The following is a 72,089-nucleotide window of genomic DNA, read 5'->3' as shown; positions in this document are numbered from 1 at the left end:
AACCATAACAGTGTGGTTACTGATCTAGAGGCAGACATCCTGGAGAATGAAGTCAAGTGGGTTTAAGGGAAGCATTGCTAACAACAAGGCTCATGTGAGATAATGGAATTTCAGCTGAGCTACTTAAAATCCTAAAAGATGATGCTGTTAAAGTGTTGCCCTCAATATGCCAGCAAATTTGGGAAACACAATAGCATCCACTGATTAGAAAAGATGAATTTATGTCCCAATCCTGAAGGGCAGTAACAAAGTAATGTTCAAATTACCAAACAATCATGCTTATTTCACATGCAGAAAAGTTAGGCTTAAAATTCTCTGAGCTAGGTGAACCAAGATTTATCAGAAGTGGAAACTGTTTTTTGAAGAGGCAGAGGAACAAGAGACCAAATTGCCAACATTCACTGAATCATGGAGAAAGCAAGGGAGTTTCAGAGAACATCTTATTCTGCTTCTTTGATGACAGTAACTTTAACTGTATGGATCACAACAAAAAGTGGCATGCTAGTGTTCCTTCCTTTTTTGGATGATTTTATATATATTTATTTACTGATAGAATTTTAGCTGTTTGAGGAAGGAGGATATGATAGATACATAGTGTCATGGAAACAATGAACATGAACTTGGACAAACTTTGAAAGATAGTGGAGGATGAAAGGGCCTGGCATGTAATGTCCCAGAGGGTCATGAAGAGTCAGACATGGTATACAAGAATTGCACATGTTTAACATATATTGGATTACTTGCCATCTAGGAGAGTGGGGAGGGGGGGGCAGTGTTTAGAACACAAGGTTTTGCAAAGGTCAATCAATGTTGAGAAATTATTCATGCATATGTTTTGAAAATAAAAAGCTTTAATAAAAAAAGTCAGATATGATTGAAAGACTGAACAACAACGACAAGGTTTCTCAGTCATTCATTCCTCAGTTTTCAGTCAGCTACAAGGAGGTATAGGTGACCAGGATCATGCCTTCCTTCCCAACTTTGATAGAAATGACAGAATTCCCCAGTCTGACTTTCAAAGCTCTCCACATTCTGGCTTCAACCTAATCTGTGACTTGCCTGTACAAACCTTCTGTTCCAAACTGATCTCTGCATTGTCCTCTGAAAACATCGGACACATTTCAACTTTTTTCCTCAGGCTGTTTCTTCCACCTAAAATATCGTTTTTCGTCCCTCTATTTCTGCAGATCCTACCTATTCTACAAGGTCTAGATCAATATCTCACTTCCACTAAGAAATCTTCCCTGACCACTGCAGTCTACTGTAGTCTCTTCAGCCTTTGAGTTCAAAGAGTTTGTTGTAAAGCTTAAGTCTTTTCTCTCATAACATTCAAAATGCAATTCATTTCAAATCAATGCTTTATAAATCCGAACAAGTTAAGTTATTATAATACTCCACCTTAGCTATTTTCAATTTAATATGGAGTTAATAATTACTCAGCCTACTGCATTTTATAACTGAGCCTCAACCTGATGTGGTCCTGTGGACATATTCTTTACAATATTTACACTCAATTGGCTTTTAGCCTGCAACTAAATTTTTGTATTATTTTCTTACCATATATATGTCATTTTCCCAGCTAGAATATTAGCTGTTAAAGGGCAGGGACCCTTATACTTCTTCACAGGGAATATTTTTTAATCTACTGTAGTATAATAGAAAAAGCAATGAATTTGGAGTCAGAAATCCTAGATATCATTTCTAGCATTTTATTAGTTGTAACCTTAGGCAAATCAATGAGACTCAGTTTCCTCATGTGTAAAATAGGGCTATTAATACTTTTACTACCCACCTATATAAAATAATCACTGATCTGTCTGGTATCTTAAAGACTACCTAACTCAGCCTATATTTCCAGTCCAACCCAACAAATATTTATTAAGCATCTATTATGTGTGAGACTGCACTAGACACGAGAAATTTTTTAAAAAGCATTAATTCCTTGGCCTCAAATAGCTTAAATTCTATATGTAAATAGATATATACACAATCATTTGAGAAGGGAAGGAACACTAGCAACTGGGGGCATCAGGAAATGATACATCTGTGTCAATATTATATTGTTTGAGGGTTTTAAAATCTATTTCCCTCTTTGCTCTTTAGCATCATTAGTTTAAACTGGTCAGGTTTGAGTTGCCTCAATTGTATACCGTATCTTCTTTTTTTGTTGTTATTTTTTTCTTTTTTGATCATTTTTAATCTTAATCTTTATTATGCCTTAATCTTAATGCCATTTTTAATCATTTTCTTTGTGTGTGTGTGTGATGTTATTTAGCCATGTCTAGAATCTACTGACTCCTTTATTGAAGAAAATAGTTACAGTGCTTAGGCCTGGGGCTTCTGTATAGCCTGCAAACCTTTGACCTCTCATCTCTTATCCCTGAATCATGTTTTTCAACATATTTTTCACTGTTGTCTCCTTTCCATTTGATGTCCCTAAATATTATACATACTTGATTTAATTTTGAGGGTCTTATTGAGTTCTTTATAGATTTTCTGTCTCTCCTTATTCTCAGAAAAATATGTTGACTCATAAGCTACAATTATCTTCCAAGTGCTCCCTTCACAAATATGCATCAGAAACACCACAAAGTAAAATGACCATTCATCCCCAAGAGTTGATGCATTTGGATGTACAATGAAACTAACACTATCAACTCCTTTATTTGTCTCTCCAACAAAAACCCTAGGAGCTTTCCTTCAATTTAGGCATGATAAATTCTTTTTATGTACTTTCATTTGTAACAAGAATGTCAAGATTAATCCAATTCAGTTTGTTCCTACTTGCTAGTTACTGGACAGAATCTCATACTTTGAATTAAAACAGCTAAGAAAAGCTAAATTGAATCTAAAAACTGGTTCTTCTTGGTATCTATTATTTCCTTTTCTTCTATTCTTACTATCACAGGATAAGAGGAAAGAAGCTGTATGAGACCAAGGATCGTTTTGCATTTATTTTCATATCTTTTCGAAGACTATGGTCAAAGAATTCACTACCTAGATGCCAGCCCAACTTTTCACAGGCTATCATTCTTCCTATTTAATTAATTCTGTAGGAAAGGGAGGCCCAGGTTTATAAAGAAAACATTTTATTGTTACTTTTCTTACTATACCACTTCTTAAAATGTCTTTGCTTTGAACTAATTGTGCCTTCTGGTTGACCATTTAGAGTAAACACCTCAGTGGAGTCTTATTAGTTATTGTATTAGAAATGTGCAACCACAAAGTACTCTGAATTTGGTCTTCTGGGGGGACAGAATTTGACACATTCTGTCAGTTAAGAAGTTCTTTAATGGCATTAAACTGATGATTTCTCTTGAAAATGGCAAACCAAAAACATCCATGTATTGAATCACAGAATTTAGGCTTAAAAAACACTTTAAACACCATTTAATTTTACTCTATCATTTATAGGTCCAGAAAAGGTAAAAAGTTTGCCCAAGTCAATCTTTAAAAATTATATCATATAATAATGATATTATTATAAGTATATATATATATATATATACATATAATAAGGAAAAATATAACAAAATGAAGTTAGGCAAGGGTCTAGAAATACCTTACTGAATGGTTTCCTCATCGCAAAATTGTTGATTTCAGGAATGAATTGGGTCGCAAATGACTAAGAGGAAGACAGCCAAATATCTAGGAGGTATGTGTAATTAAACAGTTAAGATGGCATTTTTGCCTTAGAAATGGGTAGATATCTCCATGTGGTCTCTAGGCTTTTCAGAACTAATATATATGCTTACCAAAATACAAATCCAATGATCAGGAATGTCCTGATCTTATATACCCATCCATATACTCTCTGGAATGTGATATAATGGAAAGAGTACTGAATTTGGAATCAAGAGAGTGGTGTTTAATCTCAGCTTTGCTGTATGACACTTAGCAAGTCTTTTCATTTCTGTGGACATCAGTCTTTTCATTTGTAAAAATAAATAGGCTAGACTAGACATTTCTGATGGAACTTTATTAAATCCTAAATTTGTTGAATATGCTAGTTATACATACTCACTTAGCTTCATGATAAATAGTATTATAGAATTTGAGTGTTGGAAAGGAACTTAGTGCCCATCTAATCCAAGGGATGCTGATTTTCAAATTTTCATTGGCAATACTACAAATAAAGATTCAATTTAAAGTTTTGTTGATTAGCTAGACCAGAGGTGTCAAACATGCTCCCCTGGTTTTAACTCCATAATGAACCAGTTTAAAATGTAATTGGTAACTATTTAACACAATAAATAAAAATAAAATAGAATGTAGATAATGTTAATGTGAGGTTTTCCAGGTCAATATGCCTCTAGCAGAGATCCTTATAAAAGAGCTAGTCGACCCCATGTCTATTTTAGTTTGACACCACAGTTCTAGATTTAACAAAGTGTTGAAAGAAATGTCAATACAGATTCATTTAAAAGAATATCCTGCTATAATTTTTTTCAGAGAGTCAGTTCTTACACTTTTACCACAACTACTGAGTCCAACCTATACATGAAAGAAGGGCCCAGCAGACAGAATTAAGAGGTGAAAATACATACCATTAATTAGAGAAATGCAAATTAAAACAATTCTAAAGGGCCATCTCACACCTATGATATCTAAAATGACAGGAAAAGATAATAATAAATATTGGTGGGGTTGTGGGAAAACTGGGACACTAATGCATTATTCGTGGAGTTGTGAACTGATCCAGCCATTTTGGAGAGCAATTTGAAACTCTGTAAAACTGTTCATACCTTTTAACCGCGAAGAATCACTTCTGGGTCTGTATCCCAAAGAGATCATTAAAAAAGAGAAAGGAGTCACATGTGCAAAACTGCTTATAGTAACTCTTTTTGTCATGGCAAAGAATTGGAAAATGAGTAGATGCCCATCAATTGGGAAATGGCTGGATAAGTTGTGGTATATGAATGTAATGGAATACTATTGTTCTAAAAGAAGTAATTAGCATGAGGGACAGCTAAGTGGCACAGTGGAGAGAGCACCAGCTCTGAGTTCAAGAGGACCTGAGTTCAAATTTGATCTCAGACATGTTAACACTTCCTAGCTGGGTGACCTTGGGCAAGTCACTTAACCCCAATTGCCAAATAAAAAAGAAAAAAAAAGTAATGAGCATCCTGATTATTTTCAGAATAAAATATACTAATATATTTTTCTCAATAGTTTTTTTATTTTCTTAAATACATATAAAGATAGTTTTCAACATTCATTTCTGTAATATTTTATGATCCAAATTTTTTTTTCTCTCTCTCCCCCACCTACCCCTTCCCGAAGATGTCAAGTAATCCAATATAGGTTAAACATGTACAGTCCTGCTAAACATATCACGTTATACAAGAAAAATCATATCAAAGGGGGAAAAATAAGAGGAAAAAGGTAACAAATAATAACCACAAAAAGATAAAAGTACTATGCTTTGATACACATAAGTTCTTTTTATCTCTCAGGATGTTGATGGAATAATCTTTCCCTCATCTATTGGAATTGTCCTGATCACCACATGAGCAGGCTGATTTCACAAAGACATGGAAAAACTTGTATGAATTAAGTAAAGTGAGTAAAACCATGAAAACACTGTACACAGTAATAGCAAGATTGTGTGATGATCAACTATGATTGACTTTTCTCTTCTCAGCAATGCATGATCCAAGACCATTCCAATAGACTGACAATAGACTTCAATAGAGAGACAATAGATTCTCTGGATGTCATTTGCACCCAGAGAGAACTATAGAGACTGAATATGGAGCATACAATCAAAGCATAGTATTTTCATTTTTTTTGTTGTTTTTCCTTTCTCATGGTTTTTCCCTTCTATTATGATTTTTCTTTCACTACATGACTAATATGGACATTTGCTTAAAATGATTGTACATGTATAATCTATAAAAGATTACTTGCTATCTTGGGGAAAGGAAAGGTATGGGAGGGAAGAGGAGAAAATTTTGGAACTCAAAATCTTATAAAAGTGAATGCTGAAACCTATCTTTATGTATAATTAGAGAAAAGAAAATACTATTTTTTTGGGAGGGGGAGAGGTGAAGATACAAACCCATTATAGGAGATGATTTTTCTAAAGCATGATTCTAACAATAATATTCCCATGGCCAGGACTTAAAGTCCCTCAGATTCCCTAGATTCAGACCACCTTTCCAGACAGAATGCACATTATTCTCTATCATGCACTCTATGTTCTCACTCATTTGGGCTTCTTGACATTCCCAGAAAAACAGCTGCCTCTATGGTAAAACTTGAGAAATACTAGAAAAGCCCTGAGCCTAAGTTATCTGATATACATATGTCCTTGTCCAGATTCCTGAGATTATTGAGGATACTTGGGAAAATGAAGAAATTGAATGCTCCTGTGATGGCAACTCACTATCTTATGGGCAAGCCATTCTATTCTACTTTTGGCTAACTAAATGTTAAGAACTCTGCTTTTTATTGGCAAAACTTCTGATTCTGAGGAATGTTGAAGGCAAAAGGAAAAGGGGATGGCAGAGGATGAGATGGATCAGTGCTATCATAGAAACAATGAACATGAATTTGAACGGACTTAAAGAGATGGGGGATAGTCACAGGGAATCAGATACCTCTGAACAATGATCAACTATTAGAAGGCTTTCTTTATGATGAGTGGAAAACTATGTACACATATTGTCCATTCATTGTTCCTATTTCTGCAGATAGAGCCCAGCAGAATTAGCTTAATTCCCCTTTCATATTAAAGGCCTCTTAATACTATATTTAAAATAGTCATTCCCTCCCCAGGCCTTTCTTAGGCCTTTAGTTCCTTTTAGGCTCACAGATCCCCACCATTCCTTAAGCCATTCTCATATGGCATTGATAATTTTTTAATAGATAATAAATAGAACTAATATAATCCTCTAAGCTTTGTAAATCATTTTATATATGCTATTTCATGTGATCCTCAGAACAATCCCACAAGGTGGATGATTTTTTTTTATTTTTTACTTTTCAACAGATAAGAAAATTGAGATTGACATAGGCTAAGTGACTTGGCCAGGATCATCCAGCTAGTCAGTGTTAGAAAAAGATTCAAACTTACCTCTTCCTACTTCTAAATCCAGGAGTCTAACCACTGCATCATATCTGCATGGCCTTCACCATTCTGGTTATTCTCTTTAAGGGTTCCATCTTATCAATACTACGTACAAATAAGCTATATAAGGATAAATTGAAGATAATCAGCAGAAGGGAAGCACTAGAAATAAAGAATTTCTGCAGAAAACATGAACTGAGACTGAAGGAAACCAAGAAGAAACCAAGATAAAGGAAAACATTCCCGGCATGAGAGAGAAGCCAATGAAAATGCCCAGCATCAGGAAATGGAGAGTCTTGTTTAAGGCATAGCAATGGCTAGTATTAACTGAATCACAGTATACTTAGTAATGTATAAGAATACTGGAAAAGTGGGTGCAGGGGAGAATAGGCAGATAGGAAAAGGAGTATCAGTTGAGCTATTGAAGTTTTTGAATCAAAAAAAAAATCCCACCCCAAATGCTACAGATGAATGAAAGTTGAAAAAAATATTAACAGTAAGTAAAAAGATAAACAAAGGAAAGACATATATAACATTTCCACAGGGTATTCCTCCCATCCCCATTAATTTGCATGCACACTCAAGGGTTGGGTCCTAAAAGTGGCTGCTACACTAGGATTCAAGTGATTCATTGTAGATACCCACTCTTAACATTATATATAACTCATGAGTCTCTACCAATGAGATTTCCATTAATAGTCAGTAGATCCAATTGATTCCTAGCAAAAGCATTTATTCTGTTTCATGGCATTTAAGTTCTTCTCTAATTTGTCACTATCCTGTATTTCCAGCTTTGGCTCATATTCCCTCCAATTACACAATATTCTACAAGAAAGTTGAACTATTTGACATCTTCCAGATGCACTCCATATTTTGCTACCTTTGTGCTTAAAGTTACCCTATGCACTATGTGTAGAATGTGTTCCTCTCTCTTTGCCTTTTGAATCCCTTTTGTTCTTGTTGTTGAGTCATTTCAGTCACATCTAATTCTTCATGTCCTCATCTGGGGTGTACACTGGTGTGGTTTGTCATTTCCTTCTCCAAATCATTTTACAGATGAGGAACTAAGGCAAACAGTGTCTGAGGCAACTTGCCCAGGTCACACAGCTAGTAAGTGTCTGAAGACAGATTTGAACTTGAATTGCCCAGCTGCCTTTGAATTGACATTGAATTCCATACTATGCTGTAAAGGTGAACTATAATGCCAACTCCTCCTCCTCCACGAATCTTTCCATCACAATAATATCTCAAATTTGCTTAGCAATTTAAGGTTTTTAAAGCAACCTTTTCACAATAATAGCTCATGAGCTATATTTGTTGTTTAGTCACATTAGTCTGTTCAGCAAATAGAGATTAAGTGAGTTGCTCGGGGTGATACTGCTAGTGACCCTTGTTAGCTTGCTAGAGAGCAAAATTATGATGGATTTGAACTCAGACCTTCCCAACTCCAGATCCAGCATTCTATCCATTGAGCCTAGCTGCCACCATGAGCTACATAGCACAAATATTATTATTCCCATTTTATTTATGAAAAACCTGAACCCTTAAGTAATTTACCCACAGTCACCTGAAATTTATATTGCCCTTTAAAGTTTGTAAAGTACTTTATGTACATTTAAGGTTTTTAGACTCCCTATAACCCTGTGAATTAAGTAGTATATGATCATCAGATCCAATCAATGTAATTATTGGATTTTTTTATTTTTAAAAAATCTCAAAACCTATGTGGGCCATCTGATCCTCATTTTACATATAAACTAAGATTTTAAATTTTAAAATCAGAAAACTTTAGATAATTTAGATTTAATATTTTTAGAGCTTTTTATTTTCAAAGCATATGCACAGATAATTTTTCAACACTGACCTTTGCATAGCCTTGTGTTTCAGATTTTCCCCTCCTTTCCTTCCCCCCCTCCCCAAGATGGCAAGCAATCCAATATATGTTATACATGTATTTAGGGCTTAGCAAATTTAGGGCTAGGGTTAGGGTTAGGGTTTATGTTAAATCCAATATATATTAATATATTTACACAATTCTCTTGTTGCACCAAAAAAAAAAAAAATCAGATCAAAAAGGAAAGTAAATGAATAAGAAACAACATCAAGCAAACAACATCAAAAAGAATGAGAATGTTATATTATGATCCACATTCAGTTCCCATAGTCCTCTGGATGTAAATGGCTCTCTTCATCATAAGATCATTGGAAATGGCATCAGTCATCTCATTATTGGAAAGAGTTACATTCATCAGAATTGATTGTCGTATAATATTGATGTTGCTGTGTACAATGATCTCCTGGTTCTGCTCATTTCACTTCATATCAGTTCATGTAAGTCTCTCTAGGCCTCTCTAAAATCATCCTCCTGATCATTTCTTATAGAACAATAATATTCCATAACATTCATATACTATAAATTATTCAGTCATTCTCCAACTGAAGGGTATCCACTCAGTTCCCAGTTTCTTGACACTACAAAAAGGGCTGCCTCAAACATTTTTATACATATGGCTCCCTTTCCCTTCTCTGAGATTTCTTTGGGATATAAGCCCAGTAGAAATACTGCTCGATCAAAGGGTATGCACAGTTTGATAACTTTTTGAGCATAGTTCCAAACTGCTCTCCAAAATGGCTGGATCCATTCACAGTTCCACCAACAATGTATTAGTATCCCAGCTTTCCCACATCCCCATCAACATTCATCATTTAGATGTAATATTTTAAAATAATTTTTAAATTAGGGGGCAGCTAGATGGCACAGTAGATAAAGTACCAGTTCTGAAGTGAGGAGGACCTGAGTTCAAATTCAGCCTCAGACATTTAATACTTTCTAGCTGTTGACCCTGGCCAAGTAATTTAACCCCAATTTTGCCTCAAAATTTTTTTTAAATTAAAAAACTTGCACAAGGTTAGTAAACTGTCTTATTTTGAGAATTGTCTTCTTGTAAAAGGAGAAGGAAGCTGGAATTTGTGCTGAAAAGTTGCCATTATCAGGTAAATGGTTGATATCCTAAAACAATCCCTTCTAAATCCCAGTGACAGACATTTATATTCAGGTTTTAGCATGGGGCAATAGACAGTGTACTGTCCTTGGTGTCAGAAGACTTGAGTTCAAATATTGATTCCACAACTTACTAGCTGAGTTCAGCCTCCTCGTCTACAAGAGATCTCATCCAGCCCATCAATTAGGGAAGGGCTGAATAAATTGTGGCAAATGAATGTAATGGGATACTATTGTTCTATAAGAAATGATGAGCAGGTGGATTTCAGAAAAGCATGGAAAGACTGATATGAACTGATGCTGAATAAAGTGAGCAGAACCAAGAAAATATTGTACACAGTAACAGCAAAATTATGTAATCAACTATGATAGACTTAGCTCCTTTCAGCAATGCATTGATCCAAAACAATTCCAATAAACTTTGGATGAAAAATGCCATCTGCATTTAGAGAAAGAAATATGGAGACTGTATGCAGATCAAAGCATACTGTTTTCACCTTGTTTTGTTTTGTTTTATTTTTTATTTCTCATGGTTTTTCTCTTTTGTTCTGATTTTTCTTTTCCAACATGACTCATATGGAAATATATTTAAAATGACTATACATGTTTCTTGCTGTCTTGAGGAGAGAAGAGGTAAGAAGAAGGAAGAAAAAATAATTGGAACTCAAAACCTTACAAAAATGAATGTTGAAAACTGACTTTATATGTAATTGGAAAAATAATATACTATTAAAATAATTTTTTTAAAAAAGAAAAAAAAAAGATGTTTCATCCAACTCTAAATCTATATGATTCAGAAGTAAGATTTAAACTCAGTTACTCTCAGTCCAGAGCCATGGAGCCTGACAGGCTTTATTATCCGTATTTTACAAATGAGTTAAGTGGAATTTTGCGAGATTACATGGTTTATCTATCATTATGACCAAGAAGTGTCAGAAGTCAGATTTGGCCCTGGGTCTTCATACCTGCAAGTCTAATACCTCAATCCCTACACTACACAGTCATTGATGGCTTTATTCCTCCTTGGATTTCTCCTAGCATTTTGTGTTGCCCTTCTCTCATGTCTTCATCACATATTACTGTATGTTCTAGTTGTCATTGTATATGCTAGCCCTCCCTGTTGAACAGAGTTCTGTCCAGGATTAGAGGACAGGAACCATATCTTACCTTCATGTTGAATCTCCACCAGTATCTACTCAGGACTCCACTCACAGTACAAGCTTAATATGTATTTGTTGAATTGTTGGCAAATTAATCCTTGTGCTTTTACATCCTTGGTTGAATAAAGTGATTCTTATGAAAATACCTAATGCAATTACTTCCAAAGCTATTCCTCCTTAAACTGAATAGCATACAGAGAAAAAAACAATGACAAGCACATTCACACCAATTAAGATTGGAACTGAAATATTAAAGCAAGAGATTCCTAAATGGATGTCTTCAAAGAGGCCCTGGGAAAATGGTAATTACAGCATTGCAAACTCCCACAGTACTCAATGTGCTAATTATACCCTAGGTTTATGGCATCCCATTAATAGAGCTTAGAATTAAAATTTGTCCATTGTAATGATATTCTGATAGCTCACAATGCAAGTCAATACCACAAACAATGCCATGCATCTGCTTGGCCCCAAGCAAATATTATATGTGCAGGACTATCCTAGATATATTGCTTTGGTCATTCTGAAACAAATGTTTTAAAAAGCATTCATCATTTCCCCTTTGGATGTTTTGTTTTTTAAAATGCTGGCTAGCTTATGGGCTAGATCTTTACATGTGGATGTGCATGTATTTACATAGTATCATAGATCTATCACGGAAGGGACTTCAAAAGCCAGAAGAAACTGAAGAAATTGAAAGGCCAGAAACACATCCTCACAAATATTCTACCTGATCTGAGTTGACCAGGTCTGAACTGGTGAGAGACAAGTTCTGAATCCTCCTGACATCTCTGATATTTATATCTTGTGTGACCTTGAGAAAACCACTTAATTTCCCTGGGTTTCAACTTTCTCATCTGTAAAATAAAGTGATTGATTGGGGGGAAAAATGGCCTTTCAGGTCCTTTTCAGCTCCAAATCTATTGCCTATGAAATAACCTTTCCCTTGGAAAGGCAGGGAACCTGAAGCCTGAAACTTCTTGAGCTCAGAAATGACATGGTCAGATTTGTGCTTCAAGAAAATTATTGATGAGCTGGGCTGGAGATCAATCAGAAAGTGAAAAAAGTAGACCTCGAGATATCAATTAGGAGACGATTACAGGACTTATACATTTCACAGAGCATTAGCTTTTTTTTTTTTAATTTGTAAATTAGAATATTGGCCACCCAAAAATACATATATCTTTGAAAAGAGCATTATGGTAAGGGGGGATGGTCTGAAAACGGAAGTGATAATATCAATGCAGAAATAGGGATGGATTTGAGAGATGCTGTGGGATCAGAACTGACAACTGATAAAAACTTATCAGCTAATAACAACAATAATAATAATTTATACTTTTCTATAGCATCTGTTACATGCTAAGTATTTTACAAATATTATCTCAATTGCACATGTTTAATATATTGAATTACTTGCTGCCTAGGGATGGGGTAGGGGAAAGAGGAAGGAGAAAAATTTGGAACACAAGCTTTTGCAAGGGTGAATGTTGAAAACTGTCTTTGCAAATATTTTGAAAATAAAAAATTACTATCTTTTAAAAATTCTTATCTTACTTGATCCTCATAACAACCCTGGAAGATAGCTGCTATCATTATTCTCATTTTTCAGATGAGAAGACTAAGGCAAACAGAGACTAAACAAACTTACCAGGATTATATGGCTAATAAGTATCTAAGGCTATATTTGAATTCAGGTATTCCTAAATCCAGGCCCAGGACTCTATCTACAGGAAAAAAAGGAGAGAGAAGCATCAGGGATAACTGGGTCACAATCCTTGATGAATGGAAGGATAGGAATACCCTCAACAGAAAGAGGGATGTTTGAAGGATTGGTAGATTTAGGGGGGAAAAGAATGAGTTCTGTTTTAGAAATTCCAGATTACAGGCCAGTTCCAATGGTCTTGTGATGAAGAGAACCATCTGTAACCAGAAAAGGACTGAATATGGATCACAACATAGTATTTTCACCTTTTTTATTGTTATTTGCTTGCATTTTTTCTTATTTTTTTTCTCTTTTTGATCTGATTTTTCTTGTGCAGCATGATAATTGTGGAAATATGTATAGAAGAATTGTACATTTTAACCTGCTGGATTGCTTGCCATCTAGGGGAAGGGGTGGGGGAAAGGGAAGAAAAAAATTGCAGTGCATAAAAATATGATTTCAATTGAATCCTCACAACAATCCTGAGAGGTAGGTGTTATTATTATCCCCATTTTACAGATGAGGAAACTGAGACAAACAAACTAAGTCAAACTGCTCAGAGTTACACAACTAGTAAATGTCTGAGATCAGATTTGAATTCAGGTTTTACTGACCCAGAATTCTACCCTAACTATGCCACCTAAATGCCCCAATATGTAGCTTCCAAATACACAAATCTCAGTCATCTATATAGAGACAGTTGATCACTGACCTCATAAGCTGATGAAGTCACTAAAAGATGGTATAAAGAGAAAGAAGAAGTTTCAGAAAAAGAATTCTGGTGAGCACCCTCCATGTGGAGAGACAAGGCACACACTATGACAGAGCCATGGGCACAGAGAAGAAAGGATCTGACAGGTATGAGACAGCAGTGTCATGAGTGGCACTGTGGTTAGAGACCAGGATAATGAATACTACCCTTCATTAGTTGCTCCTGCAATAACAAACTTATGGAGAGAACTTTCCCTCAACATTGTAAATGTATTTCCCAATTTCCTGAGACAGAGGATCATGAGCATCTACCAAATATTTACAATCACAAAGAGCTTCTGAGGATACATAATTTTTGACTCAGGAAGTCAGTATTACAGAGTAGATGCAATGATAGAAATGAGACAAGATGAAAATTTCTTTGGGGGCGGAATTTAACTGTCAATACAATATCCAATGTGCTCAAATAGCAAATAAAACCATCTATTACTATGGGATTCTTCAACTCACTAAACACTAATGGCTCTCTACTGCCTTTAGTCCAAAATATAAACCCCTTTGTTTGGTTAAATCCTTCCTAGCCAGGCCCTGACCTATCTTTCCAGGTCTGTTATTCATCACTCCTCTTCACATACTCTGTGATTGAGACAAGTAGACCTTCTCTCTGTCCCTCACACATACAGCACTCCATTTCTGGTCTCCATAGCATCACATTGAATGCCACCCATTCCTGGATCATACATCCTTCTCTCCATTGTCTCATAATACCTCTCTTCCTTCAAGACATCATCTTAAACATCATCTTTTTCATGAAGCCTTTCTTGATTCCCTCTCCCTAAACTGGAAGCATCCCTTCTCTCTAACTTCAATTTAATTATTTGGATTCATTCTCTTTATATTTATTCTGCATATGCTTATATATGTACATTTTGTTTCTCCAATAGATTGCATGTTCCTTAAAAGTGTAGATTGTTCCTTCTTTGTATATCCCTGACACCACAATGCCTGGCACATAGTATAAGTTTGTTCATAGATTAATTGATAGAAAGCAACATCATCTTTATTCTCATCTAGTATGATAGAATATCAGGATTAAATGAGGAAAAGGAAAAGGAGGTAGAATTTTCTTTACAGGGATGCTGCTCTTTCTAGAGAGTACAGAGCATACATAATGGGCTGGATGACATCAGAGGAAGGATCAGGTCCACATGAAGCACAAAAAGGGGGTCAACCAATCCTCACCTACATGCACAGCTACATTAAGGACATCATGAAGAACAAAACTCAACAGGGGTTCCTCTTATAAAAGTAGCTGTCTGGGATCCTTGCTGGTTTAGGAAGAGAAGAAGGTTGTTCATTGTCGCTAAAAGCATGCATATCAGCCAGTGTGTATACTGGGATAAGAAAGCTCAGCATTGACATGTCTTCCCAGTTGGCTCTACTGCCCATTGTGGACCTGAAAAAGGGGACAAACTTGCCAACACAACTGGAATCTAGGCCACAGTGATCTCCTATGATCCTAAAACCAAGAAAACACAGGGAAAGCTACCTTCAATCTTTAAGAAAATGAGCTCTACAGAGCTGTGGTTAGTGTTACTGGAGAAGGTCTTATCGATAAATCTATCCTTAAGGCATGCTGTGCCTGCCACAAAGACAAAATTCAAAGGAACTTCAGCAATCTCAGATATGTAGATGATACCGCTCTGATAACAGAAAGTAAAGAGGAATTAAGAAGCCTCTTGATGATGGTGAAAAGAGGAGAGTGTAAAAGTTGTCTTAAAGCTTAAAAAACTTGAAAAAACTAAATCTTGACAACTGGTCCCATCACTTTCAGACATAGAGGGAGATGAAATGGAAAAAATGTCGGATTTTATATTCTTGTACTCAAAGATCACTGCCAATGTCAACTGAAACCATTTTGTTTTTGTTTTAATATTTTATCCATTACCTTTCACTTAAAGAAGAATTTAAATTAAATGTTTAATCTAACCTGAATGCTGTGAAGTCATAATGACCAAACTTGGCCCCCCTCAAGAGATATGAGAATGCATACCCTTTGAAAATGACACCAAGATTGGGAGATCATCCAGGTTTATTGAAGAATATTTTAATGGACACTATTCTTACTATGGCTTCTAAGTAAATTCCCTTACTTTGCAATAGGTATGTCTACTGGCTGAATATGCTCAGTGGTGGGGGCTCCTGAGGTATAGTTTTAGGAATGTGAACTTACAAATTATCCATCAACAGGAGAGAATATACAACTCCTGGAGACCCAACTTGCAAACTTAGACATTTGAGTGAATGTTAAAGGAGATTATTCTAGAAACAATTCTATGCATATTTTTTATTTGGGCTCTTATTAGATGGAATTCTCTTCAGGCACAATTTAATCAAATATAGATTTGGTGGGAGTATGGACTATAATACAATAAATCCATAGTCCATTTCATAGAATTTATTTTTTAAACATATTTGAATAAAGCTTAAAAAGCAAAAAGAAACATAATAGCATTTTCCTACAAATATCAGACATTTTAAAAAAGCATAATACTTATTCACTATAGCTCTTTTTGCAGTAGCCAAAAAAAAAAAAAAGGAAAAAGAAACATATGTGCTCAAAAGTTAGAGATGGCTGACCAAAACTGCAAAATGGAAATGGAATGCCACTATGCTGTAATTTATAGTAAACTTAAGGAAGTCAGAGGAACTTGGGAAGATTTTCATGAAATGAAGCCCTATCAAGAAAGCAGAATCAAGAGGATACATTTTATAACCACAAATCACAAAGTAAGTTAAAACAACACTAAAATGAAACCAAATTCCAATTAATTTCAATGATTAAGCTAAATCCCAGAGATTAGATGATGAAACACACTTCCCTCCTTTCTGTAAGGAGATCGGGTACCATGGGCATGTTTTGTTGTTTTTCAGTCATGTCCAACTATCTATAACCCGGATTTTCTAGGCAAAGAGAGTAGAATGGTTTTCCATTTCCTTCTCTAAGCTCATTTACAGATAAGGAAACTAAGGCAAAAGGGTTACCCAGGATCACACACTTAAGTGTCTGAAGCCAGATTTGGACATAGAAAGATGAGTCTTCCTCACTCCAGGTCCAGAGTTTTATCCAACTGTGCCATTTAGCTGCCCCCATACTACAGTCATACAGTTGCACATGCTGTCAGACTTAGGTACTTTTGTAATAGTTTGGTTATATTTATTTTAGGAGAGGATTCCGTGGGAGGACAGGAATGGTGTAATAGGGAAATGGTTATGATAAAAAACAAACAAACAAACAAAAAAGCAGTAAAACATTTCTTAAAAAGAAGAAAAGAAATAAAGTAACAAGCTCCTAAGACACAATTCAGGAATTGATACTAATACAAAATAAGCTCTAAGAAAGATCAGAGACATAGGCTTGAAGTGCCCGTGGTGATTAAAATTGTCCAATCTACAAATGAAAGCTCCAGGGCAAAGCTCTTAACCAATGGTACTTTATTAAAGGGTCTATGTCACTTCTAATGAACTTGACTTCAGATCTTCCTCATGATATAAAATGCCCCCTTCTATCAGGGCCTTGTATTTATAAAGTCGGATACACAAATATGCAAAAGAGGCAGGGTGAAACACAGAATCTCATTGGTTGAGAGATCTTATTCTTGAGGGCTCAAAATGACATGTTAGGGGGAGGAGTTCCACAGGTTGAGTGAAGTATGGAGCATTTCTACTAACTGGTCACAAAATGGTCATACAATGGTCACTTGCTCAAATTGGATAAGAAAGAATGGTCCAGTAGTACAAAAATAAATCGGAGGTCTTTCCATATAATTCAGTCATCTCTGCTTCATTGGGCTTGGTCACCATGACAAGGAAAAACACTAAGGAGGGCCTCTAGTTAACTTACTATGATTAAGCACATGAACTTAGAATCTGCATCTCACAGCTCTGGGGTCTATCTTACAGAACTTATAATCACTACCCCTATAGAATCATATAAAATTGATTAATATTGATTAGAATAGAGAAGGGTTCCAAACAAGTTATTTCATACATGAGAACCCATCTGTCTTGGTTCCTCCATCTTTCTCAGGTCTCTAATATAAACATATTCAACTAGATTTGCCCTTTTGTCTGGAAGAGCCAGTGATGGGCTATAGTCAGTTCATACTGGCTTGCAAGAGGCAACTGTTAAATTTTCCATGGAGCATGTATACCTCAAAAATCAATAAATACTTTCCTAGCTGTGTGACCCTGGGCAAGTGACTTAACTGCAATTGCCTCAGGAAAAAAAAAATCAGTAAATACTACAAACCAGGGTTTAGTTTATTGGGTTTTTCTTTAAACTAACTGTAGTTTTTAAATTTTAAAAAATTTTAATTGTCTAGACTTAAATCAGTGAAGAAAATACTAACAATGTAGATTAAATTTAAAAGTTAATCATGAATACACTTTTTTTCTGGAGAGTTGGTTGTTAAACTTACTAGTCCATCCCTGGAAAAGTCACTCATTCTAGTTATTCAAAAAGAGAAAGCCACCTGGTTATAGTGGCTCAAATTCATCAAAATCTATTAGGTATTCTTACTATCTCTTTATTCCCTATAGCTAAGTAGCACAGGAGGTAGAGTCCTAGAACTAGAGTAAAGAAGAACTGAGTTCAAATCCAGCATCAGAGACTTACTAGCTTTGCAACCTGGGTAAATCATTTAACTCCCTATCTGCCTCAGTTTTGCTGCTGTTGTTTTGTGGTGTTCTTTTTTATAATATATGATCATTCTCTCTGGGAGCAGGTTTCTTGGGGAGGTTTTCTGGAGGCAACCTTAGTTTCAGTTCAGAGTAATAATCACTCCAAATACAGCCAGCTGATAAAATCCAAACATTTCTTATCTCTTTCCTTGGGCTGGGTTAACTTTCTTAGAGGCCTATCTCTCTGCTTGGTTCCAAGAGCTCTTGCAGCTTGTCCTTTGCCTCTGCTTTCTTCAGCCTCCAGCCATCACAAGGTGGAAAATGGAATGAATCTGACTTCACCTCCGAGAGTGGGCTTGTGGGCTTCTGTATCTCCCAGAGTGCTCTTTGTCCCTGAGAGCTTCTGGCTTATATGCTGTTCACTGAGTACACACCAATCATTATATCACGGGGAAACCATTATTTGTTGTATGATTAAATCAATGCTAAACTAGATTTAAACATTGTCTCCTCAATTCCACTTAGTACCTTGTTTCAAGTTCTGGCTCATAACATCTCCTCGTAGGATCAGATCAATCATACTGAACCATGCTAAATTAGATAATTATTGTCTCTGTCAACTCTAATGAGTTAACACTTTATAAGGATTCCAACTGCTGTTCTGTTGATTTTTGATGGCCTCTGACTCTTCATGACCCCTTTTGGAGTTTCTTGGCAAAGATACTAACGTGGTTTGCCATTTCCTTCAGCTGATTTTACAGATGAGGAAATTGAGGCAAATAGGGATAAATGACCTGCCCAGAGTCACATACCTAGTTAAGAGTCTTAAGGCCAGATCCAAACTCAGGAAGAAAAGTCTTCCTGATTCCAAACCCAGTTCTCTATCCATAGTGCCATTTGCTTGGCCCTCAGTTTACTCATCTGTAAAATGTAAATAATAATAGTACTTATATCCCAGGATTTTTAAAGAACGAAAATAAGATAATGTTTATAAGTGCTTTTCAAACTTTAAGATACTATATAAATGATAACCGTTAACATTATTTGTCCTAGTCATTCTTGTTCTAGCCTTTTCAGATTAAAGGTCATTCTTCTTGGCAGAGGAAACCACACAAATGACAACTAAGCAGCTTTATCTTCTGTCACCAGTTGTTCTCTTTGCCTCCTACGTCAAGCAATGGTCTTATTACTTCTTCAATCCACCTCATTCTCCTAAGATAACTTTAAAAATTTTTTTTGTCTTTAACTTTTCTTATGACCCTTAGCTCATTTTGAATTTTAAACCACTTTGACTTGACTCATGGTGACTTTGTATTCACTCTCCCACAATTAGAATTCAGTCTGTCTTGTTTTCTAGATAGTTCCAGATGGATGGACTGGGCCAAAATGGTAGACTCTCACTCCATCATCTTGATTCTACCTCAAAAAGATTTTTTCTTAGATAGAATGTATTCCTGGAAGTTCCAAACCATCAATTTGACATTTGATTGCAAACAATACTCCACGATAGAGGAAAGAAGAGAATAGGAAATGAAGAAATTTTGATGTATTGATTTGTAGAAAAATAAAAATTTATGTTGGAGCACTTTTTTTTCAGTAAGTAGGAGTCATCCTTCACTGAAGATGCAAGTGATATTAGGAAGTCTTCAGAAAAAGAAGTGAGACTCCTCTAGAAAATGAATCTTCCCTATATTATGTTCTTTGGGTTGCCTCAATATTTACTAAAGATATGAAACAAGGATCAAACTTGTAGTCTGATAAAAGAAATTCAAGGTCCTTCATAACCTATCACCCTCCTCCTCTTCCAATTTTCTTATACCTCACAGCCCAACATGTACTTTTTTCACTGGTCTCCTTCGTGCTCTACAAATAAGATATTCTATTTCTTGGCTTGGTCATTTTCTCTGACTATACTCCATGTCTGGAATGTTTTTCCTTATCATCTCTGCCTACTGGCTTTAAGTCCCAGCTAAAATTCCATCTTTTACAAGAAGCTTTTCCCAATTCTTGTCATTTCTAAACATTTCCATTTCCCTGCATATAGCTTGTTTGTACATATTTGTTGTTTGTTGTCTCCACCATTAGATTGTGACAGGTATTTCTGTCTTTGATCTCTTTTTGTATTTCCAGAATTTAGCATGGTATCTGGCACTATTGTTCAGTTGATATTCTTCATGACCCCATGTGTAGAGAGCCAGAACTCTGGAGAAGTATGTCTGAAAGAAGTATTCTTCATATATTATATTTAATATATACTTTAACATATTTAACATGTATGGGACTACCTGCCTTCGAGGGGAGGGGGTAGACGAAAGGAGGGGAAAAGTTGAAACAGAAGTTTTTGCAAGGGTCAATGTTGAAAAACAACCCATGCATATGTTTTGTACATAAAAAGCTAAAATAAAAAAAAATAAAAAAAAACAAAGAAGTAAATTTGAAATAAGATGTTAACTCAGTGGAATTAATGAGACAATGATTAGCTACACATATACTTAGTACTTAGCATGGTGATGTAATAGTTCTACAATTGATGTAATTGGGTATTTAAACTGAGGACAAAGTCAATCACAAAAATTCTGTCTTTGACTATCCTTGTAGTGGCTCTCCTCCCTCCAGCATTATGGGGGAGACTGGTTCAAACTGGGAAACTGGAAGGGGACAATAAAGATTTTGGACTTTATTCCTGACTATTCTTGTGGTGATTATTCTGCTGAGACAAGGCTGGTCCCAAGGCCCTCCAGATAGCTAGCTCGGATATAACACCCATTGAGCTTTGTGAATGGGAAATGTGAATGGGACCTTTTTTGGGAAAAGATACTAGAGTAATCATTTCCTTCTCCAATGGCAACAGGGTTAAGTGACTTGCCCAGGTTACACAATTAATAAGTGTTTAAGGCTGGATTTGAGCTCAAACTTTCCTGACTCCAAGCCTAGCATTCTATCCACTGATAATCACATAACAGGTGATTAATTGCAACAAGTTAATTAACAAATGCTTATTGACTGACTGACCAACTGCTCCAAGAGAAAGAGAATGGACTCTGAATGTTATTTTACACATACTAGAAAGCTAAGCCTAAGGGATCCAATCACCGCCAACTAGTTTTCTATTGGTTGGCCACATCCCAGGGCATTCAAGACACTTGCCAACAAGGTGATGAACAAAGCAAATGTACCCTAGGGACAAGTATTGCTGAAAGTTAAGGAAAAAGGAGGATAAGAAGAGTGAGTCATATACACAAGTGTAATTCCACTGTAAGAAAATGGCTCCAATCAATAAATCGCAGCTGGTTCTTGCTTGTTCTGAAGGAAAGCCACTAATGGTAAGCAGGAGGATGGACTGAAAGAAGGGAAGAAAGTCACCAAGGTTGGGTATATGATCTTAGTCCTTAGTGCCCCTGACAACAAGCTATTTGAACTTATAATAAAGTCTGCATATGCAGATGGGACAGGGCTATTAGATGAAACAAGGAATAGGAATAGAGTAGGAATGTAGAAAGTCACAAGTATCCCATGGGCAGCGGAAAGAGTGGAAGGCCCTATAAGATTATTGATTATTTTGTTTTCTTGGCCAATATCCCTAGTTCCTTGCTGCAGTCAAGCTGAATGGTAAATAAACCTACAGATGCCCACATAATCATTCTCTGTATCTGTATCTTGTTCCCAAGCAATGATGAAAGACTGAAGTTCACATATACCAGACACCATACTGATTTCTCTTCTTAATATGCAGAGGATAAAATCCCACAAGGCAAGGAATGTCCCTTGTTTAAGATCACCACAGTTATGCTGCCTTTCTGTGTTGAAGGACCTGCTTTTCTCTCTCCTCCCCGGTGCTTGCTTATCCTATAATGGAAAAAGCATAGAACTAGATTGTTGAGGATCAAACTCCAACAAGATCCATTGCTCCCTGTTGCACAAACTGCCTAATTGTAGCCCCTTCCATATGAAAGCAGGAATGTGTTCTCTCAGCAGCACCACTGCTGCACCCACTTCCTCCTACTCCCACAATGCAGCTTAACTGCCTTCTTTGGGCTAAGGCCCACACATTTCTGCTGCACACACTCTCTAAAAAAAAACAACCAGATTTAATCAGAAGGCTGAGAAGAAGGCATAGTAGACAACTATTCTGTAAATGAAAGAGAAATAAAAATAAGGGGTGTGGGGAGAATAAATTTTAGAGAACATATAAAAAGCAGCAAGTTGCCTTCAAAGGTTTATGTTAATATTTAGTGAGATTCACATCAAGAAATAGCCCCAGGCAATCTCAATCTCACAAAAGGATGCTTGGTTGGGTGCCAGGTACACAGAAGAAACACACACACAGTAGGTCCTCAGGGCCCAAGGGGACAAATTCCTTAGCAAAAGTAGAGAGGAATAACTTCATTAATCAATTTCAACTAGTGAAGAATTGAGGGCAAGGGGGATTGCTCCCAAGAAAATGCCAAGTAGCACCAAGATACTGTTGATTTTGTATATGTGGTGTTCTTTGCTTGGTTGATTGAGTTGGTTTGAGCACGCCAGCTCAATTATTATTAGGCCATAATTCTTCAATAGCAGCTTTCCGGTCTATGAGGAAATTGAACATAAAACTCAAGAGGAATGTGAAAGTAAAGAGACTTGAACTGATTCTCCTAGAATTAGGAGATAGCCCGTCAAGTCAGAGCAATGCCCTGGATGAGTTGTTCCTTAAAATCACTGAGTTTCTCAAGAGTTAGCCTCAAAAGGCTTGTCACAGTGACATGATCTCATCGAAACTCCTTATTTTCCAGATGAGGAATCGAGCCTCAAGTAGAAAAAATTACTTGCCCAAATCATACAGGTTACAACAGTGAAGACAAGCAAATTCCAGTCTACCAACAAACAGAGAATTCTTTCAATCTGTAGAACTGGGGGGAGGAAGAGGCTGCATGATCTCTAAGGTCTTTCAAGCTCTGTTAGACCACTTTTACCCAATCCAATAAGCATTTATTAAGTGCCAGACACTGAGTGGCACAGTTGGGTGGCTCAGCAGAGAGAGCGCCAGGACTAGAATTCCTAACCTAAATTTAAATTTAGTTTGAAATACCTCCTAGGGAAATAATCCTGGACAAATCACTTAACCCTTTTTACTTCAGTTTCCTCAACTGTAAAATGAGCTGGAGAAGGAAATGCTAAACCACTCCAATATCTTTGCCAAGAAAATCCCAAATGTGGTCACAGAGGGTTAGATATAACTGAAAAGACAAGATCAACAATATTGTGCTAAGGGCATTACATTTACTATTTCATCTGATCCTCACAACAACCCAGAAAGGTAACAGCTATTATCTCCATTTTATAGTTGAGGAAACTAGAGCAAATAGAATTAAATAACTTGCTCAGAGTCACATAGTTAGGAAGTATCTGAGGCTGTATTTGAATTTCATATCTTCCTAATACCAGACCCACTTCTCTGACCATTAAGCCATCTAGTTGTATCTTCTAAATATTTTCTGTACAAAGACAATTGTGCTACTATGTTAGGATCAACTACACTGTGAAGACCATAATACATTCTATACTGTTTGCTTTGTAGCTGCTATACCCCTTTCATAACGTACATAAGAATATGGTTACCCCATAGGATTTTGTGTGACATTCTTCCCTGGTGAATGTAAATAAATTGACATTGCTTACAAGAAACAAATGAATCACAGCAGTCCTGACCTAGCTCTAGACAGACCTTCTGACACCTCTATTGGCTCCCAAGAATATCTTCTAGGAAAGTTCATTTTTAAAACTTGAGTTCTATCTGGCTGGTTCCTTTCCTCCCTTCATCTAGTGGTTAGTTTTTTCCATGTAACCATTCATTTAAAAGGTAATTGCTGATAAGTGTAGGGCTTAATATGAAAAGGAGAATCAGATCAGTTCCTCATCTTGTTTATTCTGAAGGATCCTCTTCCCCCAGATAACACTAAAACAGCTGCATGCTGAAAGGCATAGGGCTGTGATTACACTGGTATAGAATGCTTAAGTGAGGAAACTCTCCCTACCAATGTAGGAAGGCACCTGTCTTGTCATTTAGTCTTTGAGGATTATAGAGAACAGAAGTGTCAAACATACCCTCCCCCTACCCCAGCACAGCACTTGAAGAGCAGCCCAACCAAGATGAAAATGTAATTGAAAAATATTAAACAAAATAAAATAAATCCTAGATAATATTACATTTTAAACCAAGTCAATATGTGGCCACCCATAGGCGTCCATGAACTTATCTTTTACACACACACACACACACACACACACACAAAGATATGTGTATTTACATATATCAATATATAAAAATAAATATACACATATATTTGCTTTTGAAGTATATATATGCAGATATGTATCTGGATAACTGCATATATATACTTCAACATTAAATATATGTGTATATTTATATACAATATAATTGTATTGTATATACATATACAATACAATTGACTTTCATTTGAAAACCTGCTTATTTTAGATGTTTAAAAGCATTATTCCGAATGTCTTCAACTTGTCCTGGTTTCCCAACCCCCTGGACTTTTATCCCCATGTATCAACAGCATTCTTCTCACCTTGGAAGTTCACTCAGCCCCTGCAATTCCTTCTTCAGATTGGTTGGCTTTTCTTAGAATCATTTTAATGAAAGTACCCAGGCTAGCCATAACTTCATTCCTCTCCTGATTCTCCTCCTATGTGGTACCTTCTCCTTCTCCCCATACTTTTTAGCTTCCTTGCTATCTTCCCCCATTAGAATATAAGCTCACTGAGAGCAAGGACTATCTTTTTGCTTTTATTTTGTATTCTCAACAATAAACATATAATACCTGGCACACAATAAACATTTCTTAACTTGATGTGACTTAACTTGGGAAGGGGTCCATAGGATTCATCAGCTTGGAAAAGGAGTCATGATCCACAATCCAAAAACAAACAAACAAACAAACAAACAAAAACAAAAGAGAGAGAATCCCTGCTCTAGATGCTGGAGACACAAAGGCAAAAACCAAAAACCAATCCCTCTCTACTAGAAATTCACATTCCACTGAATCAATGAATGCAACATACATATATGTGAAAATTCAAAGAGGAAAAGAGCAGAGGGGGAGAAGTGGGGAGCGATGTAAGAAAGACAGATAGAGACAGATTCAGAGACACAAAGAGGAAATAGATATCACTGACAGACTCTATCTTCCTACAATAGGCCAATATTAGAAATGTTCCTGTTTTGATTTTGGGTAGAACTTGGATCCTGAATAGTTAACTAAAATGTATAACATTAAGACCTATGGTCAAACAGGTTTAGGGGCTCTGTGAGAGGTGTCCTTGAGAGAAAGTCCCATCCAAATGTGGATAAATGAATAGGTTCTCATCTAATAATAGCTCCTTCACTAATCTCATGAAGATCCCCAAAGTACTCCATGAATTTAACAGGTATCATGTCTTGGCCATTCCTCACTTGTATCCCCTGTGCTCATGGCATAAATACCTTTGATAGCAATGCATTGAGAAATTCAGAGGAAGAGAAGTAGGTCATTTTTGTGAGACTATCTTATAATATCACGATGGAATTTTGGCCCTGAGAGGCCCAGAGAATTCTGGCTCTATCAGAGTTAGAGAAGAACTCTAAGGAGGCTATTTGCACACCATTGTAGAAGGGCAAGGAATACAGATCTTTTGGCCCAGACTTTGATGTCATGTGAATGGATGCACTGGGTGACATCATGAAGGATCCTAGGGACAAAGTTCTATGTAACTACATAAAAGATTTTTTGCATTATACCCATGGCAAGATCACTGTGACAAGCCTGGGCACTCCAGTAGGCCATTAATAAACAGGAAGAGATACATAAAAGCCCTCTAGCAATGGATTCCTTGTCTATTGTAGTCATCTTGCTTTGGATGATTAAATTGGGGGTGGGAGGTATCTGGCTGTTGCTACAAAGTAATGCTTTTAACCATTCCAAGCTGTGACCACTAACTGAAATGTTCTCAGGTTCAAAGTTTTAATGTAACTTTTGGCAAGTTGCTGCTTTTCTATGATCTTTAGTTTCTCCATCTACATGTTGAGGGGATGAGACAGATAATTCCCAAGACCTGTTTCATGTAGCTCTATATGCAATGAGCCCAGCTAGCATTCATTGATAGCAGGACTTCTAGAAGTGGGCCAGCATTGTTCATAACAACTAGACATGAAGAATAGGATTAACACACACACACACAAAAATAAGATTTTTAACTAAGAAGGCCCTCCTTTTTCCAACTCTGTAGCTCTCAACAATCAAGTAGGTCTTAAGATATAACATTCATAAATTGTTGAAAGGCATCTGGCTTATAACAAAGCCTAAAGGGTATCAAGAAATATTCATATTGTCTATAGCGGGTCTGAAATTGTTCTCCATTAATATCTCCCTGAGAAGAGTGTGAGTAGATAGCAATTCATCTGAAAAATATTTGAGGGATTTAATGGATTACAAGTTCAATATGAGTCAACAACAAAAAAAAAAGTTAATGCAATATTAAGCTGCATTAAGAAAGGCAAAGACATAGGGAGATGATAGTCCTAGTATGACCTGCTTTGGTCAAGCAATGTTAGAAGAGCACCATTCAGAAGCTTGCTGATATGCAAGGAATCAGCATGGTACAGTGAAAAGAATCCTGTTTAAATTAAGGACTTGAGGTTTAATTTTCACTTTTGACACTTACTGTGTGATCAGAGGAAAGTCCTATAAATTTCCCTGAGACTCAGTTTCCTCCCTGTAAAATGGGAGAGGATGATTTGACTAGAGCCTCTGAGGTTACTTCCAGTTTTATATGATGCTAAGATACAGCTGAAGGTAACCATAAGGCGGCTAGTCTACTTGGTTTCAAATGCACAGAACAAGATTTCCCTCTCAATTTAAGATCATCACTTCTAAGTTTATCATTATGCTATTAACGTAAGCCTTGACTGACATGATATGCCCCTCAATTTCCTAACTCCTCCCAAAGCCTTCTTTTTAAGAGGGCAGACAAAGGGTTATCTGACCCTTGGGATCTGTATCCCAAAATGAATATAAAAAAGGAAAAATGTGCAAAAATGTTTGTAGCAGCCCTTTTTATAGAGCAAGGAACTGGAAACTGAGTGGATACCCATCAGTTGGAGAATGGCTGAATAAGTTGGAGAATGTTATAGAACATTATTGTTTTATAAGAAATGATCAGCAGGATGATTTCAGAGGGGCCTGGAGAGACTTACATGAACTGATGCTAAGTGAAGTGAGTAGAACTAGAACCAAGAGAACGTTGTAACAAAAAGATTATGTTTTGATCAGCTCTGATGTAAGTGGCTCTTTTCAATAATGGGGTGATTATTCAAGTCAATTCTAACAGACTTGCAATGGAGAGAACTTATCTCCATCCAGAAAGAGGATTGTGGAGACTGAACATGGATCACAAGATAATTTTTTCACTTTTTTTGTTGTTTGCTTGCATTTTGATTTTTTCTCATTTTTTTCCTTTTTCAATCAGATTTTTCTTGTGCAGCATGATAAATGTGGAAACCTATGAATTGTACATGTTTAATATATATTGGATTACTTGCTTTCTGGGGGGTGAGTAGGGGGAAGCAAGGGAAAAATTTTGGAACACTAGGTTTTGCAAGGGTGAATGTTGAAAACTATCTTTGCATATATTTTGAAAATAAATTATTTTTAAAAATAAAGAGGACAGAAACTGGACTCTTGATTCACTCCACTTGACATATACTACTTTGCCTGTATACAATTTCATATTACAAGATGCCATCATGCTGGGTACTTCCAGATATCCCATCCTTCTCCTCAAATCCCACTTTTCTGACTACTTTTGTGTATTGTCTTCCCATTTAGATTAGAAACTCCTTGAAGACAGGGATTATTTTTCTTTTTATTAATTGTATCCCCAGCATTTAGCACATTTCTCAAAACTGAAGACTTCTGAAAAGAAAAATGGATGCCATCCATATCCACAATTTTCAAAAATGAGAATCACTCAGAAGTAGAATAGACACTATATACACTAAACAACATCCAAAAGTACAATGGGCACTATCCTCACTTCTAAACAAGAGCCACCCAAAAGCAGAACAGGCAACATCCACACTTCTCAAAAGTGAAGACCACACAAAAATACAATGGACTGCCATCCACACTTCTCAAGATAAGTTCTTGTTAGAACTGAAAGGATACATCCATAGTTTTTTTTAAAGAGCAAGCAATCCCAACATGGAATTGGCTGCCAACCATTCTTGCCAATAGTAAGGACTTCACAAAAGTACAATGAGCATAACCCATATTTCTCAACCATAAGGACCACCCAAAAACACAAGGGGTGCCATCCATTCTACTCAACAGTGAGAGGCACCTAAAAGTGTAATGGACACCATCAATACTTCTCAATGGTTAAAAGCTCCCCAAAGGGAAACAGACTGTCATCTATACTTCTCAGTGGTGAGAACAGTCCAGAAGTAAAATTGGCACCTTGTAAATAGGCTGCTATCCACATTTCTTAATAGTAAGGATTTCCCAAAAGTGGAATGGATGCTATCCATACTTCTCAGCAGTGAGAGCAACCTAAAAGTTGAACTGGCTGTCATTCATACTTCTTAACAGTAAGAACACTCTCAAAGGGGAATGGGCTATGTCCACACTTTTCAACAGTGAGGATCTTCCCAAAAGCAAAAGGATTAGCATCTATACTTCTCAATAGTGAGGAGTTCAGAAAAGTGTAATGGGCTGCTATCACATTTCTCAATGTGGGAACATGCTGTCATTCATATTTCTTGACAGTGAAGACTTCCATAAAGTAAAATGGGCTGCCATCCACAATACTTAGCAATGAGGATCTCCCTAAAGTGGAATTTGCTCCCTACAGCAAATCACCCTTCTCAATGAAAAAGACCTCCAAAAGATTTATATGAACTGATGCTAAGTGAAATGAACAGAATCAGGAGATCATTATACACTTCAACAACAATACTGTTTGAGGATGCATTCTGATGTAAGTGGCCATCTTCGACAAAGAGAAGATGTAATTCAGTTCCAATTGATCAATGATGGACAGAATCAGCTACACCCAGAGAAGGAACACTGGAAAATGAATGTGGACTGTTTGCATTTTTGTTTTTCTTCCCAGGTTATTTTTACCTTCTGAATCCAATTTTTCTTGTTCAACAAAAGAACTGTACGGATCTGCACACATATATTGTTATCTAAGATATACTTTAACATGTTTAACATGTATGAGACTGCCTGCCATCTAGGGGAGGGGGTAGGGGGTGGAGGGAGGGAAGGGAAAAGTTGGAACAGAAGTGAGTGCAAGGGACAATGTTGTAAAAATTATCCATGCATATATTGTCAATAAAAAGCTATAATAAAAAAAAAGACCTTCAAAAGGGGAAATCACACTTCTCTACAATTAGAACCACTTGAAAGTAAAATGGGCTCCAATCCACACTTGTCAACAATGAAAGGCACTCCAAAGCAAAATAAATACATTTACACTTCTCAACAGTAAGAATTTCCAAAAAATTGGATATACTACAATCGACACTTCTGAAAAATGAGAACCTCCCAAAAGGTCAATGGGCTGCCATCCATATTTCTCAAGAGAACCACCCCAAAGTGGAATGGAAACTAAGCATACTTGTCAACAATAAGGACATTCCAAAAGATGAAACTGATGCCATCCAAGATCTCAAAGTGAGAACTTCCAAAAGATCAAATGGACTTCTCTCCATACTTCTCAACAGTAAGAATGTCCCCCCAAAGTGGAATGGGATGCAATCCATAATTGTCAACATTAAACAGCTCCCCAAAATGAAATGGGCACTATTGACACTTCTCAATAGCAAGAATTTTTGAAAAGTCAAATGGGCTGCCATCCACACTTCTCTGTAACAGAGTCATCTAAAGGTAGAATAAATGCCATCCACACTTCTCAATGGTCGAGAACTTTCCAAAAGAACTTCTCAAAAGTGAGCACTTCCCCAAAATGGAATGAGCTGCCATTCACATTTCTCAATAGTGAAGATTTTCCAAAAGAGGAATGGGCTGCCATCTACATTTCACAGTGAGGATTTTCCAAAGTATTATAAGTGCCATCTGCAATTTTCAATAATGAATACTTCCAAAAACTGTACTATCCACACTTCTCAATAGTGAGGACTTCCCAAAAGTGGAATGGATTACTGAGGATTTCCCAAGTGTGGAATTGATGCCATCCACACTACTCAACATTAAGGATTTCCCAAAAATGAAATGATCACATTCCATCCTTAGTGAGAGATGGATTCCTTTTCCAGAGGGAAGCAGAGCTTCACACAAAAACTGTATGGTCACTTGGCTTTGCATTGTAGAGGGAGGTTCTTGCTTGTATTTGGATTGAGCTAGATAGACAATGATGTACCTTCCAAGTCCTTGGATTTTATGAAAATGGATCAAGTTTTATGTATCCCTTGAGATCTAATTTTGTGAATATCAGAGTGACCCTCTTTGGCCAGTAAGGTTATATTTAGTAACAGAGGGTTCTGATGATTATATTGAATGATTATAGAGAGGGCCCAATAGCTTCAACATTAGAGTTTTCTACTATTCACAAATAGTACTAAGATCTAGTGAGTAAAAGGGAAAGCTACACTATGACTTGAGGTTGTTGGCAAAAATCTTGCTTGCATCTGGGGGCCAACAAATGAATATTTAAGAATCCATCAGAATCGGGCATAATTCTGTTGTGAGGACAAAACCAGTACCTACTAGAAGTATTCCAAGGTTGGTTCAAGACCTCTTAACTTAGAAAAGCAAGATTAATTTTTTTTTTTTACCTATATTGGTTCCAAGAGGATAACTAGGGCCTTGGGATTCAATTATGTACTATGCCTGAATGAGCCTGTATTAAATAAGTTTCATTCTGTTTCAATGATACAACAGGTAGCCAGATGAGCCACCCCAGAAAGAAGATCCCTACATAAAAAGAAATTCTGACAATGACCCAGTCACTAGGGAGGCCTTTACCCATTTCTTTGGCCTGATGGCCCATGTGGTGTATTAATCTATTACCTCTACTTGTCCATATTATAAGCGCAGCTGCCCCATCAATCACCTTTCTCATTGTGAAAGGGGTCAGTTAATGCAAAATCCTACCTACATGCATAAGAGGACTTTAGTTTAGAGAGTGAGCATAAGGCTCAAAAATCACCACTATTGAAAAAAAGGATTCCACTAGTCAGAGACTCTGCTAAGCCAAGAGTAGCATGCCCATCTTAAATTGGGCAAACTCAACCTGTTCTAGAATAGGTTTACTAGTTCCTTTCTGCACAGTTTCATTAGGAACTTCATTCTAATAGATCTTGGCTTAGAATCTATACTAATAGATTCTTCCACAAGCTTGTTGAAGTTATCAGATCTGCTAGTTTTTAATCTCAGGTCATAACAGATCCTCAAAGGTCTTAACTGCTCCAACAAAATAGTTCTTAATCTTCTATCATGCAAACTGGAATCTAACATTTTTCAGACCATGAAATCAAGATTCACTTAATTAATAGGAAAGAGCAGAAGTTTCAGTAATATTTCATATCAAGAAAACACCAAGGTTTTTTGCCAGGACACCCAAAGAACATGGTTGAGTTGGCCCAGCTGCTACCACATTGAATAAATCTTTTTCCTCTAAAGGAAGAAAAGAGAAAAACTGCCTTCCTCCCCTCCCCACTGAGCTGATGTTTTAAAGCTTCTGTTCCTCTAGTCACATCTCTCCTCTTCCCCACCCTAAAGAACAGATGAGCTGTATACAGATTATCATTAATAACAATGACAACTCAATAGCATTGCCTACAAAGCACTTTTTCTCACAACAATCTTGGGACCAGAGGATTAAAAGGGACAAGTATTACTTTTCCTTTTTTACAGATAAGGAAAGTAAGGTTTAGAGAGGATACATGTCAGCAGGGTCACAAAGCTAATGTATGAAGAGGGAGTAGAATCCAGATTCCATGACTTCAAAATCAGAGCTCTCTGGAAAATTAATCTCATTAAATAAATCTTAGAAGAGTTAAAGAAGAAAGAGACTTTAGGTATTAACTCATGTAACCCTCTAATTTTATTGAGGAATTTGAGGTCAGAAGTGATTTCTCCAAGAAACAAAAGTAGTAAGGAACAAAGCCAGGATTCAATTCCAAGATCTCTAATTCCAAAGGATTCTCTTCTCTAAGACCACCTCTTCATCCAGAATCATCCTATGCTCAGATCCCATTACCCCTGCTTTCATTATGTCTCTCTACCCCAAATTCTCAAATAGCCAATTGGTTGCTGTATCATGTGCCTGAATGTGCCTGAATCTGGCTTCAAATCCTTCTTATACTACAACCATATCTTTTCTATATAAATTTTCTCATTTCTTCCTAACCTGGCCTTATGAACAAGTCATGACTTCTTCTTTTATTGTACACACCTGAAATACTTTCCCATCTCTACCTATCCAAAACCCATTCATTCTTCAATATCTTAACAAATTCCACCTCTTCCTTTCTCATTGACATTAATAACAAAAGCAAAAATACAGACTTCTTGTATTCTATGCTATCATCTGATATGTATTAGATTTATCTCCTCCACAAAACTCTTAAGTTAGGAATAGGCAAGGACCATAATTAAGGAATGTTATCTTTCTCCTCCATGACCTCTCCCACAGTACTTTATTAATTGCTTAATAACTAGTAGGCACTCAATATAATATTAAGTGAGAAAATTCAGAGGCAAAAACTGCTTTTTACTGGCTAATAGCATTTGAGAGCACAAAGGGGAAAAAAAATTCAATATTAAGGGCATGAAGTTTTATAAAAATTGGTTAGAAAGTTTAAGACCTTTTATTTCCTTTCTCTATTTCACTATCAATTCCATGCTAAGGAAGGTTTCTTATTTTGTAAATTAACCAATACAAAATGTCATCTTGAAAAGGAGTGACAATGTGTTTTATTTTAAGAAAAGAACAAAGAACATAACTGGAGCTATCCCATTATGCTCCAAGTGATAATACATTTGTCCTAACTAGGATATTATCTTGCCAACACTCTCTGAAATCAGTTAAGATTTGAGTTTTAGCTAACTGATTTCTTAAGAATGTTTTTTTTAAAAAGATAGAAATAAGTTCTAAAGGAAATGTCCAGATAAGAGAAGGTTTCTCTTTCCCACACTTAACCCCAGCAGAAATACAGCACAATTCATCTAAAGAGCAAACAGAACAGCACCAGAACATGCTATTTACAAGAAGATATTTTTCTTCAATATAACCCAGTTGGATGCTTTGGGGAAAAAAAGCATCCTATCAAAAATCAGTTTGCTAAAGAAACTGTCAATGTCTAAGTGCCTAAGGAGTATCTGAAATTGCCAAGGAGTGGAGATGTGCAAACTCAGCAGCAAAAGGTTCTTTTGCTTCATGGAAAAGTGATGGTAGTCAAAGGTGTCAACTCTAAGGTATGGTCTAATGGGGGGCGTTGCTCCTGGTATTCAGCTGTATGTCCATTCCGATGGTGACCATATTCAAACTTGATTCTCAGTTCACCAATCTTGGACTGGGGCAAAATATCTGGAATCCATTCAATGATGAAAGGTGTCGGCTCCTTCTGATCTGGAGAGGTGTTGCCTAAAAGGAGAAACAATAATCCAGTACTGAATTTTCACCTACATATCTTGATCACAAGGAAGTGTGAGAATTAAGAAAATATGTAAGACTGTAGGGAATATCCTTTCCATAATACAAAGAAACCATCTTCCCATCTTGTTACTTTTTAATCTTGTAGTGAATTTTAAGTAGGTAACAACATATCAAAAAACATGATAATCTTACAAGACTTCGAACTATTGGTGTCCCAAAAGGCAAAGGAAAGACAAATGAATTGTAGTTGTAGGGGAAAACAGGTGGACAATATAAGGACTACACTAGTAGATTCTCTATCTAGGATTTACAGAAAAATTGTTAGCAATTATCTAGAATAAGAGGGCAGCACAAAATCTGTACTGATAGGATAAAAGGATGTGAGAGGACAGGGAGCATGACAGAAGGCATCCATACTAATGGGCTCAAAGAAATAAAGAAAGAACTAGATCTATGATTTCATAAGCATAGGAAATTCCCAGGAGGTTTCTCAGGAGCTGCTATTCCACCATCCCAATCTAGATGCAGATCTGGATGATTCCATCTCTAATGATCTATAAAGAATATCCTTTAATAAATCTCTTTTGCACTTCTTGAAAAAGAAAAGAAAATTCCCAGGAAAGGAAACTCTTTTTACCAAAGCAGATCAGTACCTTCTCAGCAACTTAAAACCTCAGACAGCTATCTAGGGCACTAATAGTTTAAGTTACTTGCCCAGAGTCACACAGCCAGTATGTGTCAGAAAGAGAACTTGAATCTATATCTTTCTGACTTCAAGATTAACTCTATTTACTACACACATGCAGCTCATGAACATAACCAACAACATTTCTGAGTACAGCCTGAACCAGATTAAAATATATCTGATTTTAATGTTTTGGTGTATTCATGAAAAAATAAATATATAAACATGTATGGATTTCTATGTAAATATGTGGCTTTAGGTATCCTTACTATTTTAGTGTCCTCAAGTCTACATGAATTTAACACCACTGTGCTATACCATGAGATTTTTTGGTAACAGCATAGATTCCTCAAAATATTAAAGCACCACTATGTTATTTCTATTTTAAATGCTTCTATTTTAAAAATCTGTCTTTACCTCACCCTTTGGGAACTGGGTTGTCACACACTGTTGAAAACTATTGAATTCTAAACCAGTTTGATACATGACCATCTTCATTCTTAATGTTTCTCTCATCTAGAATACACTCTCATTTCCACATAAGTCATCAAATTTTAGAGTATAACATTATTTGGCTCCTTTGTAAAAGGAATTCTGTAATTAACTTTGATAAGCAAAAAAAAAAAAAAAATAGTAATAAGCAATTCCTAAAAGAGCAATATCCTAAACTGCAACTAGAATATGTTGTTAGAGCTTCTGCTGATCCCATTTGTAATGAAATGCTGTTAAAAAGAATGATATTTACCAGGGATATATTTCAGGCTACTGCAGCTATTTCTTAACTACTTCAACTAAGAGAATAATTTTCAACAGAACTCTGAAATCTTTAAAGATGACAACTGAAAACAAACAAACAAAAAATGGAAACTACTCAGGATTGGGAATAGTTAAGGACTTCCAAGATCATTAAATCCCAATCTCTTTACTGTAGATGAGGAAACTGAGACAAAAAAAGGTTAAACTGATTTGCTTCAATGCCACTTAGTACACAGATGATATCTGAATCTAAATTTTCTAATTCCAAATTCGCTGTTCATCACATCTTTTCCCTAAAGCTTTTCTTGACCTTTCACCAAATGAAAATGATGTTTCTCTTTTTCTCTCTCTTTTCAAATTTCTCACAGTACTATCCCAAATATCTTGTTTATATATAACTTGCTCTCTTTTACTATCAATTATTTGTGTACTTATTCCTCTCCCTTTAGAATGTAAGTCCCTTTAAAAAAGTTCCAGGTATTATCTGTTTCTGTGTCTTACACACCTAAATATTATGCAAAGAAATATTTTAGAGATAAATGTGTCTTTGTGGTATGTCTATATGTGGAACCATTATCACAAGCACATCTGGCATTATATCTAGGATAATACCTTTCTGGAACACAATAAACGATTTACAAATATATGAATTGACTCTTTCAGAACACATGTTCCTCCAAAGTTATGTTAATGAAACTTTTTCTAACCTAAATGGTGCTTAAAAATTCAGGAAAGAGGGACTTCGGGCAAAACGGTTGCCTGAATGGGAGACAGACCATCCAGCATTCACAAACCTATTTTAAAGTCAATGTAAAATCACAATAACTTCTTCCATTGCAGAACTGCAAAAGTAAGCCAAACTCCCTTGAAATATAGGAAAAGAAAGCACCAGTATACCAGGCCAAAAAAAAAAAAAAGACAAGAGACCTGTGTCCTGAGGCTAAGAAAGTAGGCATTTCTCTAAGAAAACTTGATAACTCAAGTGAGATAGGAAAATCCTAGGATGGAAAGAAAACATCAAGTAGAAGAAAGGAGTTGATCCATGGAAACCCTGAAGAATAGTAGTGAACCACTGAAGCAAGGGAGCGATTCGAGTGGGACAGCTAGACTCAAAAGTTTCTAACACTCTATCCTGACATGACAGAGAAGGCCCTAAAGATCCCTAGGAGATCTTACCTCTGGAACTGGAGATTAGTACAGGAAACTAAGGAGCCAGAGTAAAAAAAATAAGGAGTGTCTATCGCTAAAAAGTATAGCAGAGGAAAAGCCTGGCTCTGGCACAAAAACTAAGGTGAGAGATAAGTAAATAAAAAATATATATAAACTACCACTGGAAAATGGTATGGCAGAAACTAGGTATAGACCAACATCTTATACTATATACCAAGATGTAGTTTAAATGGATACATCATTTAGACGTAAAGGATGAATAAATAAATAAGTTAGGAGAACAAGGAATCATTTGCCAAATCTATTACGGCAGCAAGAATTTATGACAAAACAAAACATAGAGAACATTATGAGTTATAAAATGGATAATTTTGATTATATTAAATTAAAAAGCTTTGTGAAACAAAACCAATGCAATTAAGATTGGAAGTGAAGCAAAAGGCTGGGAAACAATTTTTACAACCATTGTTTCTGATAAAGGCCTCATTTCTCAAACATATAGAGAACTAAGTCAAATTTATAAGAATATGAGTCATTTCCCAATTGAAAAATGGTCTAAAGATATGAACAGGCAGATTTCAAAAGAAGAAATCAAGTTATCTACAATCATATAAAAAAACTTATCTAAATCATTATTTTTAAAATGCAAATTAAAACAACTCTGAGAAACTATCTCATACCTATCAGACTGGCTAATATGGCTAATAACAGAAAAATTATAAATATTGGAGAGGATGCAGGAAAATTGGAACTCTAATGCACTGTTGTTAGAGTTGTATCTATTCTGGAGAGCAATTTGGAACTATGTCCAAAGAGTTATAAAAACTATGCATAACCTTGGGTCAACAATACCGCTATTAGGTTTGTATCCTAAAGAAATTTTTTGTAAAGGAGAAAAATTCCTATTTGTACAAAAATACTTATAGCAACTCTTTTTGTGGTGGCAAGGAATATGATGGAAATTGAGGGGAAGCCCATCAACTGGGGAATGGCTGAACAAGTTGTGGTACATAGTTGTACTGTAATACTATTATACTATAAGAAATGATGAACAGGATGATTTCAGAAAAACCTGTAAAGACTTACATGAACTGATGCAAAGAACCCAAAGAACTGTATACTTTAAGAACATCGTGAGATTATCAACTGTGATGAACTTAGCTACTCTGTTCAAGACAATGATCAAAGACAATTCCAAAAGACTCATGATGAAAAATGCTATCCACCTCCAGAGAAAGAACTGATGGAACTGAATGCAGATTGAAACAAGCTATTTTTCACTTTATTTTTTTATGGTATGAGGAGTGTTTTTTTTTTGTTTTTTTTTGTTTTTTTTTTTGGTCTGTGTTTTCTTTCATAACATGACTAATATGGAAATATCTTGTATATGACTGAATATGTATGACATCAAATTTCTTACCATCTCAGGGAGAGAGGTGAGATACGAAGAAAAGAGAATCTGCAACTCAAAATTTAAAAAGAATGTTAAAGATTATCTTTACATGTAATTGGAGGAAAAAAATTAGAAAAAATACCAACCAGCATCAAAAGTTTTTGTAGATCTAGAGATCTCCCAAAAGGAGTGAACAATTCCATAACAACTGCAAGCAGATTCAAAGGAAAAGTGAATTTTCCACAAGGACTACATGAAATAATACCTAAAAGAAATGAAGTGAGATTTTTTTAGATGACATGAAAGTACTAGAAGAAAGAATCGGAAAGCAAATAAATTGCTTAGAAGAAAAAGTGGTGAATATCTTACCCAAGTAATAGACTCCTTGAAAACTAGAATAAACCAAACAGAAATTAGTGACTCCATATCTGAAGACTGAAGGAAATATTAGAACAAAAGACTGAAAAAATAGAAGAAAATGTAAAGTTATCTGACTTCACAGATAACTGATCTGAAAAATAGATCAGGTAGATATGATTTAAAATCACTGGATTCCCTAAAAAATCAGATTCTTTAAAGCTTACACACTATAATTCAAGAAATCATAAATGAAAACTGTCTCAATCTATGAGAACTAGAGAGCAAAATAAAGGTTTCTAAAAGGAACCTCAAAAGGAAAAGTTGCAGCAATGTCACAGACAAAAAAAAAAAAATCTAAAGAGCAATTACCAAAGAGAAAATACTCAAAGCATCCAGACAGAAACAGTTAAATACAGAGGAATTAAAGTCAGGATCATAAAAAGCCTGATGGCTTCTACTATAAATGAGAGATCTTAGAATATACAATAATGCAAAAAGCCAACAAAAAAAGTCTATAGACTTATAACCAGGAATAACTTATCCTGAAAAGTTAGGCATAATCCTATAGAGAAAAAACCTGACTTTTAAAGGAATAAAGCACTCTAGTGAGGAAAGACAAATTAAATATGATAAAGTGGGAATCAGATAAATTTTACCCATATCTGAATGAACAAAGGAGGATTGAACAACCCCCCACATACACACACACATATACGTACACACAAAATTTGTTGTAGAAATAGATCAAATTCGATTAAGAAAGAAATAAGGATAGATAAGAAGGGGGCATTTAAGAGGGAAGAATACTGAAGAGAGAATGGTCACAAGCAAAACAAATTTCCTGATGCCAAAATGAGGAGTAAAAGGAACAAAAAAATGAAAAAAAGAACTACAATTCAAGAGGATGCCCTTCAATTGAACATATTATAGCTTATGAATGTAATGGAACATTACACATTGTAAGCAATAATGAAAAAGATTTCAGAGAATCTTGCGTACTATGAACCAATAATTGTTTAGAGAACAAAAAACAAAACAAAAACAAACAAACAAAAACCCCAGGAGAAAAATTTACACAAGGACAACAATATTAAAAAACAAACAAACAAAAAAAAAAAAAAACAAAGCAAACAAACAAAAAACCCCAAAATACTTAAGATCCTGATCAACACAATGACCAATCATGTTTTCAGATGACCTATGATAAAGTATACCTACCTCCTGACAGAGAGATGATAGACTCAAGACACACAAAAAAAGATAATTTCACACATAGCCACTGTGTAGATTGGTTTTTCTTTACTATTCTTATATTATCAGCTTTGTGCTCTTTTTTCTTTCTCTCAGTTTTTTGATGAGGTAAGGAAGATTGTGGGTAGAAGCGGAATTAGCAATAACAACGTCAAAAAAGAGAGAAACATTTAAATATTTTTTTGAATGCACAGAAAAGAACAGAAGAAAGCTTGGGAGAAAATAGACATGCAGGTGAGTTTTGAAAGTAACCTGTAATTTACTATATACTTTTTTTTTAAAGCAAGTGGAATGAAATTTCATATATAATTCTTTTTGTATTCTGTTCTGTATATGGAAATGTCCTTTTCATGTAAAAGTTCAGAATAAATATAGAAAGAAAAAATCGTCCTATTAAAAGAGATCTATGAAGAATTAATAATTCTGTAAAATAAAGATATTTAAATTCGTCTTTTCCTCAGTGAAATTTAAATCAATGAAGCAAATTCCAGTTTTACTACATCAGAACTTTTTGATAATTTGGAAAATTATTTCAGTTTTATTAGGTCAGAAATTTTGATTATTTGGACAATGATTTGAAAGGCTAAAATTAAGCTTTTTGCTACCTTTGAAAGAGTTTACAAATTATTATTTTCAGGGAAGCATGTCTAATTTTTCTAAGCAATCAAACTTTTCCTGTACTTTGATACCAATTTATAAACACTAGTAATTACAAGTAATTTTTATCTACTCTTTAAAGTAGTTCTTCTAAGGATTGTCTTTATTATATGCTTTGAGAAACTACAGGACATATTGACATAGTACATAGAATAAAGGACTTTTTGTTCAAATTCTTCCTCTGATATACTAGCTATGACATGGACTAGTTGTTCAGTCTCCCTATCTGTACTTTGGGGATAATAATACTTCACAAAGTTGTTTGTATGGCTCAACTGAAACAATACATATAAAGCATTCTGCAAACTTTGAAATCTTGCATGGCATCTATAGTTGTTACTTTCAAGTACCTTTGTGAGATAGATTTGACTAATTTTACATAAAACATAAAACATCAATTAAAAGAATATTTAGGTGCAGCTAGATGGAGCAATGGATAGAGCATTAGCCCTGAATTCAAGAAGACCCAAATTCAAAGCCTGTCTCAGACACTTAACACTTCCTAGCTGTGTGACTCTGGGCTTAACCCCACTTGCACTTAACCCCAGTTGCAAAAACAAACAAACAAACAAAACACACACACACAAAACAAAACCAAAAATTACTTAATAATTAAAATTTTTCATTATTCAGAGACTGGCCTTCCCCAACAAACTGTTGATAAGTGATTCTGAGGAACCTCTCCACTTGATTTACCTTTGCAAATTTTTCATATCTTAGCAGATCATCTTCATGAGTTAGTTTGTTTGTTTTTTGCTAAAAAAATATTGATTACCCAATCAACTATTTAAGGATGGAACTGGAACTGATGAATGAGCTAAGCTTTATCTATAGTTATATAAATGTAAAACAATGTCAGAAAGAGAGCTATCAGAATGCACCAAAATGTACGAAAACATGTTTGTTCTATAAACATTAAAGAACCTACTATAAATAAAGAATAAGTGAAACAAAACTATATGCCCTGACACACAAGAAAGTCAAACTAATATATTATCAGTTTGAAAATCTAAGACTGTGAGCTGCTCATAGTCTCACAAATTGTGCAAGGTTAAGCTGATCTACAACAAAGAGTAAGTTCTCTCACATAAAAACTAGAATTCTATGATTTACACCTTCCAGCAGATGGCATTCATAGCTTCAGAATAAGAATGGAAGATATGGGGATTTAGATGACAAAAGAAAAAGAAACTAGGTATATGCTTGAGAAAAGTTCTGTGTTATGAAAGATATCTTATATAAGATCCAAATGGAAAAAAAAATTCCTGAAGACAATGAAATGAGGTCCTTATTTGAAGAAAATAATATGCTGTTTCCTCAATGAGATCTATAATCACTAAAAAAAAAAAAAAGCAATCAGTAAAACAATCCTCAAAAGAAAAACATAAATGCATGAAAAATACCCACTATTCAGGTTAGGATAAATAAGTGAAATACTTAATATATCAGTATATATATTTGGATCAAACATTATAGCTGAACAATGAATTGGGTGCAAAACTAAAAAAGAGGAAGAGATCCTTCCTCTAACATTCTTCCTCTTAAATTGTATTTAAAGAAAATTGTATTGTATTGTAATTGTATTGTATGTAAATTGTATTTAAGAAACTACACAATCTGTTTAATGGTCCCATGCCACTCTGGGTACAAAGACTTTATTTTTAAAAACAAATGTTCTACTAGAAATGGTTGTGAATCTCAGTTCACCACTATTTGGGGGGAATTTAAGTTGTGGATGATTCAAAGGAATTTCCATTTGAAATGGAGAGAAATCATTGAAAAGATCATGTACTATGACCAGGTGGGGAGATTGCAAGGTTGGTTTAACATTAGGAAAGTTAGCAGTATAACTGATCATATATCAATATCAAAAACAACAAAAAACATGATTATTTCAATAAGGTAAAGAAAAATCAACAAAATACAACACAGATTTCTAATAAAAACACTAGAAAAAATAGAAATAAATGACGCCTTTCTTAATATAATAAGTAGTATCTATCTAAAACTTAGAGCAGCCATTTTCTATAATGGGGAAAACTTGAAGCCTTCACAATAAAATCAGGGTGAAGCAAGAATGTGGTCTATCACCACTATTATTCAATAATGTATTAGAAATGTTAGCTATACAACAAAAAGATTATATGATGATCATCTATGATGGAAGTGGCTTTTTCAACAATGAGGTAATTCCAATAGACTTATGATGGAAAGAGCCATCTGCATCCAGAAAGAGGACTGTGGGGGCTGAATTAGAACACAACATAATGTTTTCACCTTTGTTGTTGCTTACTTGCTTGTTTTGTTTTTCTCTCATTTTTTTATTTTTTGATCTGATTTTTCTTGTGCAGCATGATAAATGTAGAAATATGTTTAGAAAAATTGTACATGACTGACCTATATTAGATTACTTGCTATCTAGGGGAGGAGATGGTGAGGAGGAAAAGAGAAAAATATAAAACACAAGATTTTGCAAGGGTGAATGTTGAAAACTCTTTGCATGTGTTTTGAAAATAAAAACTATTATTAAAAAATGTTAGCTACAGCAATAATATCAAAAAAAAAAGAAATTGAAGGAATAAAAATAGGCAATGAGGAAAGAAAATTATCAAAGTTGAAGAATATAAAATAAACCCAGATATACTATCATTTCTATGTACTACCAATCAAACCCAGCAGAGCAAGAGATAGAGAAATTCTACTTAAAATAACTGCAGACAATATAAAATACTTGGAAGTCTTCCTGCCAAGACAAAATCATGAATAATATAAATATAATTATAAAATACTTTTTACACAAATAAAGACAAATTTAAACAACAGGATAAATAGTCAGTTGCTTATGGGTAGGCCAAGTCAATATAATAAAAATGGAAATTTTACCTAAATTAATTTGCTTATTCAGTGCCATACCAAACTACCAGACTACCAAAGAATTACTTTATGGAGCTAGAAAAAAATAACAAAATTCATCTGGAAGACCAAAAAGACAAGTATCTCAAATGAATCAATGGGGAAAAAAAATGTGAAGGAAGGCAGCTTAGCAGTAACAGAACTCAAGCTTTATTGTAAAGTGGTAATCATAAAAAACAATCTAGTACTGAATAAGAAATGAGTGGTAAATAATTGGAATAGATTAGGAACATATTAAGCAGTAGTAAATGACCACAGAAATCTAGTCTTTAATAAGCCCAAAGATCCAAGCTTTTGAGGTAATTACTCAGTATTTGATAAAAATTGTTGGAAACACTAGAAAATAATTTGGCACAAACTAGTAAGAGATCAGCATCATACCAAGATCAGATCAAAATGGATAAATGATTTTGATATAAAGAATATTATCATGGGGCAGCAAGGTGGAACATGGATAGAACAAGGTGGAACAAGGTGGAACTAGTCCTGAAGTCAGGAGGACAGGAGTTCAAATCTGACCTCAGACACTTAACACTTCCTAGCTGTGTGACCTTGGGCAAGTCACTTAACCCCAACTGCCTCAGGGGGAAAAAAAAGTGTATTATCATAAGTAGATTAGCAGAGCATGGAAAAAATCTCTCATATCTATGGAAAAGAGAGTTTATGGCCACACAAGAGATTTGGAAATCATGGAAGCAAAAGCTTTGATTATATGAAATTAAAATTTGCACAAAAAAAACCAATGTAAACAAAAGTAGAAGGAAAACAAAAAACTAGGAGGGAAATTTACATACAATAATTTCTCTGATGAAGGCCCTCTCTCTCAAATTCTTAGGGATGTGTGCCAAATCCATGAAAATAAGGATTATTTCCTAATCAAAAAATGGTCAAAGAATATAAACACGCAGTTTTCAAAAGAAATGAAAGTTATCAATAGTCACATGAAAAAATGCTTTAAATCATTATTAGAAAAATGCATATTAAGACAACTCTGAAATATGACCTCACAGCTATCAAATTGGCTAGTATGACAAAAAAGGAAAATAACAAATGCTGAAGGAGATGTGGAAAAATTAGGACACTAATGCGCTTGGTAGAGTTGTAAACAGATATGACGGTTATGGAGAAAGAACTGTTTTAAAATAGTGCATATCTTTTGATCCAACAGTACCATTAGGCCTGTATTCCAGATGTCAAAAAAAAAAAAAAGGGAGTGGGGGGAGAGGAGGACCTATTTGTACAAAAATATTTACAGCAGCTCATTTTCTGGTAGCAAAGAACTAGAAATTGAGAAGATGCCCATAAATTGGAAAATGACTGGTAACAAGTTGTAGTATATGATTGTGATGAAATATTATTGTGTTATTAAAAATGATGAACAGGATGATTTCAGAAAAACTGGGAAGATATATATGAACTGATGCAAAAAATATATATAAGTAGAACTAACAGAATAGATGTCTGCCATCACAATAGTAATACTGTAAGGATGATCAACTATGAAAGACTTTAGTCTGGTCAAGACAATGATCCAAGCAATTCTAAAAGATCCACAATGAAAAATGCTATCTACCTCCAGAGAAAGAGCTAATGAATGAACTATGAAAGCATACTGAAGCATACTTTTTTTATTTTATTTTTCTTGGAGTTTTTTAATTAGTTTTTATTTTCTTTTGCAACATAGCTTCTATGGAAATATATTTTGCATGACTTCACATATAATTGATATCAAATTGCTTGCCTTCTCAAAGAGGATGGAGTGGGAGGGAGAGAATCTGAAACTCGAACTGTTTTTAAAAATGAATGTTTAAATGTAATTGAGAAACAATGAACAAATAAAAAAATGTTGAAAAAAGAAAATGGAGAGAGATGTAAGATAGACACATAAGCTGAAGCATATTTCCAACTATATTTAATAACCTACATTTAATAAATCATTTAAGATAATGTCTAATGGTTTGCAGAATTTATCTCTAAATAGAATTGTTTAATTTAACCTTTATATATCCTGGAGTTTTCACAATTGGATTTTTTGGTTTTGGTTTTATTTTGTTTTGTTTCTGAAAGCAATCTATAGATTCTCTGAATCGGCACTTTATTTTCTGTGTTCAGAAGTTCTGGACAATTTTCTTGTATTATTTTCTTCCACTGTGCAGTTTGAATTTTTTGACTTGTCATGCTCTTCTGGAAGATATACATAATTCTTCAGCTATCTCTACATAGTCCATCTTTAAAATCAGTCTATAAATCATGTTTGCTTTTAGTATTATTGTTTTTTGCTTCTCTTTTTCAGAGTATCCTTCACTTTATAATTTACATTCTCAATCTTTGTTTTCTTTTATTTGCCACTACTGATTTATGTTTTTTTTCTATTTTGCCCATTATTTCTTCTGTGTAGGCTACAAATTCTGCTCTCATGATTTTTTTAAACCATTCAAGAATAGCCAGCTGTGATTCTATGCTCTCTTGAGAATATATGAGGTCCTCTGCTTCATCAACTATTGATTTATTTGCCAAGCAATATTTATCCAGAGCTGTATCACTATGTTTAGCTCATGTAGCTTTCTGGTACTTATATTTATTTATTATTTACCTATATACCTATACCTATTATATTATATATCTATTTATTTATCTGCTTATGCTCAAAGTCTTTAAGAGTTTTATTCCTCCTGAGCCCTTTAGTAATTTCAGTCATTTTTCCTTATTGTTCACTTTCTGACTCTTTTCCTTTAATTACAATTGCCTTGGATATTGGACTTTAACACTGAGAAATACATGTTTTACTGACATACTAGCAGACCAATGTTGAAGCACAGAGAACTGCCATGGTGCAGTCCCAGTCTTCCAAGTTTCTGTCTTTTGGCTTTCCATAGCACAGGGAGAAGGGAAGAGGAGAACTGAGTTCTGTTGTAAACTCATGGGTTGGCTTGTGCAGACCTTACTGAGCATAATCACTGGTAAGGGAGGGAATGCTAAATAAAGACTGAAGAGGTTAGGGATTAGGGTTTTTTTTTGGTTGTTGTTGTTATTTGCTCCTCCATTTGTTAGCTCGTTAGCTTTCTTCATGTCTTAAGCTGTAGAGAGAGATGAAATTGCTTTATTCCTTGCACATAATTCCTCTTCTGGAGAGGTTTGGAAGGTTATAAGGATCAAGAAAAATAGCTAGTCATTAATTCTACTGGTCACCTGGCTTAGATGTCTACATAAGATATCAAGTCAAGAAGCACTTGTTAATTAAGCACTCACTCTATGCCAGGTACTGTGATAAGAACTGAAATTACAAAGAAGAGCATGAATAATTCCTGAATACAAGGAACTCACAATCGAGAAGACAAATAAATATGCATAAAGAGGCTATATATACAACTAAATGGAAATATTTCAGAGGGAAGGCATTAATATGTCTTCTTACAAAAGATAGGATTTTAGCTGAAATTTGAAGAAAGTCAAGAAAGCCAAGAGATGAGTTACAGAAGGTGAACATTCCAGACACAAGATACAGCCAGTGAAAATGCCTTGAGGCAGGACATGGAATGTCATGTGTATGAAACAGAAAGGAGGCCAAAGTCACTTGATCAGAGTATCTGTGAGTTCTCTGAGAACAGAAAGTGTTTTTTGCCTTTCTTCATATCCCAAGAATTCAGGAGAGTGTCTGGTATATAGTAAGTGGCTATTGAATGCTTACTGGCTTAACTTTAGTAAGCTTTAAGAAGACTAGAAAAATAATAAAGGTTATGATTGCGAAAGGCTTTAAAAGGCTAACAGAGGATTTCATATTTGATCTCTTAGGTTATAGAGAGCCTTGTAAATTTACTGAATAGAGAGAAGGTTCACATAATCAAACTTGGGCTTTAGGAAGATTGATTTTGATAGCTGGGTGAAAGAGAGACTTGAGGCAGGTAAGGAAAACAGAAGGTTATTGTAATAGTCCAGAAAAGAGAGTGATGAGACCCTGGACCAAAATGATAGCAATGTCAAACAGAAATAAAGGGCTATGCTTAGAAAAGTTGAACTGATTAAATGGTATATATGAGGCAAAGTCATCTATACTCCACCAGAAATTCAAAATGAAAAGGAAAACACAATGGTCAGAACCTCCACAGAAGAACTATGTAAAAATATGGACAAAAATTATACAGGATGAAAAAGCAGACATGAGTTATCATCTGTAAAAATATAGACAAAAATTATACAGGATGAAAAGGCAGACATGGGTTATAATCTGTACCAATGGAAGGAAAACTCTCATCAATGAAAATGTCAAATCTATTGAAATGTAAGAAGTATAGAGTGACAGTATCATATAATGTAACTAATATTTTGTAGAATTTGTAGTCAGAGGACCTATGACCTGAACTCTGCTACTTACTAGCAATGTGATCTTGGAGTGGTCAGTTTAAGGTCTCTATGTCTCAGTTTCCTCATCTGTAAAATGAGATCAGATTAAATGAAGTATAAAGTCCCTTTCCATTTCTAAATCCTGGGATTCCTATGCATGTCTAAGAAAGTCAAGTTGTACAATACCAGGGAATGTGCCATTAATTAACTTCTTCATACAATATCTTGTATGAGGTTTGATACATATCAGAGACTCAAAAAGTGCCATCATTAAATATTCATTGAACTTACCGACTTTCAGAAAAGTTTTCAGTTCCAAAGGTCGGAGCACTGGCTGTTTCTCTAAACGACCATAAGTTTCTGCTATATTCTCTACTTCCACTTTGGGGCACTTAAATAACTCATAAGTTCCATCCCGGTTCTGGATGAAGCTTCGGGTGATTTCCAAGGGCATCTGATCACAAAGACAATACCAGAAAAGAATTAGAATAGGACAAATCTTTATTTTTTAAATTTTTTTAAATTATAGCTTTTTATTTACAAAACATATGTATGGGTAACTTTTCAACATTGACCCTCACAAAACCTTCTATTCCAAATTTTTCCTTCCTTCCCCCTATCCCCTCTCTTAGATGGCAGGTATTCTAATACGTGTTAAAATATATGTTAAATCCTCCACCTGCATTTTTGATTTCCTTCACAGGCTAACTGTACACTACTTCAAAGTCCGACTCTTTTTATACAGAAAAATAACTGTTTGGACATGTATACGTATATTGTATTTAACTTATACTTTAACATATTTAACATGTATTGGTCAACCTGCCATCTGGGGGAAGGGGTGGGGGGAAGGGGGGAAAAAGTTGCAACAAAAGGATTTGCAACTGTCAATGCTGAAAAATTACCTATGCATATATTTGTAAATAAAAAGCTATAAAAAATTTTTTTTTAAAATGAGGCAAGATATAAAAAATAGGTAAAAGTCAGTTGTATCAAAAGTACTGTTCATATCTGAAGTTAGTAGCTACAGAAATTTATAAGAATATACAGCTTATTTTTAAAAAAGAAAAAATGGCAATGAAATAGCAGGGAAAAAAAGAAAAAAATATATGTTAAATCCAATATATGTATACATATCCATACAGTTATCTTGCAGCACAAGAAAAATTGGACCTAGAAAGAAAAAAAACCCTGAGAAGGAAAACAAAAATGCAAGCAAACAACAACAGAAAGAGTGAAAAATGCTATATTGTAGTCCACACTCAGTTCCTACAGTCCTCTCCTTGGGTGTAGATGGCTCTCTTCATTACTGAACAACTAGAACTGGTATGAATTAATTCATTGTTGAATAGAGCCACATCCATCAGAATTGATTATCATGTAGTCTTGTTGTTGCCATTTGTAATGATCTCCTGGTTCTGCTCATTTCCCTTAGTATCAGTTCATGTAAGTCTCTCCAGGCCTTTCTGAAAGCATCCTCTTGATCATTTCTTACAGAACAATAATATTCCATAACATTCATATATCACAATTTATTCAGCCATTCTCCAATTGATGGGCATCCATTAAGTTTCCAGTTTCTTGCCACTACAAAAAGGGCTGCCACAAACATTTTTGCACATGTAGGTCCCTTTCCTTCTTTTAAGATCTCTTTGGGATATAAGCCCAGTAGTAACACTGCTGGGTCAAAGGGTATGTATGCACAGTTTGATAAACTTTTTGAACATCGTTGCAAATTGCTCTTCAGAATGGTTGGATTCATTCATTCATAGTTCCACAACAATGTATCAGTAGGACAAATCTTTATTAAAGGAGACAGATAATTCAGCGACTTCTTTATCAACTATTAGTTCAGTACACTCAATATTTGATTTCTCCTTTCCCTTTGTACCGCAAGATTATTCTCTCAGCAAACTCTGCCTTTTTTCTGTGCATTGTTTATTTACATCAATGCTTTTACTTTTTGCATGGACAATGAAATCCTTAGTGTGAACCAAAGCAAGTTCATTGTTTCCAATAATCACTGCAACTTTGCTCTGGTCTACTTACCTCCAGCACAGTTCCCTGAATTGTAGCTAAACTTTTTCATACACCACTGACTTCATTCATCTCCTCAAAACTTTTCAATAGCCCATCACCCATCATTCCCAAATAAAGCTCTCCACCTCACTTTGTTACTGAATTCTCTTCCATCCTTGCCTTCTTCCCTCTATCCCATTTCACTCACATCTAGAAATTACTTGTGAATTGCCCTGAGATCATTACTTCAGTCACATATCTGTCTGTATATATCTGCAGTACCCACACAAATTACATCTAAGCTATACAGCCATCCTGGGAATGTAATATAATTTATTAACATAATTAGTGTTCAATCAATTGTATTACCTTAGCCTTTCTATTGTATAATTAATCCTCAACTAATAATATAAACTGCTTGTCTTACCAAGCCTTCAATATCTGCTTACCAAGCCTTCAATATCCGCTTAAAGACCTCAAGAAGTGAAGAATACTAACAGATGATTACTTATGTAGAATTAGCTATGACAAAAACTTCAATTCTATAGAAATTTGATGCTTAAGTTTCTATCTGCACATCTAGCATATAGTCCTTGCAAAGCCTCAAACATTTTCAAACTGCCTTGCATTAAAAGAAAAAAAATCTCAATAATGATATGGAAATTATAAGTCTCTTGATATTAGTCTAATCATTACTTGACTTACATGCAAACACATATCAGATTCTCCCAATACCACAGTAAACAGGTTAATGTATAACTGCCAAATTCAATGTCCTTCTCTCAGAACCGCTACAGTTTTTGATGCTGCTAACCATCCTTTCCTTCTGGATCACTATCTCCTGTCTTGGCTTCCATAGCACTGCTCTTCCCTTATTCTTCTCTTCTGTCTCTGAACCCTGTATTATGTTTTTTCTATCCTTAAGTCTACATATCCATTGACTTAACAATTCTTATCCATTCTACTTTGGCAACTTCCGTGTTCAGACTATTGCTATAACCTATCAATTTGTCTGCCTGCTTCCAGAGTCTCTCCTTCTCAGTGCTTCCTCCAAACAGCTGCCAAAATAATCTTCCTAAAGCAGTCACCCAGTTCTCACAACATTTCTGTGGTGGGATACTTTCTGCAGGATAAAATATAAATTCCTCACTTTGGCATCTAAAACTTTTCACAATCTGACTCTAGCCTGCCTTTCAAGACTTACTTCACTCACCTTAATGTATTCTACATTTCAGTCAAACTAGCTTTATTTTTTTTTTTCTGTTTCCTTTTTGAACTTGGCTTGCCATCTCCCACTCAATACACTTGATTTTTCCATGCCTGAAATGTATCCCTCCCCCTACCAATAACCAACTTGTAGAATCTCTTAGCACAGCTCAAGTACCACTTTCTACAGCAAGGTTTTTTTGATCCAACTAGTTGTTAAGTGTTCTCACTAGTGGCATGCTAGTAAACGTTTTATGGCAGCTCTTTGGGGAGAAAAAAGTATACCAACATACTTTTAAGTTTAATCAGCAGTACTAACATTTTGTCCATCTAATGTCCATCAAGTTTTTAAGTCTAGGTAATAAAACAAACAAAAAAAAAAGTCAAATCTGATTTGTATAATTTCTTAATTTTTGAGATACAAACATTCACACTGATAATTTAATAATCAGCTATTGCAATAAGTTGGTTCCAGCACACCCCTGGCATCCTCTCTTCACAAATTGATTTTAGGGTTGGAAGGAACCTCATTAGCCTTCTAGTTAAATCCATACCCCAAAAAGGAATTCCTACAATAGCATATCCAACAAGTAGCCATCAGTCCCTGTTTGAACACTTCCAATAAGGTAGTCAATTCCACTTTTGGATTTGACATGAAGTCTAAATTTGCCTCTTTACAACTCCAATCCATTATGCTTACTTTTACCCTCTTGGGTCCAAATGGAAAAAGCTTAATCCCTTCTCCACATGATAATCTTTCAAATACTTGAAGAGAATACCACATCCCCTCCAAAGTCTTCTCTTTTCTAGGCTAAATATCCCCAGACTCACAGCCCTCCAATATGGCAATGGGCACTAGAGTTTACTGATGTCTTTCCTACATTGTAGAATAAAGGACAAAAATCACGTATATTTATATGAATACACATTAAATCTTCCTAAGAGAACGTAAGCTCTTTAAAGATCTGCTTCTCATTTTATCTCTTTCCAGTGTCTTGCACAGAGTTTTGCTTAGTAAATATTTTTTTTTTCTACTTAGAGAGAACATTTAAAACCAAAGGAATCAAATAAAGTTATCAATTTATATATATCATCTACAGCTACAAAAAGAGGAAAGCCTCTGCAATTCAATGAACTGTTGCAATAGGCTACCTGGGTTGTCAAAAAAGTTGGAGCTGGAAAAGGTTTCATTTTGTAGAAAAAGAAAGTGGGGCCCAGAATAGCAACCAAGACCCCACCCCAAGTAAGGAGGAAGATGAAGATTCTAAGCCAAGTCTTCCTACTCCAAATCCAGTGTTCTTTCAGCTATATAGCTGAATTTAATTCAATGACCTTTACCAAGAAGACTATAACATATAATAAAGTAATGAGCTGGCGTTTCTTTGAACAATAAACTTTTTTTTAACAGCAGAGGCAAAGATCACTTTTAAAGGAAGCACCCAATAAAAATTTGACATGGCAAGAAACACACTTTACGATCCCTATGACTGTCACATTTCTGTGCTTTTTCTCCAAAGTTATGATAACAAACTTCCCATACCTCAGGGGTGTCTAAGATTTGCTTAACCTGCAGAATATTTGTGATGTGCCAGGTGTATTTAGAGAAGGTTCCCAGTGGCAAGGCATCTTTTCGCACAAAAGCTGCAATTAGAAAGGGGACATGGTTAATAAACATAGCTGATATTTATATAGAGCTTTAAGGTTTACTAGAAGCTTTACACAATAGTCTCTTTGATTCCATTTATACTTACTAAAGAGTTAATGATGCAATGCTATTCTTTCTTTACATGGAATTTGTAACTTTTAAAATAAATATTTCCTAGCAAGTTAAAAAACAAAGAAACAAACCATAGGGACCATCTAAAGTGGTCCAAGACCAAAGATTTCATTGTGGACTTCTTGCCATAAAAAGTCTCTATTTCAGCAGTGCTGCTTTGGTATTTTCTTTCACAATCACATAGAATCATAGACTTTTGAATGAGACCTTAAAGATCATCTAGTTCAATTTCATCTAGATCAACCAGTCTATTTTATACTCAAGAAAAATGAGGCCCAGAGAAGAAAAGTGATTAGCCCCAAGTTACAAGGATATTGAACCTGGATATGAACAATGAAAGGATCAGAGATTTAGAGATGAAAAGGAAGGGACCTCATTAATTATCTAGTCCAATGTATACATATATTGTATTTAACTTATACTTTAACATATATAATATGTATTGGTCAACCTGCCATCTGGGGAAAGGGATAAGGGGAAGGAGGGGAAAAGTTGGAACAAAAGGATTTGCAACTGTCAATGCTGAAAAATTACCTATGCATATATTTGTAAATAAAAGGATATATAAATATAAATATATATATAATCTAGTCCAACCTCATTTCACTGAGAATTAAGAATTTGCCTGAGGTCATACAAGGTCACATAAGCGATCAGTGCCATAGCCAAGATTTGAACTCATTTCAAATCCAGTATTTTTTTTACAATACCACATATGCTCTTTCTGATATGTAATACATACTCTATTGTTACCCACTTCTGCTTTGGAATTTCATCTCTCTGCTCACATAAAAGTGATAATATAGAAAAGGCTCTAGTATAACAGAACTGGCTATTAGATGAATTTGAAGGTGCCAAGGTCAAATCATATCTCCATAGTAATGACATATAATAAAAGTCTTCTGAACATGCTTAGCTTCTGAGAAGGCTATCAGCCTCATCTCCTCATACAAGCAATAGACAGGCAGTCCCAAAAGTCTTAGTGCCATTTTAAACTTTAAGGACTTTAATCTCTTAAATAGTTTAACATTAAGCTCAAACTTAAAACAACACTAAGATTTTTGGGACTGCCTTATAAAAGGATTCCATAGTATGTGATTTGGCAACAAAAATAAATAAGGGATGTATCCTAACATAAAGCTACATTTTAAGATAGAAGAAAAATCAATAGAATCATTCATGGTTTACATCTGATAAGCCATGGATCTCTCCATTCAAAGGGAGGCAAGTTTGATGTGGAAGACATGGAAAGTTACTCCCAAATGCAGGGATTCTTGGTCAGTATTATTGAAAACTGAGGTCAAAAGCTTTTCTAGAAATCACTATCCTCTTATCAAACAATATTTATAAAGGAAGCAGCATGGATTCCCAATTACAGTTATCTTCAGGGGGCCCACTACTAATGATTTACCCCATTAGACTGTGAGCCTCTTAAGGAGATGGATGTTTTTGCCTTTCTTTGTATTTGCAGTATTTAACAGTATTTAACAGAGTAGACATTCAATAAATGTATGATAACTTGTTGACTAAACACTCTTCTGTCTTTTCTCCCCTATTTCCAGCACTTAATATTAAAGTTACTAGACAGGTTCTTTGATTCGATGTCTTCAGATCTTTAATAAAAAAGTGATAAAGCTAATAAGTAAATCAAGATCCAAGATGTAATTATATATCAAGATTGAAAGTTATTTGAACCTTCAAAAAAAAAAAAACCTGCTACCATTCAACCTGAGAGCCACACAAGAAAAAACAAACAAACAAAAAAAAAAACAAATGGCCATCAAAAAGCCAAGCAAATCCTAACCAATGAATACTATATTTGGGGAGATAATTGTCCATATTTGGAAAGCAACAAATATTACTCATCTTTTTTAATTTTTCAGGCTTGAAACTCTTTAAATCACTTAATCTGAATTATAATGAAAGCAACCTTACAAGAGCAACAATATACTAAACCTATGTTAGCACCAACCCATGCCCCATGTTACTAGCACATACATGACTCTGTAAGGCTGGCAGAAAACCATCACTGGAAATATCCAAAAGGATACATTCAATGCCATAAAGTCAGGTAGTTTCTTCCTGAAAGATCCTGTACCTGTGGTGGAGTTGGGGAGCCTTTTCTTTGCACTTCCAACAGAGATCCTCTGTTGTAGAGCATCAAAGAAGGACTGAGGAATGTGAAACACCAATGGCTCTGGTTTACCTACAAAAAAAATTAAATGGAACTGAAGTAATGAAACTATAAAAACTTTTTGATGGAGGAAATCAAAAAGGACAAAAGGATATAAAGGTCAATAACATTTAAGTTATTACTGTCAGTGACATTTCTTTACAGAGAAGCAAGAGGTGAATTTATGGTTTGAATTTTTATCTCATTAGTTTTTGTTAGTAAAGAAAGGTTAAAATAAGTCAATATCTCGTCTAAGTCAGAATCAACTCTACACCTAAAGCTAGGGTCTTTTTTGATGATTAAAATGTGCAATAAAATTTAATTTTTACTTACAATTACTATTTACAATAAGTCTCTAATGTAGTCTTTCCATTCACTTGAATTGGACTAAGAACTTGATAATTTTACATCATCAAATGAAAAAGCACTTTAAAGTGCAATATAAATGTGAGTAATTATATTGTTTCTCTTGCTTTTGTTTTCTTTGCAAGTACTTCTATCATGTATATAGCCTCTCTCCTACATTAAATTTTCATTTATAGGTTTTGAACTATTTTTCAGCTTTGATCATATCCCCTAAACAGGGTTAATAAAACTAGGGGAGTACTGCAGGTATTCGCTAAATTTTTGTTACTATTTTTTTAAACATTTTTTAGACTTTTTATTATCACTACATTTTACAGAGATCTTGTTACCCTCTTCTACAAAAAGCTTGTTCCTTCCAGGCCAAGGCATTTGAGTTTTCAATCTATTAGTTTGACAGACATAAAATAACAGACAAACTCAATAATACTCTTTCAAAATAAAGTAAGAATAACTATAGAAGAGATGAATGTTTCTTCTTCCTCCAGAAAGAGCTCAATAGAAAAATAAGTACTTACCATCAAATTGATAATGCATGGTTTGGTGGATGCGTTCTGTGACACTGGCCAGCCAATCTTGGAAGGACAAAGTCACCTGTGATTCATCTAGCAGCTGATTACAGGCTGAAAGGCAAGGATTTCTTCAGTAACAACTACTTTTACTCAAAATATAGTCAAAAACATAAGGAAAAGGGAGGTAATTTAGGAGAATCAGAAAAGCAAAGATTTAAAATTCAAAAAAACTGGGAGACTAAAAAAAGCATTTTTATATTAGCTGGGAAACTTAGAATAAAATCAATCAACATACTAAAAAGTTGGCATATTTTCAAAATCTAGCAATAAGTTTAAGTACAACACATCAAATGACTGTTCAGTACAGTTTCTAAAGCAGTTTTACCTACAAATTGGGCTAATTCCTTTTAAATTTCTATCACTAAAGAAACCAAAATAGCTAAGCTGCTTCTTAAGAGCCAAAACCTGCCTTCAAGTATATTAGACTGATCTCTATACTATGGATTAATATATCACATTTATACATCTAGATGTACCTAGAATAAAGGGTAGTGAATAGAGAGCTGTGGGAATCCCCAAAGATCTGAATTCAAATCTTGCTTCAGATATAAATGGCCTACATGATATGCTGGGCAAATTAACTCTCTAAGCCTATAAGTTGCAGAACAGCAACCAAGATACTTTGGAAGAAAACGTTACCTCTTACTAGGAACTACTTACAATAAAAATTACAAGTCTGGACCAAAAAATAACCAATCCACCAATTAACTCAATTCAACAGATAGATTTAATCACCTATTAATTCAATAAACTGTGCTAGTGTTGGTGATACAAAAAAGAAACAAAACATAGTTTCTGCCTTCTAGGACCCTACAATTTGGTATGGTCAGCATGATATAGTAGAAAACAATGGATTTGAAGTCAAGACTTTAGGATGGTATCCTGATTCTGATTTTTATTAGCTATGGGACCATGAACTTCATTTCTAAGCCTCAATTTGCTCATCTGTAAAATGGAGACTATGTATACCATCAATCTCACAAAGTTATTGTCTATGTATGTAAAAGCCTTTGCATTAAAGTGCCATGTAAATGTAAAAAATATTAACAATTATTATTACTGGAATGAGACAAATATACAGATAAATATAATGCAAATTGCAATATGATAAATGTATAGGAAATATCTAAGCAAAATGTTCTGAGAAATTCAAGAAGGGAAAGATTGTCTCTGGCTGGAAGTAGAAAAGTTTCATGATATATTAATAACCCCTAACAGAGGAGATGGTATGTGAACCAGGAAAGTTAAGTTACAACCTCAAGGTTACAGTCAAAAGAAATTATGAAAAGCACCTTAAATCTCTGGGAGATGGCAGCAGAAGTAGTCATCAAGAAATGCGTCTTCTGGCTGAAGAATTTAAAACTTATCATGATAAAAGGAGTTTTTTTGTTTGTTTTGTTTTGTTTGCTTTTAATTAAAGCATTATAGAGTTTCCAAATATTTTTTAATTCAAAAAATAGAGAGATCATTGGTATCCTTGAATGGAGCAGTTTCAATCAAGTGGCAAAGGTTGACAATTAAGTTGGAATGAGGTGGTGGAGGTGGTAATGGAGGTAATAAGTATAAATGATCATTTCTAGAAGGGTGATTAAAAAAGGGAGAAGAAATTTTAAAATGACAGCTTGAAGAGAAAATAAATTCAAGTGATGCTTTTTTAAGGATGGGGAGATTTCAGATATAGTAATACAAAGTTGTGTATCTGCTCCACTTACTTTACAGAGTTATCATGAAGATCAAATGAAATGATGAATCAAAACTAAAAATCATTACACAACTGTAAGGTATTACCAGGGAAAGGTATTACCAACTGCAATACCAGTTATGCATGTAGATAAGAAAATAAACAAGGAATTCTCTTTCCTCCCACAATTCTACAAAATCCACCCATTTTATTTAAACATATCAATACATTTCTATTATATTTGTTCATTTAAAAGATATGATTTAATATTCTAAAAAATATCATTTATTCTATATCCCAAATGTAATACCAAAGAGGATCCAGTCATTGCTTTACCCTCTTCTTTATTTCCCCATTTGTCTCCCAATGTGAAAATCGTAGAACTATCCTATTTTCACTGTCCAAATGGTTGAAAAATTCTCAACTTTAAGTATTTTTGAGTTCCCAGAAATAAAATTCCACCACTTGAAGGAATTCTAGTAAAGAGACACTTACCCTGCCTTTTTATTGAAGAGGTGACTGCAGGTTTTTTCAAGCTACTTTTTCTTAGATTACTGCTCACTACATCTTGAGCCAAAAGTGGACTACTAGTCTGTGTACCTAAAATACAAATGACTGAAAACTTTAGCATGATATATATACAGAATATTTTAATCCATGCAGGGACCAAAATGTGCAACGATTCCTACATAATATTTGGGCACATTTTGTGCATTCAATAAAAGAAATTAAAATAAATCTTTGTGTGTAGTTTTGAACTTCCTTAAGTAACACTGGAAGTGAATGTTTAATAGAAAGGAATTATATCCTATGATGAAAATTTCTTATCAACAAATTTTTTAAAATTCTATTTACCTGCAGATAAAGAAATGATGGACTCAAGAGTACAGACTGAAACTATTTTTTTCTTCTTTTTTTTTTGTCTTGGGTTTTATTTTTTGGTTGCTATTAAAATATGGCAAATAGGAAATTTGTTTTATATGATCTCATATTTGTAATGGATTTTGTTTTACTTGCTTTCTCAATGTGAGAGAGGAGGAGTGGAAGGGGGAAAGAACCTGAAACTGAAAAAATTCAACTGAGTGGGGAAAAAAATTTCTTATATAAAATTTCATTGATATCTTTCATTTTTAAGCTATTTCCATTTCCCCAGAGATTCATTCTTTATAATAAGTATTAAAAAAAAAAAAAGAGAGAGAGAGCAAAATGTCCAACAAAACTAACAGTTTTATACAGTTATATCCACCCATATAATGCCACCCTACTACCTCGGCATAACAGCTTAGGAAAATTCACCTTCAGATAACAAAGTCTAATCCTAAATTTAAAAAGAGAAGGTACTACTACTGTACCAGACAGTGGTACAGCCTCAGGCTCCAGTTCACTGAACAAAATGGGCAAGAAACAGGTGAAGCTAGATAATATATCACTGTCTGATAAGATACATAAAAAGGGTAAAATGTCTTTTTTCCAGAAAAAATAGCAAAGTATATATAGTACAGTTTTAACTAGTTTAAAAAATGTTTTAAAATATAAAATTTTTTCAGAGAGTTCTAAAAGATGGAAAAAACATCCAACAATATGAAAATCCCAAAAGTTAGTGTTGGAGAGGTTACATTATTTTGATCACTAATTGTGAATCCACTTCTTGATTTACCTTAAAAAAGAACCTTTTTTTAAAACACCTCCCTCCCGAAAATCAAGAGGGTTCATAACAACATATGAAATAGAATAAAAGTCCAAAACAGTTTCTCACCAGATGCTTCATCCCTTTTTCTCTTCTTTGGCTTAGAAGCAGTGGACTCACAAATCTGTGCTGTAGATTCTGGATGACAACCTAACTGGGGCACAATAATCCCTTTAAGACCTAGAAAACAGATCTCTAAATTAACAATCATATTTAAGAGACCCAGTATGCCCCACTTAAAGAAAACTGAACTACAAAACTCCAAATCCTTTCCCCCAAAATATTTATTAAATCTGTTTCAAGACAGACTTCCTTTAAGTATTGAGCTCCTTAACACACGTTTTTTCAACATGAGAGAAAGGCCTTTAAGGAAGGAAGTGACAGTATTCATAGAGGATGACTGCCAATTGGAGATAAATAAGTTTTGTGTTTAATCACTGAAATCCATTAAGATTGAAGAGTAAAAGAGCAGCTAGATGGTGCAGTAGATTGAGCACCAGCTCTGAAGTCAGGAGGACCAGAGTTCAAATCTGATCTCAGACACTTAATACTTCCTAGCTGTGTGATCCTGGGCAAGTCACTTAACACCAATTGCCTCAACAAAAACAAACAAACATTCAAAAGTAAAGCAAGTATATCCACTATCACCACTACTACTTAATAGTAGAAGAACCAAGCATAATAAGTGATACAAAAGTTTTATTATAATTTTGCTTTGAAATAAAATCCTATCTGGTTCTTTTTTTTGCCTTAGGGATGAAAAAATGCACTGCATTAACACAGTTTGGCCCTTCAAGACATTCTTAAATTCCAGTCTTTTGAGTGTAAACATTGTGTTGAAAATGCTAGCTCCACAACAATAAGACATGAAAGAAAAATCAAGGCCTTGAGAACAGCAAAGAAGAAACAAAATATCATTTCCTGCAAGATGATGTGATTTTAAATTCTTGGGGAAATCCTAAAGAGTCAGCTTAAAAAAGTAACTGAATCAATTAATGCAACAAAATGATAGGATATAAAATAAACCACAAAAGAGCATTCCAAGTTATTACCCTCCCCCTCTCAAAAAAAAATTAAAAAAAAAAAAAAACTAGCAATGAGACATAATAAGACAAATTGCAATAAAAAAATATGTAAGATATTTGAGAATCTATATCTTCTAAGACAGACTCAGGAACTAAATAAATTCTACTATAAAATGCTCTACAATAATAGATAGACTTAAATAATTAGAGAAACATGAACTGTTATAGATAAAGCCAATATAATAAAAATTACAAAGAATTTCTTTTGGAGAAGCAAAAGATCAAGTATCTCAAGAAAAGTAATGGAAAAAACATGAAAAAGAAGGGAACCCATCAGTATCAAATTTCATACTATTTATAAAGCAATCATCTAAACAATTTTATGCCAATTAAAAAAGAGAGATAGATCAGTAAAACAAATTAGGGATATAACACACAAATATAGTAGCTTAGTATGTGATAAATACAAAGACCCTAACCTACTGAGAGAAAGACTATTTGATTAAAAACTAATGGAAAAAATTAGAAAGTGTATGAAAGAAATTAGTTACATTCCAACATTTCATAACATATACAAGAGCAATTCCAAATGGACAGTGACTTTTAAGACACAAAAAGTGACATTTTCAGCAAATTAAAGAAGTGGAACAAAAAAATTACCCTTCTGACCTATTAATGGGGAAAATACATAACCAAATAAGGGACGTAAGGATCACAGAAAAAATGGACAATTTTAATTTCATATAGTTAGAATGTTTTGCACAAATGGAACAAGTACAAAATTAAAAGGAAAACAAACAAATTAAGTAAGGGGAAAATCCTTACAGCAAGCTTCTCTGATAATAGATCTCATAGCTAAGATATACCGAGAATAGATTCCAATTTTAAGACTAAGAACCATTCTCCAAGAAATAGTCAATGGATATGAATGGGAAGTATTCAAAGTAAGAAGTCCAAGCTATTAACAATTACGTGGGAAAATGCTCCAAAAATCACTAAAAGAAACTACAAATTAATGCAACTCTGGGGTTCCCTCTCACACTCATCAGTGAGTGGCAAATATAACAAAAGAGGAAAATGACAAACTCTGGAGAGGCTGCCAGGCAACAAGCACTCTTGGTGGAACTGTGAATTGGGAAGGTTATTGTGGAAAGCAACTTGGAATTATGCCCCCAAAGTTACCCAACTATTCCTACCCCTCCGGGTATTATTAGGCACATAGGCCAAAGTCATTTTTAAAAGGAGGAAAGTGGGAAAAGTCAAAAAGTAGCAGCCCTTTTCATAGTAGCAAAAAACTGGAAAATAAAGGGGTATCCACCTATTGAATTACTAAACTATGGTATATGAATGTAATGAAAAATTTTGACATGAAAAACATTAATAAAAAGTTTCAGAGGAAATTAGGCAGAACTTTCTCTATAAATTGATATTGAATGAACAGAACAAGGAGAATAATTTATACAATGACAACATTATAAAGACAACTTTCAAAGATTTTCAAACTCTGATGAATGCAATGATAAAGCATAATTCTAGAGGATCAAAACTGAAGCAAAATTATGCCACATCCTCCAGAAAGGCAGTAGATTTAAAATGCATAACAAGACATCAATTTTTAGACATGCTCAATGTGGGAATTTGTTATATATTTGTTATGAAGGTTTCTTTTTTATTGTATATTTGGAAGAAGAGAAAAAAGGAAACAGCACTGAAATCAAAATGAAGGTAAAATCAGAAGCTACAGTTAATCTTCAGAATTTTTAAGCACGACATAGAAAATACAGACATTGTAGTTTTATGCATCTTCAAAAATCAGAGAAAATCACAAAGAAAACAGGATTTTTAAAGATTACCATGAAATAGATAAGAGATTCAAGATTGATCTAATTCATCAAGGGTCATTTTCTTACCATATGAATCAGGAGTTTGTGGCTCTCTGAATAGTCACATATATCACATATAATAACAAACCAGATGAAAAAAAAATTTCAATGTAGTCTAACTGTGCTATATTCAGATAAGAGGGAGCCTTGTTACTATGTTTTAAATGCCAAATACTTTGTTAATTTATCTTAAAAAATGGGTAGGCTCACTTGTCTAGTTTTCACTGTCAGAAATAAAATGTCAAAAGCTACATTTGAAAGTCCTCTAAGTTATCAATCTACAGTACTGTTTGTGATAAAGATAAGGAAGTCCTTTAAGCAACTAGTTGCTCCTTAAGAATGTAAGAGCTTCTTAAAACATTACCAGGTGCTATTGCTCACTCTTTTTTAAGATTCTGGCACTTTACTCAAACCACTCCTTCTCATTTTAGAAATGAAAGAGTGCCATGTGCCAACCCCACCTACCATTGGAATCAAAACTGAGAAAGTCAGAGAATTCTTGAGCCAATGTCTCATCACTGGCAAAGGCACAGATGCATGCAAAGAAATGAATGCATCTCTGGGCCAGCTCGTCCTTGGAGGTGTTCGACTTGTTTGATTTCAGAGTCTGGCAGGAACAGAAGAACCGGCGCTCTGTCATGCTCTTGGCACTGATTTTCTGAACAAAGGATGCATGCAAATACCCTAAGCTGTGCTTCTGACTGGCCTTGCATTTCACTACCAAAATGTTTTTAGTGATCCTTTGTACCAGTGGACCAGTAGGTTCTGTGGCCAACTGCCAGATGGTCTGTTTGGTTTCTGGGGAGGCCTGCATTGAGTTCAAGACTGAGCTTTTCAAGGTCAAAGGTGTGGCCTCTGCCTGGCAGTTTATGGCCAGCTTGATATGCTGACACTGATTTTCAACAACACCTTGAGTGGCTGCTTTTAAACACGAAGGGACATAACAACGTCCTGAGCTCAGCTGGCTAATGATGGTACCATCCACTGTCTGAATCGTCGTCTCTGAAACACCCAACTCCACAAAACATCGGTAATCTGGACCCCTGTCTCTCTGCCGCACTGAGTAGATATGTAGATCAGATCCTGTGATTATTTTGACAGCTTCAATGCTGGGTTGCTTTCGTGCTCCATAGCGAAAAATGGTTCCACATGTTTTGTTCTTACAACTCAGTCCTCGGGTTCCATTATATGTGCCACACCGGGGACACTTCCTGATCCCGCGCAAGGTAGCTTTTCCCAAATCAGATAAAAATGCTGGAACTTTAGTCCTCAGAGAGTTTGGTTCCATTTTTGACAGGCCCTAGAAAATACATTAAGTCTATCAACAGAGATGTACAATTCATAACTTACTAATACTTAATTTATGTCGTATTAAAGAAAGCATTTACAAAAATCACTCACCGCCTTTCAACTGAAATCCCCACACACAAATATCGATTTGAACCTACAAGCAAAATAAAAGGGTAGGAAAACTCTGTATTTTATGCATTCTCTATGGCATGTAACATAATACTGATACTTAATTATCATTGTTAAATGTTTTTTCAGGATAACCTGCTCTATAAAAAGACAAGACAAAGACTAACTAAACTAATCTTTTAGCTTTAATATGCTATTCTTGAATAAGGTATTAAAGGATAGGACCATTTTTCCTTCCAGAGTTCCCTAAAACCCCCAAATAATCTCAGGGTAATAAAGCAGCTGCACCACCTAGATATTGGCAAGACCTAACTACCTGGGAGATTCAGAAGACTTAGAAGGTATTTTATCTTGTCAGCTTCTGATCACCAAAAAAGAGGTGCCAAAAACAATCTGACCAAGTCATTGGCACTAACCAAACCAGAGTCTAAAGTTTTAAACTTATGGTGTAACAATGAGGACATTCTGCTTCCTCTTTCCTAACCAGCCAATGGCAAGGCACCTGGGCTGATGGTTCTAAAGATTAGACAAGATTCTCATTTCATTCCACAGTGAATTAAGCCAAAATTAACAAAATAGAAAAATGTCTAAGGAATAAACAGAAAAGAAGGAATCTAAATTATTGCAGATAATAGGAAGATACAAGGTTCCGAGAAAACTAAATGGCCAGGGAGCAACTGGATAGCCCAACTGATAGCCCTAGAATCAGAAGGACCTGAGTTCAAATCTGTTTCAGACACTTGATACATACAAGCTGTGTGACCCTGGGCAAGTCATTTAACCCCCATTACCTTAAAAAAAAAAAAAAAAAAGAAAGAAAGAAAAAAGAACTGGACAAAATGGCACTTGATTATCAAAAAAATATAAATATTGCCAATGTCACTAGAAAAGAGGCAGATGATAATACTTATAAAGGACTTATTTATCCTTGCTAATAAAAATAACGATCACTAATATAATTAAGTGGAATGCTTTATACCATTCAAAGAAATTGCATGTACATCATCGCATTTGAACATCGTATTACCAGAAGAAATAAAAAAGTTTACAATGAAACAGACAAAAAGTGTTTTAAGTGATTTGCTAGGATAAGATACGTCATGAAGAAAGTTAAAAGTAGATTATTTCATATCATTTTGCTTCTCCTAAGAACAAAACATGTAAATCTTTGTGATTGATGAGATGTAGCATTGCTCCTGATGCCTAATTAATTTGATTTTTTTTTTCATCTTAAGTTGGTAGTACTCAATCTTAAATTTTTATCTGAAGATCAAAAGATACACTACTAAAGAAAATGAACCATATTTATGATGATGTTGTGATGAATAAAACTAAAGGTATAAAAGCCATGAAACTAAAAAGTGAATAAAGATCAACCAAACCTGAATTTAACAGAAAATTTAACATAAAAGAACCAATATGAAAGCTAAATTTTAAGGAATTTAGCATGAACAAACTGTTCAAATATGGACAGATTATGTTATATATATATATATATATATATATATACACAATATGTTTAAGATTCACATCAACAACAGGGTAGCTCAAAAGAAAGAATTGGCAAGGTTGAAGTAAAAGTAATAATCATGTTATACATTATACAATGTTATACATGTTATACAATATACATTGTTATACAAATGAGGTGCAAAGGAAGAATAGACAGAGGTATTAGGAGGTATTAGAGGAAGAACCCATCAGGAATGGGTTCAATAGGTAACACTACATATACATCATGAATGGTAAACACCCTCAAAAATCAATAAAGGCATAATGGGGGGAAGGATAGGCAATGGGGGAAGCAAAGGGTGAAGGAAGAAGACAAGGGAGGAACAAACCTTGGTGAAAGGGAGGAAGGAAGTTAAGCAATAGAATAGCAAGTTATGAAGAATTTAATTAAAGAGGCAGCAGGAATAGGAAAGACATGTATGAATGTATATCTCTACATATCTATCTATCTATCTATATATATACACATAAATATATCTTTTTTTAACTGCAGTTTGCTTGAGGATGGGGATGAAAGAGAAAAAAAGAATAAAATAAATAAGGTGTGTAGCAGAGGACCAAAGAACAATTTACAATGGAAGTAAAAATGGACATATGAATATAATTTCTTCTACTAATATATATACTTTCTTGATCTGGTAATTTGTTGTTATATATTTTGAATCCTCCAAGATGTTCTGCCAGGCACATGACAATGTTCTCTTTTGTTTTTGCTTTATTCTGTTTCGTATTGCTTTTCTGTTTTTCTTACCTATTTTTCAAATAAAATAAATTAAAAATATAAAAACTAAATAAATAAAAGCAAAACAAAACAAAAAAGAAATGAATAAAGGAATTAAGAGCTGGTTTCATGCCTTCTTATAAGACAAAAAGAAGCCATTTTGTGAGAAATTCAATTACCTTGCCTTAAAGTACTCACAATAAGCATAAGCAAACATATCACTATTAAAAAAAGACTAGCTTAATTGATAACACCCGTTTCTAAGAAAAAAATAGTAGTAAAATTGTATGAAGACCATAAGATCCTCTAAATTACATCAACGTTTACTTTGACACTGGCAAACTAAAAGGCAAAAGTGGGTATACTGGAAGATGAATGATCATGATGAAAAATAAAACTAGTCAAGAAATTAAAGAAGCCAAAGGCTTGTAAACTACTCCAAATCTCATGCCTACACATCATACAATAAATCAACTCATCAGGGAGGATCCACTCAGTTCAGTTCCCATAGAAAGAACTTTCTCCAAAAGTCATTAATGAATTGATAGGATAATCTGAAATACAGATAACTACTTTGAAAGAGCTAGTCTCTACTCATATGCTATTAAAAGTCACCACCATCATCAAACTTTTAAAAGGTGGACTGTTCATATGGCATAAAATAGGCCAATGTTGTAATAATGAAATGTCAATGTAAATAATGAAAAAGATCAAAGCAAAAAAAAGTTTCAAGCAACATCTGAGGTAGTTCCTCCATGGAGGATTTATAGAAAAACATGGACAAGAATGGCATAATCAATCAATAAAAGCATTTGTAAGAAAGGGTGAATATGTGAGGTTGCAATATATAAGAGTAAATGGAAAATTCATATAAACAAAAGGCAGATTCACTGAAATAATAAGAGCTCCTAATGGGTATACATACTGCACTCTATCATGTTATTTGTATAGAATTTTGAAATTCGATATATTTCTGTACCTGCATCTCATATCTTCACTTGAGAACTCATAAGTCCTAAATTCTCATCCTTTTTCCTACTAAGGCAAGTCATTTTAACTACCCTAAGTTTCAACTTTCTTATCTGTAAAATGAGGTTATTATCTACCCTATCTACCCCAAAGGTACCTGAGGACTGAGAGGAATTTAATAATGGCCCAAGTTTACAAAGCATGCTTCTCATAGCAATTCTGTAAGGTAAGTATGTAAGCATTCTTATAATGCCCATTTTACAAAGAAAAAGAAAAGAGGAATTAAACTCAGAGAGCTTAAGTGATTTGCCACAGAACCAATGCTGGTTAGAGCCAGAACTCAAAAATAGATCTTTTAGGTCTGTAAAATAAAACATTATCACTCTTTAGCATAGAAGATAGCAATAGCTCAAATTTTCACAGACTTTTGCAATTTACAAAGCACTTTGCACAGATTGTCTTATTTGATCCTCACACTTCTAGGACATAGCTTGAGTAATTAGCTTCAGACTACAAATGAATAAAGTTACTTTCAGAGAGGTTCTGATTTGTCTAAATCATAGAAACACTAAAACAACCAGGTCAAAAATTCAATTCCTGTGTTTGCTTACATATGTATATGTATATGTATATGTATATGTATATGTATATGTATATGTATATGTATATAAAGCCAATGATTTCTCTTCACTTTTCACTCTTCCTGACTTCTCTGAAATATTTTATATCACTGATCACTCCTATTCCTCTTGGCTCTTCTCTTGTACAGTAGAAAATACAAGATTTGGAGTCAAAAGGACTGCATTCTGAGTTCCAGCATTGCTGCTTAGTAGTGCCATGATCTTAGGCAAATCACTATCTCTCTAGGCCCAAGACTTTTCATAAGTAAAATGAAGGGTTAGGAATAGGTGACTGCATAGATCCCTTTTAATTCTGCATCTAAGATCTTTTTCTCCTTTCTCGGTTTTAATGACACTATTCCCTCTTAATTCTCCTTTCTATCTGACCTTTGCAGCCTCCTTTACTGGATTATGTCATGAGTTTTGTACTGGACCTCTTCTCTTCCTCCCTACTCCCCACCTCCTATCTTTCTCTCGCTGCCTCTCTCCTTCTTCTTTCCCTCCCTTCTTTCCTCCTCCCCTCTCTTTCTCTCCCCACTCTTTTTCTTAATCAATTCTTAATCAAAATCTATATCTCTCTTAAATTCAAATATCTATGTGACTCCCAGATCTATAAATCCAATCTATTCCTGAACTCCAGATGTACACCACTAGACATTTCAAACTCAATATACCCTAAATTGAATTATCTTTCCTCTGAAAAAGCTTCCTTCTTCCTAACTTCTAAAGCCTCTATCATACTTAACCCAGATAAGCTACCTTGGGTCATCTTTACTCTCCCTTCATATTCTCACTTATTGCTGAGAATTACTGATTCCACCTTCAAATTTCTCATAAACATTTGCTTCTTTTTACTCCCATAGTTCAGGCCCTTCTAATCTTTTGCCTGGACTATTGTTTCCTCCTCCATCATTAACATGGCTGTCAAATTGATATTCCTAAAGCATAAATCTGATTATATCCTTTTGATGCTCAAAGCAATTGCTGTATAGATCCTTCTTGCCTCTGAAATAAAATAAAAACGCTTCCATTTTGCATTTAAAATCCTGATTTAAAAAATGAAAGACAGTAATAACTACCGGTTTTTAAAAACATTTATAAAAAATTATTTTTCCAAAAAAATTTTTGGAAGCCATGGGATGTTTGGGATAAAGGCTCCTCATGAACAAACAAACAAACAAACAAACAAAAAAAAATCAGTGAACTTAGCCACCAATTTTTATGTATTTATCCATTTAGTGGTCTTATTATTTTCAAAGGAGTTTTAAAGACAAAACTCATCATTAAAAATATTCCATCTTATTATGACATCAAGATTTTTAGCCATTCTTATTAATGTTAATTTGCTTTTATTTTAAAATATCAGACCCACAAGTCAAGCATAACAAAGTGTTCATTTTGTAGGTTTGTACTTGTGAAAGATACAATCTGCTCTTACACATTCTTCCAAGCAAAAAGGAAAACAGTATCTCAGTAAATCAAATCATATGATTATGATTGCTACAACAGTAACTTCGAAAATTAATAAAAATGAAGATAACAGTACCTGTTCTTTCTCGAAATGCTAAGAAAACATTTCCTAAAATGTGTATCAGTATGTAAATTATAATTTTTTATGGACAATACTCAATTATACAGTTCCTGGAACATCACTTATAATGTTTATTGACTGATAAAAATAAAAATAATTTATCATATAGTAGTATATTCTTCTAAAAGACTAGTACACAGTAGGCACTTAATGTTGAAGTGAATTTAGGCACAGTAACTAACACAAAAAAAGCACTTAATACTTGTTGAATAAATTCTACTCTTTATGTGTATTTGCATATAAAAACCCACAAAGGATTGTGAGTGAGAAGAACTGGGAAGGAATGAAGGCAGATTTTTGTTAATTAAAAAAAAGTTTTTTTTAAAGGAGGTGGGACAGAGGAAGGGATTCTGATTTCTTGAAAAAATGCAGAGTTTTAAAAGGCCTAAGTATACAGTGTGAAATAAGTATGTGATCTAAAAACCTGCTAGCTACATTTTCAGGAAGACTCATTTTCAAAAGTCTCGTGATAAATAGGTAGATATAGATAGATAGATAAGATATTTTTTGGTATAGGAACTTATGAAACTGTTTACTAAGGGCAACTAAAATAAGTAAATCGTACCCTATTACTGCTTAAGAAATAATGTATAAACTTCTAATACTGGCATTCAAACCCAAACACAATTTACCTCCTAACTATCTTTCAAGCTTTTTCTCATACTAATAATTTGTACTATATTTCCAATTAAATTGAATCACTCTCTACTCCCTACCCTTCTTTCCACTGTTCCTTCCCTCACACCACCTCCTTTACCTGAAACTGACAATCCACCTCTCACACCCATTATTTCTACCTGCCCTTTTTTCCCCTACTCAAATGTTGCCTCCTTCTCTGAAGCATCCCTATACAATATTATATCTATACATACATACGAAAAAACAATTTTTTTCCTCTTCAAATTTCTCAAGCAACTTTTCCTTTTCTCTTACTACTTCACCTTTTTACTTCACATCTCACTCTCCTTTGTAATAAAAGTATTAGCCTGCATCCTATCACTTAATATTTAAAAGTACTGAAATATATACTTGTATAATACTTCAAAGCTTAAAAAAAAATACTTCGCAGTTTTTATCACTACAATAATTCTGGGAGGTTGGCAGAGAAAATACTGTTATTCCAATCAGTAATAACACCACCTTAAATTTGTAAAATGTTTTAGCGATCTCTTCCTTTGGAGTCTATTTTTTCCTCCATGTGTTTATTCCCAAGAAATTCACAACAGAACTATGATTTTAAGCAGACAGTCTTCAGAGTTGCTATGGCCAAATCAATTTGGCCCCAACCTCAGGGAGCGCCTCAGTAAATTAGCTAGGATGGTTCTTGGATGACAGACAAATCTTCAACTGGGCCTCACTATCAAAAGTTCGTCTTCATCTTGGTAGGACCTGCTAGAACTTCTGCTCCATAAGCATAGTCCTAAAAAGCTTAGGATCGCCTCTAAAACACGAACAAACTCTGGTTCTCGTTCCTTTACTATATTCTCTTGCTTCCTTCCGTCTCAAAATAAGACAAATTGTGTTTATATTCCCGTTGCTGTTGGGGGCTGGTGGTGGAGAAAAGAAATACTCAGCTATTATAGTAGTGATTTGGAAACCTAAGGCATACATCGCAGGTAGGAAGCTTTCTTTTACAAAGCTTTCTATTATTATCCGGAGTCCTTAGCTATGAGACATTTGCCCTTCTGCTGCTATCAGTTTAGGAAAGATTCGTTCCTCCGGAAAGAAGTTTTTTCCAAGTTAGTTGAGGATGTTCTTTCGAAAACAAGATTGAAACCTACCGAATCCGCTCCTTACTACCCCAGTAATCCTGTATCTCTCGCTAATTTTCTCTCTGATGAAAAGAGCCCATCGATAACCGGTAGTTGTGCCGGAGGCTCAAGCTGCACAACTCACAGATCTCAGCAGAGTCTTACAAGAAAGCGCGTTCCCCAGCACAAGCAGAAGGCGGACCAACATCAGCCCTTTCCCCACGGCTTGGGGGCTCGGGTCCGCGCCCGGGACCGCGCAGGTGGGTAAGCAAGGGGCCACCCTCAGCCCGGGATCCGGAGGCAGCAGCCCCTCCGCTTCCCCGGGTCAGGGTCCCCCCGGAGGCTCCGCCAGAGCCAGAAGGGAGAGCCCCGGATCGGGCATCCAAGAACCGGAGTTCGAATCCTGCTTCGGCCACCACCTAACTGCGAGCCCGGGAAGAAGTCCCTCCTCTCCTCTCACCCGCCTCGCGCACCCCGACGCCTCCCGCAGCCCCCTGCGCCTCAGTGTCCTCCGCCGTACGATGAAGGGGCCGTACTGGGTCTCGTCTAAGGTGCCTCCGGCTCTGACAGTCCCCGCTCCTGGTCCTGTAGCTCTGGCGGACAAGGACGCCCATCGGCCTCCTCCCAGGCAATGGCACCCACCTCACGGCCTGCCCCGGCTTCGGACCCGCCTTTCTTCCAGCCCCGATTGCCTCCTCTCCATCCCGTCTGGGCGTGTCGAGGTCGGAGAGTTCCCAGAGCCCCACCACCCTCCGCGAAGGGCTGCCTCCCGGCATCCTCCGCACCCTCGCACGTCATTTCCGCTTGCTGTCAGGCCGAGGGAGCGGAGGCACCGGCCTGGCCCGGCCCCTATCTCTGCCAAACGACACCCCTAATCTCGGTTTGGTAGTATAGCAGTGCTCCGCCCCGACAGACTGCCCCCTCCTGGCGCGTCGCATCGCTCGTACCTGTTTTGGCGGCCTCGACCTACGGCTTCGCCCCAGAATCCAAGGCTGGCAGCCTTTACAGCCAACCTCGGCTCACTTAGATCCTCCGCCACAGCTTCTTACAAGTAGCGGCCAACCGACAGCTATAACGGCAGCTGCGATTGGCCGAGAGGCTCCCACGTGGCGGGCAATGCCCGTCTTACTTTCTCCCGCCCCAGAGGCCAGCGGGTGGTACTAGTTTTGCTCTCCCGATTCAGTTACATTCCTTAACGATTTTATAAGCGCTCCGCTTTGAGCAAAAACGCCAGGCGCTCTGAATCCAAATAAAAGGTCGTTTTAAATAACGAAAGCGGAAACAGCGGGAGCGGAGCACGCAGAAAGGCCGTTTATCTTCTCGCACAGAAATGAAACCGAACTTAGAATACAGAAAGCTATCAGACATTAATTCCTTAGCAGCTACGCCCAATGTTGTCTTCGTTCAACAACACAAAACCGCGGGCCGCGTACAGAGTTCCTTTCCCTCGAAGCGTCTGATAACAGGCAAAATCCTCACACTGTGCAAGCATGCTTCACTTGCCTGTAAAAGGAAAAGCCGAGACACTGCTCCGGCACACATGGCTCTTGCTGAAAGCACGTGCGTGCATATGCTCCATGGAACCCTGGGCCCCAAGGA

At 35.2% G+C, this 72,089-nt stretch overlaps 1 protein-coding gene across 12 annotated transcripts; it reads right to left on the bottom strand.

Moving 5' to 3' along the window:
- Positions 1-33,173: 33,173 nt before the first annotated feature.
- Positions 33,174-71,889, bottom strand: C2H2orf42 (chromosome 2 C2orf42 homolog). Of its 12 annotated transcripts, none has more exons than XM_031950656.1 (10): positions 71,438-71,889; positions 63,309-63,351; positions 62,373-63,225; positions 59,069-59,179; positions 57,808-57,912; positions 55,578-55,682; positions 54,622-54,729; positions 52,287-52,387; positions 47,813-47,975; positions 33,174-33,983 (listed from the first exon to the last, which is right to left on the bottom strand). In XM_031950656.1, exons 3-10 carry the CDS (start codon positions 63,193-63,195, stop codon positions 33,775-33,777), a joined length of 1,725 nt encoding a protein of 574 aa, XP_031806516.1. In that variant the 5' UTR covers positions 63,196-63,225; positions 63,309-63,351; positions 71,438-71,889; the 3' UTR covers positions 33,174-33,774. The 12 variants fall into 12 exon arrangements, with proteins under 12 accessions (XP_031806516.1, XP_031806510.1, XP_031806512.1 ...); XM_031950650.1 differs by having other exon boundaries at positions 62,373-63,207; XM_031950652.1 differs by lacking the exon at positions 71,438-71,889 and adding an exon at positions 71,133-71,153 and having other exon boundaries at positions 62,373-63,207.
- Positions 71,890-72,089: the final 200 nt, after the last annotated feature.

The sequence above is a fragment of the Sarcophilus harrisii genome, chromosome 2 (genome assembly GCF_902635505.1).
Source record: "Sarcophilus harrisii chromosome 2, mSarHar1.11, whole genome shotgun sequence".
NCBI lineage: Eukaryota > Metazoa > Chordata > Mammalia > Dasyuromorphia > Dasyuridae > Sarcophilus > Sarcophilus harrisii.
The sequence above is the reverse complement of the archived record's forward strand: the minus strand, read 5'-3'. Positions and strand labels throughout refer to the sequence as shown.

Excerpts from the sequence above, each read along its gene's own strand:
- C2H2orf42 (XM_031950647.1), bottom strand. The coding sequence starts at position 71,288 with ATGACGTGCGAGGGTGCGGAGGATGCCGGGAGGCAGCCCTTCGCGGAG. Across the intron at positions 59,180-62,372 it reads TCTCAGTTTTGATTCCAATG|GTCTTAAAGGGATTATTGTG; the intron begins GTAGGTGGGGTT and ends TCTGTTTTCTAG. Across the intron at positions 57,913-59,068 it reads AAAAAGGGATGAAGCATCTG|GTACACAGACTAGTAGTCCA; the intron begins GTGAGAAACTGT and ends TTTGTATTTTAG.